Source organism: Trichosurus vulpecula, chromosome 1 (assembly GCF_011100635.1).
Source record: "Trichosurus vulpecula isolate mTriVul1 chromosome 1, mTriVul1.pri, whole genome shotgun sequence".
In the NCBI taxonomy this organism is placed as follows: domain Eukaryota; kingdom Metazoa; phylum Chordata; class Mammalia; order Diprotodontia; family Phalangeridae; genus Trichosurus; species Trichosurus vulpecula.
The window spans coordinates 462218831-462290919 of record NC_050573.1 but is presented as its reverse complement, the minus strand read 5'-3'; the positions used below and the strand labels follow the sequence as shown (position 1 = coordinate 462290919).

At 38.5% G+C, this 72089-nt stretch overlaps 1 protein-coding gene and 1 long non-coding RNA gene across 4 annotated transcripts; one reads left to right on the top strand and one right to left on the bottom strand.

Moving 5' to 3' along the window:
* Positions 1-27452: 27452 nt before the first annotated feature.
* On the bottom strand, positions 27453-55868 carry LOC118856255. 2 transcript variants are annotated; one of them, XR_005010855.1, is made up of 5 exons: positions 55766-55868; positions 54687-54865; positions 47421-47566; positions 47253-47316; positions 27453-28191 (listed from the first exon to the last, which is right to left on the bottom strand). It is a non-coding gene; the product is annotated as an uncharacterized LOC118856255 (long non-coding RNA). The 2 variants fall into 2 exon arrangements; XR_005010856.1 differs by having other exon boundaries at positions 54687-54862; positions 55766-55862.
* ARRDC3 (arrestin domain containing 3) lies at positions 55848-71049 on the top strand. 2 transcript variants are annotated; one of them, XM_036766426.1, is made up of 8 exons: positions 55848-56474; positions 60629-60710; positions 62827-62974; positions 63938-64040; positions 64566-64822; positions 65282-65444; positions 66225-66379; positions 68337-71049. In XM_036766426.1, the coding sequence occupies exons 1-8, from the start codon at positions 56195-56197 to the stop codon at positions 68391-68393; spliced, it is 1245 nt and encodes a 414-aa protein (XP_036622321.1). In that variant the 5' UTR covers positions 55848-56194; the 3' UTR covers positions 68394-71049. The 2 variants fall into 2 exon arrangements, with proteins under 2 accessions (XP_036622321.1, XP_036622326.1); XM_036766431.1 differs by lacking the exon at positions 62827-62974 and having other exon boundaries at positions 55948-56474.
* Positions 71050-72089: the final 1040 nt, after the last annotated feature.

The window sequence follows — 72089 nt, the reverse complement described above, 5'->3', positions numbered from 1 at the left end:
GGTCTTCCTGATTCCAAGCCAATGCTCTCTATCCACTGCACCACCAAGCTGCCACTTCTCCGATAGTCTAAAGATGTTTATTTGTCCCTTTGGATATAGGCAAATAACCTGAACTACTCTATCTCCAAAACTCCAGCTCCCACAAAATATGTTCATGTATTTTATCTTTTAGGTGTTTTTCATAAAGGATTTGGCCCCTTGCCCTAGACTCAACTTTTTGATATATAGGTCATCTTTGAAAGTATAGATCTCTTATTTCAAATGCCATGGGTTATTTACTTTGCTTCCATCATGGTGCCCAGCAATCCTAAATGGTTAATGTTCATGCTACCTTTTTTTTTTTTTTTGGTAAATTGTATCATATCTCAAGAGAACTAGGGAAGTTTGCTACTTAAAGACAAACTGTGTTAGTAGACTGAATAAGCACCCTCTAATATATGTTTTGTAAGTATAGATTTTTGTAAATACAGATTATTAGATTTTTCTGAAACTGCACAACAATTGGTAGTTTTTCTGTTCCACACCACTCACGATGTCATCTGACATTGCTTACAAGAGGACCATGACCATGGCCACATCTGTGTCACAAAATGCTGGTTTGTAAAACAGTTAATACACTGTACCAACACTGTTCTAGTGATCAAAATGAATCAACCCCATGCATTAATGCAACTAGCCGTGCAAAAAAAGGGTTCATTTAGAAAGGAAAGAAACCTGAAAAATAGATGATTCTTAGGTCACATAAAGACATTGCTTAATAAACAAGGGTCAGCACTGATTCTGCAATGATAATCTTGATTTCAACAGAAAACTTTATTATTTCTGCCCCCTAAAAACAGGTCAGAGTTTCCTCTTGGAAGAGACATTTTCTTAGTTTCTAACATGAGGTGGGGGTGTACGGAGGAAGGGAGGAAAGAGGAGAAAAGTTCTATTTTTTCAGAGGTATTGAAAAATTAAAAAAAATTTAGAACCTAAATTTTCAAATATAACTTCCTTTCAGAAAAAAATAATCACTAAAAATGCGACAATCTCATTACAGAAGTTCCTTAATAAAATGAATGAAAATGAAAATTTAAAAAATGAAAATGAAAAAATATTCTCTCTAGATACAGCAAAACAAATATTCATACTTAGCTTATGTTGCTTAGATGGCCTACCACTAAAAATAATTCTTTTTTGAAAAATTGAACGCTTTTATTGCTTTATTAGGAATTTGTTCCCACTACTTGAAAAATTCCTTTCTAAAAATGGTTCTCATACTTTCAGGTGAAATGCTAGTATTTGGCCGCCAGATGGCACCAACTCCCACTTAAAAAATCATCTAGCTCCAAATTGCCTTTCAGTGAAAGGCTAATGCTAAAGAAAGCATTCAGCCCCAGAAAAATGTGCTGTTGGTCACTGAAATTAAGGATACACTGAAGTCACTAAAATTAAGGATACACACTGTTGTGAGTCACTGAAATTAAGGCAACAAATAGCAGAGTCAGTCAACGAATTGTATTAAATAAAGACATTAAAGGATTCTGCACCTACTATGTGCCAGCTACTATGCTAAATGCTAACAGAGGAGGGGAACCTGCAGCCTCATGTGGCCCTCTAGGTCCTCAAGTGAGGCCCTTTGACTGAATCCAAATTTCACAGAACAAATCCTTTTAAACTTTTGGGATTTTAGGACTAGTCCTACCATTATACAGTTTACAAAACAGGCCCAGTGAAGTAAAGTCAGGCAGTAGTTAACAGGCACTTATTCAGCTAAGTGCTCAGCTCTGGAGATAGAAAAGTAAAAACAGTCCCTGCCTTCAAAGAGAATGGAGTAATTTGCCCATGGACACGTAAGTAAAAGAGGAATTTGAACCTAGTGCATTTTTCCAACATTTCACTGAAACACGGATCTGGAGCTAGAAAAGAAAAAAAGAACCTCAAAGATAAATTTAATTGAACCCTCCAATTTTATGGATGAATAAACTGAGACCCACACTGATTTTGAGATTCCATTTCTGGAAGATAATTAAAAACCTATTACTACATCAAGGAAACGGACAATTCTAAAATGAAGAAATTTTTATTTCAATATTTTGCGCATATACAGAATGCATGGTTAAATCCGTATTGCAATATTTATAGGTATTTAGTCATGTGGTACATTTATGGGCAGAATATTATCAGTAACCTCTCCTCCTTGGAGGTCATTCAATCCATATCTACAACCCAGTCAAAATTCTAGTAGCTATGTGTTTATAGGGGGCGGCTAGGTGGCTCAGTGGATAGGACTCTGGGTCTGCAGTCAGAAAGACTTGAGTTCAAATCCAGCTTCAGACACTTACCAGCTGTATGACCCTAGGCAAGTTACCTACCTCTGTTTGCCTCAGTTGTAAAATGAGCTGGAGAAGGAAATAGCAAACCACTCCAGTATCTTTGACAAGAAAATCTCAAATGGTATCATGAAGAATCAAACAGGACTGGAAAACAATTCAAAGACAATTATCTATAGATCTCCAGGAGACTCCCCTTCTTTCTTCAATGAGTTCAGTCCCTTGGCCCAACATCCTTCCTTTCCAATTCCTGACTTCATATTAGGGGACTTCAACATACAAATTGATACTCCCTCAGACACCCTAACTTTCCAATTCTTCAACTTACTTATTTCCTGTGACCTAAACTTCTACCTCACCATAGATACACACAAAGATGATTAAGCCCTTGATCTTGCCACCATCCACAAATGCACCACTTCCATATTCATGAACTCTGAAATTCCCTTATCTGATCACAATCTATTGTCATTCCACTTCTCCCTCCCCTTTGTATCACCAAACTATTTTTTGTGCATAATCCTCCAGTCCTTCAACCCCTCAAGTCTTTCCCAAGCTATCATCCTACACCAGCTAACCTTTCTTCTGTTCCCAGTCTTGAACCATTGGTTAGCCTGATCAACTCTACACCGTCCTCTTTTCTTGAGTCCCTTGCTCTCCTCTTCCTCCTTCAAACACCAAACATACTCACTGCTCAATTCCTCCACCTACTCCATGACCTACTCCTCCACCCCACCTAAATCACACAAAAATGGTCATATCCTTTAATTCCAAAATCCCCTTAGCTAGCCACATCTCTAAACATCTACTGGACATTACAACTGGATGTCCTATGTAAATCTTAAACTCAACATGTCTAAAACTGAACTCATTATCTTTCCCAAAAAAAAAAATCCCTTCTTCAAAACTTCCCTATTACTGTCAAGTACACTACCAAACTCGAAGTCCCCTAGGCTCACAGCCTAAGTGTCATCTTCAACTCCACACTCTCTCACCACTACCACCACCACCACCATATCTAATCTGTTGCCAAAGTCTGTCAATTTTACTTTTGTGAAATCTCTTACATTTGCTTCCTTTTCTCTTTTGACACTGCCACCATCTTGGTGCAGACCTAGATCACTTCATGCCTGAACTATTTTACTAACCTGATGGGTGGTTTCTCTGCCACAAGTCTCTGCCCAATCTAATCCATCATCTATTCAGCAGCCAAAGTGATCATCATAAAATACAGATCTGATTAAATCACTACCACCATCTCACTCAATAAATTCCAATCAATGCCTCTGTTATCTCAGGATTCAAATATAAAATCCCCTATTTGGCATTGTGGCCCCCAAAATGTCCAATCTACAAGAAAAAACACTGAAGCAGAACTTCAAGCCAATAACCATTTATTAAAGGGACTTGGCCCCTTTAAGGAATAGAACCCAGATCTTCCTCATGATCTGAGATGCCCCCTTCCTCCAGGTTCTTAGTTTTATAGCGCTTGATACCCAGATGATACAGAAGGGGCACAGTAAAATACAGAACCTCATTGGTTGATAGATCTTGACCTTGACCCTCCAAGAGGGTCTATAGAAAATACAGAATCCCATTGGTTGACAAACAAGCCAATGAGCAGACCTTGACAGACCTATCTTGACCTTTTAGGAGGTCCTACTGAGCCAACAAGCCGACCCATGGGCAGGGATGCTAAGCAGATGTCAAAACATCCAGTAGACAGGCAGGCCACAGGCCAACAAATGGGGTTACTTGTTGACCAAGTGCTCATCGCCATCTCCTGATGGTGAGCAATAGAGGGGTGATGACGGGTGGGGGTGGGGGAGGGGGGCAAAGAATAGCTGGGGGACTTTCCATATCATTTGAGTCATCTCTACCACATTGGGTTTGGCCCCCTACTCATCAGGAAGAAAGGGTGGAGGTCTTCTAGTTAGCTTCCTATGATTAAGCAAGTGAACCTATAGAGAACTTATAATTTAAAGTTTAGGGCCTATTACAAGAAAGAACCTATCTTATTTAATTATCCCTGAATGTTAAATATGCGTTAATATGGGCTTTTCTATACTAACATTAGTTAATTAACCAAATATGTACCGACAGAATAGTATAATGCTAATAATTACTAATAATCACTATCCCGACGGAATCACATTAAACTGATTAATACTGATTGAAGTAAGATGGGGGTCCAATTAAAATCATCTATCTCAGCTTTCAAAGCCCTTCATATCCTACTTCCCACCCCCATCTTACCAGTCTTCTTACACTTTAAATCCCACCAAGTCTTTTGCAGTTAAGTAACACTAGCCTCCTTGCTATTCCTGGGACAAGACACTCCATCTCCCAACTCTGGGCATTTTCACTTGGCTATCCCCCATGTTTGCGATACTCTCCCTCTTCATTTCTGCCTCCTGGCTTCCCTGGCTTCCTTCAAGGCCCAGGTAAAAACCCTCTTTCTACAGAAAGTCTTTCATATCCCCCTTACTGCTAGTACCTAATATGTTATTTCCAATTTATTCTATATAAAGTATACATAAGTTGTTTATGTGTGATTTCCCATGTTAGACTATGAGTTCCATGACAGCAAGGACTCTCTTTTTCTTTGTATTTCCAATGCTTTATACAATGCATGGCACATGGTAGGTGCTTAATAAATATTTCTTGACTGACTGGCCCAAGTCCCGTTCCAATACCTCATCATGGTGTGTAGGTAGCCCTGGGCTCTTAAAAGCCCTGCCAGTGGACAGCAGACTGAGAAGCAGCAAAGTTGTGAGTTACTCACAGATACAAGTAGGCTGGAACATATTTCTACTCAGGTGATCATAGATCTAGACCTGAAAGAGAGCTGAGAGTCCATCTAGTCCAACTTTAATGAAGAAAATGAGACCCAGAAAAGCAGAGTGATTTGCCCAGGGTGACACAAACAATAAATGTCAGGGGTGGGATTTGAACCCTGGTCTCCTAATGCCTTAGCTAATGCTCATTCCGCTGTACCACACTGCCCCTGATCCTAAACTCTACCAAAAGCAACTGATATCATACAAGGCCTATATCAATAGAGAACATGGGACAATCATGTAGCTAGACTGAGGGATAACTAAGTACTATATCCCTGTCTAGGGAATGCAAAAAGACCTAAAAGAATAATCAGCAAGATGGCAGGCTGGTTGTTTTCAACAAACTTCTCCAACCCTAAAACTCGAGCAAAAAGAAACTATGGCCCAGAAATAAAGATCCAAGTACACAAGATTAGATGACAGAAAGACTACATAAGATTTAAAACCTTATGAAATGACACTGTACAATTTAAATACTAGAGCTCCCACTCAGTGTTCCCCGACCTATAGTCCACACTGTACCCCAGACACAATCAGCACAAGCAAATTTGCCAAGGTTGTGCTTCAGGGATCGGCGACGGCATTAGTGCCTCCCCTCCACCCCGTAACATCCCACAAGTGATGACAGAAACTGATTCTGCCCAGCCAGATTAAAGGAAGGGAGAGCAATGCAGAAGCTTTAGTGCAAGGGGCAGTGCCAAGCTGGGTAAAGGAGGATGAACTGTATCTGAAGGAAAGAGGACTGGACACCCAACTGGAACTCCAAGCAGTCCTCTCCCAGAATTCATTCTTGGGCCATGTATCAGTTTTCCCAACATGAGAAAACTGAGAAGGCCAGTCTCAGGGAAAAATCTGTTTAACAGAGGAAAGAAAACATTGGGCAAAGTATGAGAGGAGATACAAGAAATAAGGGACCAGGAATGCAAAATAAGGACCAAAAGTCTGAGGGGAAAAGCCCAATTAAAAACTTATACTGGGAGCAAGCAAACCAACAGGAAGCTTCATAAAGACAGAAGGTAAAATGAGTAAAAACACAAAGAAAGACCCCAACAAAATGTAAAATTCAGGAAAATTAGCAAATTTCCTGAATGAAAAAAGAATCCTGAAAATTACCCAGAAATCATGGAGTAAAAGTAAGAAACTACAGGATGCTTTAAAAATAAAATGAAATTTTAAATGAAAATATTAGAAATGAAATTAGGTGAGAAATCAGATTCCTTAAAGAAGAATTTAAAAAGAATGCAAGATAAAGAACTTAGAAGAGATAGTGGAGATCTCTCTAAAGGAGAAGAGGTTTTGGGGAAAAAATAGATTTAGCACACAAAAATAAAGAAGTGGAAGAAAATTTGGCAGAAGAAAAGCAAAAACCTTAAAAGAAGTTCTAAATGTCAAAGCCAAATAACCTTGAAAACAGATGCAGAGATAATTTAAGGATTTTAGGTCTCCCTGAAGAACCTATACTTCAAAGAACTTAAATAACACCATAGCTAACATAAGTCAACTGCCCAAATTTTGCATACAGATGTCGAAGCACTTTATCAATTGCATCCACAGAATATTGCCAGAAGACAAACAAACAAACAAAAAAACCCAAATGTCACAATTGCAATAACAAAAAAAAATGTTACAAGTATACAGGAAAAACCTTCAGTGATGAATGAATACCACTTTAAATAACTGGAGATTACTCCTGGTCATAAGAAATTTAAGAAGAGAATAAAACAGTATATACCGAAAAACTGGGAAGCTGGAACTGTAGCCCATAGTAACATATCCTGCTAATCTGACAATCAGCAATTAGAAAAGATGAATCATCAATGAAAGAGAAACACTTAAGTCTCCAGTATGTGTTCAATTTAAGCACACGTAAGTAAAATATCAGATAATTTGAGAAAAGAACAAACCCTGACTAATGGTGATCAAGAAAGAAAGACTTCACAGGAAAAGTGGCACCTGAACTGAGACCTGAAGGAAGATAAGGATTCTGAGAAGCAGAAATGCAGAGGGAGTGTGATTCAGGCATGGATCATGGCCTGTTCATTTATCCAGAAGTAGGAGATGAAGTATTAAGTTGGGGGGCAGCTAGTTTAATCTGAGACAAAGGTTTGTTTAGTGGTTGTTTTTTTTTTTTTAAAGATGTATGACTATACAAAGGAAGTAGAAGACACTTTGCTTTCAGGAGAGAAGACAAACAAAATAAACAAAAAGCTACAGAATAATGCACAGTGGGTAAAGTTCTGGGCCTGGATTCAGGAAGACTCATCTTCCTTAGTTCAAATCCAGCCTCAGACACTTACTAGCTGTGTGATCCTGGGCAAATCACTTAGCCCTGTTTGCCTCAGTTTTCTCATCTGTAAAATGAGCTGGAGAAGGAAATGGCAAAACAATCCAGTATCTTTGCCAAGAAAACTCCAAATGGGTCACAAAAAGTCAAACATGACTGAAACGACTGAACAACAACAAATGCCGACATATAAGCAAAAGCAATATCCTTTGGTATGCTAAGTGCCACACCAGTGTGGTATGCATAAGTACCTTAGAAATATGGTTGGGTAGGGTTAGTCCAAAAAGCTTCCCTTGAAGGAAACAATCCCTTAAACTGGACCAAGAAAGACATTTATGATTTAGATTAGCAGAGAGTTGGAGGGAAGATATTTCAGACAAGAGAAACAACATGAGCAGAGATATGAAAGATGGCAATAAAATATAGCACTTTAAGGTTTACAAAGCACTTTAAAAATATGATCACATTTTTATGCTCACAACAACTCTAAGAGGGAGGTGCTTTAATTATCCCTAATTTACATTTGAGGAAACTAAGGCAGAAAGTGTAAGTAACTTGTCTAGTATAGCATAGCATATATCTCCTGAGTCTAGGTCCAGAGGCCTGTGCCTACTGGAATGGCCTAGATGAAGCCAAAAGACTACCAGGTAGTGAACAATTCGGCTATCAAAGGTAAAAAAAAAATGGCAACAGTTGAAATGCATCATAGAACAAATGGAACAATCTGGATTTGATTGGCCAATAAAAAGTCACTGTAGGTTCTTGAACAGAAAAATAATCATTATCAAAATAGCAATTGGGAAAATTAATTTAGCAGCAGCAGTATCCAAAATGGATCAGAGTAAAGACAGGAAGGAAAGCCTATTGGCTGGGGAAATGGAAAGACATCGTGGGAATAAATCAATAGTCCTTGTTATTTTGAAATTGTCTTTCTTACTCTCATTTTGTTTTGTTTTGGAGGAATGTGCTTTGGATTTATGATTTGCAGAATTCACATTTAATTTTCCCTAAGTCTAGAATGTGCTCTCTAAACAAGGAAAGTTTTGTCACTGTGTCTGAACAAAAGTATTCTAAAGTCTCCCATTGGTGAAAGGCTATCTCTCAAACCCTGATTTCTTAAATTTGGCCTCTGGGGAATGCAGAAAAATGGCCTTGTTTATGTCCTTCTAATCTCACATTTGTGTTGTTTACTATAAACCACTCAAGAATGCTGCCATTTTTAGTGATTAAATTCCATTTACTCTAACTGTCTTTTTGGAGATTTACTTTACTTTTAGAAAGTATTATTGAATAATAAACATTTATTTGTAATGATTATGTTTATAATATAGTTATTAAATGGCTACAGTGTTTAGGGTTGCTGACAGGAAATCAAAGATAAATCATGATCCTGAATCTCAAAGAGATCACAGTGTAGCATGTAAGGCTTCAACATCAAGTATTTTGTTATCTGTATAGGTATAAATCTATGAGGAAAATGCATGAGAGTTACATATATACATATATATATATATATATAAATTACAGAGTATTTGAAAAAAAGGGGAACATCTTTGACTTTTATTAATTTTTCAGAGTTCAAGCAATCTTGAACTCTATTGGAATTGCAATGCTTCCATTCTTAATTAGAAGAGTTATCTTAAGCTATTTGACAAAGATTTCAAATTGTTTAAGATGTGAATATTTATCAGTAATCAATAATCAATTTACCAAAAGACTTTTAATAGATTCTTGTGTACATTTCTAGGAGAATGAGAAGAGATAAAATTAAGTTGGCTTCTCTGTAATGCTAATTGCAAGTACTGTATCATAATGCAGAATTGTAAGTAATTGTAAGTATAATTCAATACTTCACAGACACTTTGATGGTGCTTTGATGTCCTTGGTCTAAAAACATTCCCTACCAGTGTAGCTTACAACCTTATTGGATCTTCTAGTTGTTTGGTCTTTTGGTTCTGTCGAACCCCTATTTGGGGTTTTCTTGGCAAAGATACTGAAGTGGTTTGCCATTTCATTCTCCAGCTCATTTTACAGATGAGGAAACTGAGGCAAATAGGGTGAAGTGACTTGCCCAGGATCACAGGTATGGCTGAGGCCAGATTTGAACTCAGGTCTTCCTGACTCCAAGCCCCTGAGCCTCAGAGCTGCCCACCTTGTCTAGTAGTATTCCATTTTTCTCCAAATCCTTTCAGAATTCCTCATAATGAATCTTTTCGATGAATTGTGAAGAGCTTCCTTTGAGTATGTAAATGTTTCCCTGGATAATCAGAGAGCAGTTCTCTGAAGCAATTCAACTGAACAAACAGCAAGCTGCTACTGGGCAAAGCCTAATTACTGGGGGACTGCCTTCAAGAAACTAACATTCTAGCTGGGAGGAGGTGGGAGGATAAAAGAAGTTAAGTAAAAGCAACATGAAATCATTTTAAGGGAAAGAAGGTTAATAACTGGAGGAATAAGAAAGGCCTCATGTAGGAAGTGGAACCTGAGGAATGTTTTGAAGAAAACTAAAAATTCTATGAGACAGGGATGAGGAGCAAGTGCATTGGGGGGGACTGTATAAAGACATGGAGGTGTGAGATAGAAATGTCCTATATACGGAGGTTAATAAGCCAGTGTGACTGATAGCAGTTACCATTCAAACTTACTACATTACTAGCCCAATTGTTTTTATGGTTATATATGTCCTTGATGACAGCTATGTGGTACAGTATATAGATCCTGGGTCAGGAAACTCATGTTCAAATCCTTCCTTAGACACATTAGCTATATGAACACAAGGAGGTCACAACATATCCAGATTCTCAATTTCCTTGTCTATAAAATCAGTGTAATAATCGTGATCTATTTCACAGCACTGTGAAAAACATGCTTTGTAAACCTAAAAGCACTTTCCTCACCAAATGATGATATTATGCTATTTATGCCATTTCCTGGCTATAAAGCCTCATTGGTAATATATCTGTCCTACTCTGTTGATGTTGGAATCTCCTACGGTCTTTATTCTCCTGAGATCATAATGTGCCGTGATTTGAAGTCCTATAGCACCACCAGGTGAATATCACTGTTGAAATGATAGCTTCTGTAGGAGAAAGGAACTTGGGACCATTGAAAGGGCTATTCAATTTCCAAATACAATCTAGGCTTTTATTTTATTCCAGTTTGGACCCAGTTCATTGTCCTTCTGAAGATCTTATCTAAGATATATGTTTAAAGAGTCAATTCTATGGACTACCTGCAGCATGTTATACATAATGGAATTGACATTCTTTATCTACTTTGCCTTTGCATGGCCACGTCTCTCCCCAAAGGCAACTTCTAATGTTCTAGGCCTTGATGTAGTCAGTATAGTCATTAACAAATGGGAGACTGTGGTAAACATCACCATCCATCAGAATTACTCTTCTCTTTAGACTTTGTGCAGAACATCCTCCATAGCATTGGCAGGCATCTTGGCAAGGATATTTCTCCCGGTTTCATGCCTCCCTTTAAGTTCACACTCAGGGGAGTCACTGAAAAAGTTAGCTCTGTGGTAGCAACCACTGATGAATCTTGTTTGGATCCCAAAAAACAAGGAGTCTTTGTACGACTCCTTATTGGAAGAAAGCTTTTAAGGCTCCATTTCGATCTAGTAAGTTAAAAGCTTTTTTTTTTCCTGGTAATTAAAAAAAAATAAACATAGTGGAATCTGGTTTCCTTTAAAAACCCCCAATCAGCTGTGACTGAAGATGTGATCTTTTGTAGAAAATCATCTGTCCAAGCCTAGCTGTGGTCCCTTGTCATTTTTTTCATCAAAAATACCAAAAAATATATGGATGGATCATTAAAGATTTTTAGAGACTGAATACAATTCAACAAGTATTTAGTCACCTCTTACTATGTGTAAGAGACTGCACTAGGTGGTGGAGTTCCAAAGACAAAAACAAGTCAGTTATTGCCTTCAGGGAACTTATAGTCTACTGGGAGTATCACTAAAAGCTAAGTCTATATATACAAAGTAAAATACTTGTTATTTGGGTGATGGAGAGCACTAACAATTGGGGAACTCAAGAAGAGCTTCATGTAAGAGGTGGCCCCTGAGCTAAGACTAGAAAGAGGCTTGAGAGTCCATGGGGCAGAGATAAGGAGACTATTCTAATCAATCAATTAAGACTTTACTAAGTATCTACTATGTTTCAGACCACTGCCCACCACCACCACCCACCACTCCATCATTCTCACCAAGGTAGGCACTGGAGATAGAAATACAAAAGCAAAACAATCATTGTCCTCAAGGAACTTCCATTCCATGCATTGGGGAAACCAATTAAAAGCACTTAGAGGGAAGAGATTTAATGCCACAGAGAGGGAACAGCAAATTGACTAAAACATAGAATGTGTGAGGGAAAAGATATTTTATATGTCTTGAAACAGGCCAGAGCCAGACTGAGAAGGGATTTAAATGCCAAACAGAAGAGTCTTGATGATTTATGCTAGGAACAACAAGGACCTATTGAAATTTCTTGAGCTGGAGAATGACAATGTCAGACCTAGTCTCATGAAAGCCATTTGCATAATTGTGTGGAGGAGGGACTGAAGAGCAGAGAGATTGAAAGTAGGGAGGTCAGTCTGGGAGACTATTGCCACAGTTCAGATGAGAAGAGATGAATATTTGAACTAGGGACTTAACCATGTGAGAGAACAGGGATGAATACAGTAGACACTGTGGAGGTCAAATCAATAAGACTTGATGATATTAGTTATTCGGTTGAAAGAGACTGGAGAGTTGAAGATAATATAGTGCTCAACTGGATGATGGAAAGGAGGGTGGTACCTTCAGAGTAAATTGGAAAGTCAGGTGGAAGATTAAATGAGTTTTGCTTTAGATGATGGATTTGTTGCTGTAGACTTGTTTTTGGTCCTGTAGGACTCTTTGTAACCCCATTTTGGGTTTTATTGCAAAGACACTGGAGTGGTTTGCCATTTCCTTCCAGCTCATTTTACAGGTGAGGAAACTGAGGCAAACAAGGTGAAGTGACTTGCCCAGGGTCACACATCTAGTAAGTGTCTGGGGCTAGATTTGCACTCAGGTCTTCCTGACTTCAGAGCCTAGCTACCCATGATGAATTTGAGATGTGTAGCAAACACCCAAGTGACGCTATCCAATAGGCAATTTGTGATTCAGAACTAGAGGTCAAGAGAGAAACTAGAACTAGATATGTAGATTTGAGGGTGATGTGCATCAAGACGATGATTGAACTCAGAGGACCTGAAGAGAACACAAAGAGACAGAAGAAGGCCTAGACCAGGGGTGGGGAACCTGTAGCCTTGAGGCCACTTATGGCCTTCTAGATCCTTGGATGTGGCCTTTTGATTGAGTCCAAGTTTTAGCAAACAAATCATTTTATTAAGGGGATTTTTTCTATGAAGTTTGGATTCAGTCAAAGGCCTTAGACCTGGCCCTTGAGTACACCCACACATACTGGGGGCACAGCATGTTAGTCAACAAGCATCTATTATACATCCAGAGAAAGAACTATGGGGTCTGAATGTAGATGGAAGCATACTATTTGCTCTCTCTTTTTTTGTGTTTTGTTTTGTTTCATTTTGTTTCTTCTTTCTCATGGTTTATCCCATTGGTTCTAATTCTTCTTTACAGCATAACCAATATGAAAATATGTTTAATATGAATGTATATGTAGAGCCTATATCAGATTGCACACCATCTTGGGGAGGGGGAAGGAGAGGCAGAGAAAAATTTAAAAATCAAAAGTTTATGGAACAGAATGCTGAAAACTAAAAATAAATATTTTTTTTTAAAAAAAGAGTTTACTACATGCCAAATATAGTACTAAGCCTGGCAATACAAATACAAACAGAGAGAAAAACGGTCTTTGCCCTCAGAGAGCTGACATCATGAGGACGTGACAACACATAAAAGGGAGAGAGGAGTTTGAAGGTCTCCTGAAATGGATGGGGTGTGGATGGAAACAAACCTGTAGAGATGAGTCAGAGCAACTACAGCCTGGAGAGGAATGAAGACATGGGTGGTAATCCTGCCAAGGACACAGACAAATAGCAGGCAGACAAATAGGAAAAGAATATGGGGAGGAGAGAAGTCTAGTCAAAATCCAAGGAGAAGAAAGAGTCCACAATAACAAAAGCTGAGGAGAGTTCAAGTAGGACAAAGAAAAACCCAAGAACTTAGCATTGAAGACATGATTGGTTTTTATCAATTTAAGGAAAAATTCATTTATACCAAAACTTTCAAATGTTTTTAGTAGAATTGAGTGTTGCACTTCATCAAAAGCTTTTTCTGCATCTATTGATATAATCACATGCTTTTTTTAAACTTTTATTATTGATATATCAATTATATTAAGTTTTCCTTATGTTAAACCATCCCTGCATTTCTGGTATAAATCCCACTTGCTCATAATGTATAATCTTTGGAATATATTGTTATAATCTTTTAGCTAGTATTTTATTTAGGATTTCTGCATCCATATTCATTAATGAAATTGGTCTATAATTTCCTTTCTCTATTTTTAAAAATTGATACATTTTAGAATGTTAAAAAGAATTTTACCATTTTAGAATGGTAAAAAGAATACCGGATAAACCATATTATTTGTAGCAGAAAAAAACAGGTGGGCAGCGGGGGTGGAAGAAAGTACATGCCCATTGGTTGGGGAATGGCTAAACAAGTTTTGGTACATGCAAGTGTAGCAAAATGTTGGACCCTAATGTCCACTGGCGGACAGGAATTCTCTAATGTTTGTCCGCTGGAGACTGCGACTGAAAGATTAGTTTCTATCTCTTCCTAAGGGAAGAGGGCAAAGAAGAAGTCTCATGAGACGTGAGAGAGTCTGGGGTCAGCAGGTTTAAGGTTACCACTACTGCCCACCTGCTTGCCACAAGAGCTGTGAACTAACCAGAAAGAGAGCAAATGCCAAACAAAGGTTATCACCAAGCTTTGCAGAAGCCATACAAAACGGATTAAGAGTGGCTGTGATGAGGTCAGGGAACCATTTGTTTTTAAGGGTGCTCAAGACCCCAAAATACCAACACGCGGGGTCCTGCTCTAATGAATTCGACTCAAGCCTTCTCACAGCCAAAGAAAAACAAAATTTATTACAGATTTGCTATATTGGGTTGACTCTTAAGAAACCTCACCATTTGTGATGGTTGTTTTCAGAAGCACCGTCATGGAGTCAAGATGAAACATATACAGAAAGATTTGTGGTCCTGGGGCAATGGGAGGAGGAGTTTAGGGAGGATCTTGAGGAGGAGTCTAAGGAGAAGCTTGTTGGGACTGGGGTGAGGTCAGACTCCGGGAACCAGGAGAATTAAGGGTGGGAAATAGCTGAAGGCTGCTTGGAGATAACAGACCAATGTAGGAGTAGGCTAGTTTAAGGGTAACAGATTTGGGCATAGATACCATCAAGGGTGGAAACTAGCCAGACAATGGAAGGCTAGGCTAGGTGAAGAGTGACCTAGAGATTTGGGCCTAGCGATAATGAAAGGCTTATGGCCTCAGGCAAAAGCCTTATCTAGTGGGAAGATTCAAGGGGGCTCCCAGATCCTGTACCCCATCAGCTGGAGGCATTGCTGCTGAGAATAAACCTGGACCCAGGGAATCTATATTTTCTCATCCTTTCGCTTCACAGACAAACAGAGAAAGAGACAGATAGAAACAGAGATAAAAATCAGCTTATTTCTCAATTCCTTTTTCTTATGAAATCGATTGCTTTCTATTTTGAAGTTTTAATGAAAGAAAGCTATTAATCATTGAACTGTTGATCTCTGTGTGCCCTCGTATAAATGCTATCAGAGGAATAGGTAAACAGTGGATTGAGACAGAGGCCTTGGATATGGCCTCAGACACTTAGTTTCATGACCCTGGGCAAATTATATATTCTTTGTCTGCCTCAGTTTGCTCAACTATAAAATAAAGATAATAATGGTACTTACCTCCCAGGGTTATTGTGATTAAGTGAGATAATATTTGTAAAGTGCTTAGCATTGTGGCTAGCCTATAGTTGGTGCTTAATATTTGCTTCCTTCCTTTCTTCCTAAAGTATCTAGGTGCCACAAATTTTTTACTGGAACCATTCCTGGAACAATGGGGGCTCAGAGCTATATAGAAGAGAGATTTTATTGATTTATGTTTATATTTTTGTCTTTTTAAAAAATTTATTCATTTATTTTTACAAGCACTAATGATCTCTGTCCTCCATTGCCCTTTCTCATTTGAAATTTTTTTTTAAAAAGAGAAAAAGAAAACCATCATAGTAATATTCATAGTCCAGCAAAACAAATGTTGGCCATATTCAAAAGCACATATCTCATTCTGAATTTTAAGACCACGACCTCTCTGGCAGAAGATAGACTATGCACTTTCAGTCTTCTGGGCTCAGGGAACAACCCGAGGCCAGTTTCTTGGCACTGGTCCAGGGATTCAAGAGGCAACCTCCCTCCCACCCCCTGACCTCTGACCCCAAGATGCATACTCATATCAATTTGCTGGTATCTTGTTTTGCCAATTGTTCTTTTCTTTTGCCTTGTTTTGTTTTCACCTTTAAAAAGTGGCCCAAAAAGTCTTTCCTTCTTTTCCCAATAATAATTCTGTACTCTAGGGCCAAGCACAAGTCTACTCCTGCTTAAACACAGCAGTCTTCCAGGATAACAAAAAATATATATATATATATATGAAAGGCTTTATTTAACCAAACAAAATATGCGAGGGATTCACACACCTGAGCTAGTAGATTGTTAAAACAATACTCCTTCTATCTTCGATGGTCCCTCCAGTATACTACTGTCTTATGGTGTATCCCACAAAAGATGGGGGGAAGCACTAGGATTGTAAGATGTGAGATTCTTCCTAACTATATATTAATAGTCCTATAAAAGGTCCCCCTGGTGACCTCAAATAGCTGAAAGGATAGTCACTAGAGTTTATAGACTTAGAGTTTATGGACTTAAAGTCAAGAAAACTCAGGTTCATGTTTCACCTGTGACCCACACTGGCTGTCACTTTAATTTCTCAGTATTCTATACAACTCTAAGGTTATAAGTTGGAAAAAAAAAGGCTGATCTGCATTGGTGGAGGGAGCTCCTCAAATGGGAGTTCCCAATATCAATGAAATCACAGGTTCAGTCTTCTATCGGATCACAGATTCTAATCATTCCATATCACCCTGTCCCTTCCTCCTCCCAAACCTATTCTTCATCCTAACCATGACCTCTACTCTTGCAATTATTCATGCTGGGGCTCCACTGTCCTTTCCTCAAAATCCTGATGCTATAGTTAATCAATTGAGTTAGGCAATATTCTCAAAAATCCCTTGCTGCCTTCACTCATCATATCTCATCCCTTCCTAGAACTAAATCTGCATTACCCCTGCCACCCAGCTAGATGCCAAAATGGATAAAGGGCTAGGGCTTTGAGTCAGCACTACTTGAGATCAAATTCTGCCTCAGACAATTAGCTAGGTGACCTTAGGCAAATAGTTTAACCTCTGCTTGCCTCAATTTCCTCAACTGTAAAACGGGGATAATAATAACACCTGCCTTCACAAGCTGGTTGTACGGCTCAGATGTATATAAACCGCTTTGCAAACCTACGCAAGTATTGGCTATTGTGATAGAACCAGAGTTCACATTTTCCCCCAATAGGGATAGGTTTTCCCCAAAAGGCAGCAAAACTGACCCTGAGACTTGATTGGCCCCACTTCCCTTGATGCAGCTTCCTGGTCACCTAAGGACATAAAACGTCCCAAGCCACACAAGTCACCATACTCTGCTCTGCTGACCAGGAGAGAGATGGGGGCAGAGGGAGGAAAGGATTTCCAGAAAAACTAAATGTCACTGCATCCTTGCAGAGTTAGTGCAAACTAAACCTCTTCTTATTAATTGTTCAATGACTTATGGGTGCCTCATTTCATCCTAACATCAAACCTGAACTAACAGTGATGAGGGCACAGTCTCTATGAACCCCTTGAACCCTTGAATTCTCCTTGAATCTTGCCACTCGACCTGGCCTTGGCCTGAGGCTATAACCATTAAGCCCAAATGCCTACCTTGCCCAGTCCTCTATTGTCCAGCTGTTTCCCACCCTTAATCCTGTTTCCCATCCTTAATCCTGATCAAAATATCTATACCCTAGCTCTGCTACCCCAGCCCTTGATGGGTTGTCATTTCCATATAGCCTTCAGCTATTTCCCCCACCCTGGAGTCTGACCTCATCCTTAAGTCCCTCCCTAGACCCCTCTTCTGGTCACCCCAGACCACCCCTCAATCCCTCCCACAACTTTTGTGTATATAATCTCCATCTTGCCTCCATGAGGTTGGTCAGAACCAATCTAGCTCAGATGGGTCTGGCCCTTTTTCCTTACAGGCGTCGCAAGGGGTGGGATCTCTCGGGGCAGGCTTATTTGGCTAACTCTTAATAAACTTTATCCTTTCCCTTGGCTGAGAAGGCTTGAGTCGAATTCTTTCGGCAGGACCCGGCGTGTCGGTACTTTGGGGTGTCGAGCACCTCTCACCCCAAACCCTCATCATTTATGGTTCCCTGAACCGGGAAGTACTGCTAATCTCAAGTTCTTCTCCAGCCAAGACTGAAGGTATGTGAGCCTCCCCCTCTCCCAATCTCCCTCCTCGCTCTCCAAACATTTTGGATGTGCTTCTCGGGCCTGACCTCAGCAGGTCCCAGTGGGTTGGACAGCTTGGTCCAGTGGTCTCAGTGAGTCGGACAGTCACACTGTCCTGGTCAACCTGACGCTCTCTGGTGGTTCTCGGTGGGTCGGACAGCTTGGTCCAGTGGTCTCAGTGAGTCGGACAGTCACACTGTCCTGGTCAACCTGACGCTCTCTGGTGGTTCTCGGTGGGTCGGACAGCTTGGTCCAGTGGTCTCAGTGAGTCAGACAGTCACACTGTCCTGGTCAACCTGACGCTCTCTGGTGGTTCTCGGTCCACTCGGACAGCTCAGTCCAGTGGTCTCAGTGAGTCAGACAGCCAGGCTGTCGTGGTCAACTCAACCTGACGCTATCAGGTGGTTCTCGGTCCAGTGGTCATGTTGAAGGACATGGACGGATGCCCCATCCAGAAGCATGTGCCAGATCCTTTCAATTGTTTCGGCGCTGGGAATTTGGGAAAGTTTCAGGTACCTTCTGTATATTTTGTTTTCTTGTTTTATTTTGTTTGTCTCCCGACAATTACTCCTAACTTCTCCTTTACTAAGGAGGAAGGAATTTCCAACCGAAGGGACCCCATGCCCTGCCTCTACTGCAGGCCCTGCAACATCTATCACCATGGGCCCTATCCCCAAGGCAATCCCTACTCAGGTTCCAGCCTCGGGCCCTGCCCCCACGGCAATATCTCCTCCCCTAGCCCCTCTCTCTGAGGTAGCACCCACTTGGGTCTCTGGGGTATCTTCCCCTCTGACCTCTACCCCTCCTCAGGTACTAGCTGATCTCCCTTGCCAGGCAGATGCCCTGGCCTTGCAGTCTAATCTACCTCAGCACCAAGCTCCAGGTCCCACAGCGCCTTCAAGGCTTTTTCCCCTGAGGGAAATGCCTGCCTCCCCTGCTGGGACAAGGAGATTGCATGTTCCATTCTCCATTTCAGATCTCATCCAAATTAAAGAAAAACTGGGGAGATACTCAGAAGATCCCACTAAGTTTACTGAGGGTTTTAGGGATCTGTCCCTGCAATTTGAACTTTCTTGGTGTGATTTGCATATCCTCTTCTCTACCTGTTGTACCACTGAGGAGAAGAGGAGAATATGGGAACATGCTCAAAAATTTGGGGACAGTTTGGCTAGCAATAACCCCATAAACTATCCCCCAGGAACAGCTGCTGTTCCAACTAGTGACCCAGGATGGAATTATCAAAGGAGTGAGGATAGAGAAAAGAGAGACCATATGGTAATTTGCCTGTTAGAAGGTCTAAGAACTGCATTTCAAAAGCAAATAAATTTTCAAAAAATTAGGGAGATTACTCAGGGAGAAAAAGAAAACCTTATCCTTTTCCAGGCCCGGCTAGTAGAAGCTATTAAGAAGTATACAAATTTGGATCCTGATTCTATTGAAGGGGCATCAATACTTAACATGTATTTCATTAATCAGTCTGCCCCAGATATTAGGAGGAAACTGCAGAAATTGGCAATGGGACCCCAAACACCTCAGGCCCAATTACTGGAGACAGCATTCGGAGTGTTCAATAATAGAGACTTAGTCCAGGCAGAGGAAAAAGCCAGAGACAGAGAACATGCCCAATTCTTGGCGGCTGCCATGGCCAGGAGATTGCCGGAGGGTGCTTCTGGCAACTTTGGCAAAGGGGAAACCTGCTTTCGATGTCACAAGGAGGGTCACTGGTCTAAGGAGTGCCCCTCTAGGGCGCCCCCCTGGAAGAAGCCTCTAGGATCCACGCCTCCAGGACCATGCCCAGCATGTCCCCGAGGCTGGAAAAGTGGTAGAGCCTCCTCCCAGTACCCTGTCCTCCAGTCTTCTCAAGACTCGGAAGGAGGGGAAAGCCTGGGGCTTGGCTGTGCTCCCACTTTCTCCACCTCTCTCGCGGAGCTCTGGGCAAAATCGAGGCAGAAGGTAAGGTTACCCACTTTATCACGGCTATGTTCTCTTGCTTTAACTAGTGGCTTTGGCCCCACATGCCCCTCAACCCATCAGGTCATGGGCATCAAGAATCTGTTGTCTGAACACTCCTTCTCTGGCCCTGCCCCCTTTTGGGGAAGGGACCTGATGGTGAAATTGGGAAGCCAATTTTCTCTAGTTAAACCTCATAACTCCCTTTTCCCTCTGTTTCCCAGACCTCCCCATGTTCCCCCAGAGGCATGGGAGAGGGTTGAGCCAATTGTTTGGGATCAGGGAATTCCTGGGCAAGCTACTTCTGCCACCCCAGCCATAGTTCCCCTCCATTGCCTTCAATTTCCAATTAAGTCCAAGGCTTGGGAGGGGCTGCAACCATTAATTGGCACTCAAGGCCCTGACTCACTCCCTCTAGAGTGGGGCCCCTACCCAGCACAAGCTTTTGGGACTTTGAAAACTAAACTGACCACCACTCCAGCATTAGCCTTACCTAATCTAGAAAAACCTTTCACTCACTCTGCTGAAGGAAGGAGAGGACAGGCTTTGGGAATTCTAATCCAGTCCTTAGGATCTGACCCCTGTTTTCCAAAACAATTAGATTCTCTGGCTGCTACAGCCATTCCAATTGAGGAAGCTTCTAAGCCTCTAGCAGACCAGCCCCTAGAAGCTCTGCCTTGCCAGAGCACCCTGGAAGCAGAGGGCCACCAGTGCCTGGCTAAGTATAGGCTCACCAAACATCAAACCTTGCTCTTAGATATTCCTGACCTAATTTGGATGTGCTACACACTCCTGAACCCGCAAGCAGTGTGGTACACAGAACAAGTGATTAGGGGAGCTAGGTATGAAATAGTCATCTTTAATTCCCACCAGGGATATTGTCCTTTCTCTGTACTCCTGTACTGTCTGTTTTGTTGTTTGCTTAACTTCCTTGCCAGGTTTGTCTCCTCCAGTCTCCAAGCCATCAACTTCCAGATGACTGTGCACCCCTTGAACTGGACCCATCAAGCCAGCTCTACGCCCCTTGTCAGCAGGAAGCAATTCCAGAAGCTGAGACCTTCGTCCCTGACCCCAAAAGAATTTGGGTCCCATTTGTTTGAGGGGGGAATGATGAGGGCACAGTCTCTATGAACCCCTTGAACCCTTGAATTCTCCTTGAATCTTGCCACTCGACCTGGCCTTGGCCTGAGGCTATAACCATTAAGCCCAAATGCCTACCTTGCCCAGTCCTCTATTGTCCAGCTGTTTCCCACCCTTAATCCTGTTTCCCATCCTTAATCCTGATCAAAATATCTATACCCTAGCTCTGCTACCCCAGCCCTTGATGGGTTGTCATTTCCATATAGCCTTCAGCTATTTCCCCCACCCTGGAGTCTGACCTCATCCTTAAGTCCCTCCCTAGACCCCTCTTCTGGTCACCCCAGACCACCCCTCAATCCCTCCCACAACTTTTGTGTATATAATCTCCATCTTGCCTCCATGAGGTTGGTCAGAACCAATCTAGCTCAGATGGGTCTGGCCCTTTTTCCTTACAGGCGTCGCAAGGGGTGGGATCTCTCGGGGCAGGCTTATTTGGCTAACTCTTAATAAACTTTATCCTTTCCCTTGGCTGAGAAGGCTTGAGTCGAATTCTTTCGGCAGGACCCGGCGTGTCGGTACTTTGGGGTGTCGAGCACCTCTCACCCCAAACCCTCATCAACAGGACAATGGTATCATCCTAAAAATAAAAAAAAAAAAAACACCTTTACTTGACCCTGCCATGCCCTCAAGCTATTGGAGAGGGTATAGTATGGTAGAAAGAAGACTAGATGGACTGGATACCCACCTCCTGACAGAGAAGTGATGGACTTAAAATTCAGAATGAGACATACATTTTTGGACATGACTAATGTAGGAATATTTTTGGCTTCATCTTATATATTCATTATGAAAGTTTCCTTTTTCAATGGGTGGGGAAGGGAAGGGAGAAGGAGAGAGAATAAATGTTTATTTGAAAAATGGACTTCTAAAAAGCACCCTAATCCACAGTTAGAGCAGTGAGTTGGGAAAATCATTCTGGAAAACCAATTTGGCAACATACTAGAAAAGTCACTAAACTGTACATACCCTTTGCCCCAGAACTGCTAGACATATGTGCCAAGCAAGTCAAAGACAGAGGGAAAGGTCCAAATATACACAAGGTTTTGTAGTAGCACTTTTTGTGCTGGGAACAAAATGGGTGCCTAGCAAATCAGGAATTATTGAACAAACTGTGGCATAGAAATGTAATGTAATATAAAATTATTATACTCTATGAAAAATGTTATTATGAAGAATTTGGGAAAACTTTGGAGGACTTCTACAAACTGATGCAGAATGAAGAACATAACCAGAAGAATAATATTGCATGATGACCACAATAATGTAAAAGAAGATGAGGTAAAAATATTTTAGAACTCCGATCAATGCAGTGGCTAAGTGTGACTTTCAGAGAGTTAAAGTGTGCCTCCTTCCTCTCAACATAGAGCATGGTGGACTATGGATGTGAAATGGGGTATATAGTGTCCAAAATTGTGCTGAATTGTTTTGCTTATTGGAATTTTGTTGCAAAGGAGTGTTCTATCCAGAGGCGGGGTTAGTCTTTGAGAAGGGACAGTGATGTTAAAAAAAAAGATCAATAAAATATTTAATTTTTTTAAAGAGTACTGGCTCTACAATTTGGAACTATGCCCAAAGGACTATGAAGCTGCGTGTACCTTTTGATTCAGCAACACCACTATTATGTCTGCATCCCAAAGAGGTTAAAAAAAAAGGAAAAGAAGCAATCTGTATAAAAATATTTGTAGCAGCTCTTCTTGTGGTGAATAAGAATTGGAAATTGAGGGGGATGCCCATCAATTGGGGAATGACTGAACAAGTCGTGGTATATGATTTTGATGGAATATTATTATGCTATAAGAAATGACAAGCAAGATGATTTTCAGGAAAAAAATGGAAAGACTTACATGAATTGATAGAAAGTGAAGTAAGCAGAATGAGGAGAACGTTGTATACAGTAACAGCAATATTGTATGGTGATCAATTGTGAATGACTTATATGTTCTCAGCAATTCAATGATCCAAGACAATCCCAAAGGACTCATGATGAAAAATACTATCTGCCTCCAGAAAAAAATAAAATAAAATAAAAAACCTGATGTCTAAATATAGACCAAAGCATTCTATTTTTCACTTTCCTTCTTTCTTGTTTTAGTTTTCTTGCACAAGATGACTAATAGGGAAATGTTTTACATGATTGCCCATGGAGAACCTAAATCAGATTACTTCATGTCTGAAAGAGGGAGGAGAGGAAAGAGAAAAAGAATTTTCACCTGTAAACTTCTTTTTTAATGTTAAAAACTGGTTTTTTACATGTAATTGGGGAAAAAAAATATTACTTAAAACTAAAAAAAAAAAGTACTGGCTCTAGAGTGAGAGGATTTGACTATGACCTCTGACCCTTATCTCTTCAGTGACCTTAGCAATTCCTGTAACCTCTTCGGGCCTCAGTTTGCCCAACTGTAAAATAAAGAGGTTGGACTAGGTAGCTTCTAAGGTGGCTTCCAGCTCTAGAGCCATGATCTTAATTACTCTTCCCCTTTCATAGCCAAACTCCCTAAGATGAAAAGCATTTAGGAGCAGCTCTGACTGACTCTACTTTCCACCCTCCCTCTCATTTCTTAATCTTGCCCCCAACATCATTACTCAGCTGAAACCTTTGTCCAAGGCTATCAATAACCTATTAACTGCTAAGCCCAGATATCCTCTTCTCAGTGCCTATCTTTCTTTACTTCTCCACAGGACACCCACCACCTCCTCAATAGTTTTTCCTATCTGGGTTTTCATGATGCAGATTTTGTCTCCCACCTCCTAGTCTGACGACTATTCCTTGTTTTTGCTGGATTAGCATCCATGTCACTTAGTCCCTCAATGCTGGGTTCCCCCAAGGCACTATCCAAGCCCCTCTTCTTTTTCTCTCTCTACCCTTTCTCTTGATGGATCTCATCACCTCTTGGTATGCAGTAAGCTATGCCAAACTACTGCCTATTGATTTATCACCTCCCAGTTCAATTACCATCTCAGTGCAGATGACCTCCAGATCTACACATTCATATCTAGCCTCTATCCAGAGCTCCAGTCCTGTATCATCAATGGCCTGATAGACATCTGTCCACTCCTTCCTCATCTCCATCTCTGGGAATCCCTGGCTTCCTTCAAGAGGAAGACACCATGGTACAATGCAAAACACAGTGGATCTGAAACCAGAGGACCTGGACTCAGGTCACTGTGTGACCTTGGGCAAGTGATTCCTCCTCTCTGGGCTTTAGGTTTTTAATCTGTAGAGAAAAGGGACTAAACCAAATGGCTACCAAGGTCCCTTTCAGCTCTAAACCTGTGATCTTGTAATCTTTCAAATGGCTCTGCTCTTTTGCCTTTCCTGATATCCCCAACCATCTGTATTCTTGTTCCTCCTCCTATTATTATGTATACATTTATCTGTTTAGACAACAAAACCCCTGAGGTAATCACCTGATAAACAAGGGTTATATTTTCATTTTGTCTTTCTTTCAGGCCTGGGCAATATCCTTGGAGGTAGGAGATGGAATGTTCAGATAAAAGAACTGCATTAAGAAATATTTGTTGAATTGGAGTGGATCTAATTACTGGAAGAAGCCTTCTAAGAGTATCATATTAACAATTAAATATAATCTTGTATCCTAAAAAAAGAAGAGGTTCTAAGAAAGGTATTTCTCCCTTACCATTCATCCTCTGAGGGATGCATCACTACCACTGGGGGCTTAACAAAGTCCTCAAGTATTTGCATCTATTTCTCTATAACCACTCTGAGGATGATTGACATCAGAATGCGATTTATCTCATTTATCGTAAAGAACAGTTCTAGAATGATTAAATGTTGTAACTCTATTACAAAAAATATTTTTTTAAATTCAAAGGCATTCAAAAATATATGTGGATCTTCAAAGCCTTAGGAATACTTTCTGCTGAGGTAGGGAGTTCCCTAAAACAGGAGCTAAAGAGGTTAATTTATTCTAATAGAAGAATGATTAACATGGGCTAAGATTACCTTCCTCTAATTAACCTTGCACATTATTGAGATCTTAACATGAAGAATGTAGATGGCAAAAATGACAGTTAGAAAGAATTTAGCTGAGCACATCTGAAGACGGTACCCCTCTGGGAATGATAATCATTATATTTGGTAGCCATCGGGGACGTTTAAAATCATCTTTACATTTGAGACAGAAACTGAAATACTTTCTAATTGGAACTCTCTGTTTTAGAAGAATATAATGTTTAACATAGCATTAACTAATCTGCTTTGACACCTACCTAGAGCTAAAAATGAGTCCTGTACAAACATCTACAGGAAAAGTAAAACTCAGTCCATTTATATTAAACACCATTCCTGCCAAAATGCAGTACCCTTCTAGTCAAAGGAAGAATAAAACTAGTTCCTAATAGAAAACTACACAACTATGTTCTTAGACAAAGTCTTAATGGTCCTAAAACTTGGCACAGGGAATACGGCACCAGCCCTGGTATCAGAAGAACTCGAGTTCAAATCTAGCCTGACACTTACTAGCTGTGTGACCCTGGACAAATCTCTTCACCATTTGCCTCAGTTTCCTCATCTGTAAAATGACCTGGAAAAGTAAATGGCAAACCACTCCAGTATCTTTGCTAAGAAAACCCCAAATGGGGTCACAGAGAGTCAGACATGACTGAAACAACACAACCACAAAAATAACTTAATAAACATTCAGATCTTCATTTTTTTTACAAGCCACATTATTGTTGATGAGAGATAACACATTTTTTCCATTTAATAGTAACTTACTAGCCAGTTCTTCTAGCTAAGAAATGGTGCTTTAAAAGGCACAATACTTAAAACAGAATAGCATAGGTCCTGGGCTTCATTATATCCTGTGAGATTCTGTCATCACATCTCCTTTTCTTTCATTTACTGAAAAAAACTACAGCATCAAAGTAAAATTAAAAATACAAATCATTTAAAAAGTTGAGCTACTCAAATAGCTTCAAATAGGTTTTCCTTAGTTTTTAATATGATCACCTCAAAAACAAAAGATAAAGAAAAGAAATCCTTAACTATCCATAATGATGGAAGCAAGAAGTAGCATGGATAAGGGGACAAGAGGAAATATTTTTCTAAATTTATATTTGCCTTTGATAGAAACTCAGAGACATAGGTTCAGAGATGGGGCATCTTTTCTGACAGGAAACTTTGGGAATCCCAAGTGTAAATGAAAAGGCACAGTCCCATGCTTCACTAACATCTGTCAAACTGGGGAACAAAACAAAAGGCCAGTCTTCACATTCACTCAATGTGAAAAAGACTATCGGTCGTGTACAGGTTTTTTTTCAGCAACAATTGCACGTGGAAATGGAAATGCTGTAAAGGTACTAGCTTTAAATATGACAGCATTTATATTGTCAAACAAGGAGTGAAGCAATTAGCTGGTATCTGTAGGATAGCTATGGCGGTGACCCAACCAAAGGGTCACTTTCTCCTCAATAGTGATGCTGATTTGCCAGACATAATTACAACTTATACTATTAGTAGGGAGGAAATCCTATTTAGATGTGATGACAAAAGGCCAAGACTTCTTCATCCTGTATGACTTTAAATACAAAAATAGATACTAATGAATTGTCCTCACTGAACAGTAAGTCAAGAGATGGAACACGTTACACATAAAACATTTCGCTAGCCACATAAATTGTTATAAAAGCTAGTACTCACATTAGGAATTACACAGGAAAGATTTTGACTAAAAAGATAAATAAAAGAATGGAGAACAAGGACACGTGGGCAGTCATGGGTATACATGAAAATAGGAGTAAATAAATACAAAAAGGGGCAGCAAGGCGGCGCAATGGATTGAGGCCAGGCCTGGAGTCAGGAAGACTCATCTTCCTGAGGTCAACTTCTGGCCTCAGACTCTGACTAGCTGTATGACCCTGGGCAACCATGTTTGCCTTAGTTTCCTCATCTGTAAAATGAGCTGGAGAAAGAAATGGAAAATCCCTCCAATATCTTTGCCAAGAAAACCTCAAATGGTGTCATGATGAGTCAGACACAGCTAAAACAACTGGACAGCGTCAAATATAAGAAGTCATTTAATCGTATTAACTTTGGGTTTATCATCTGTAAAATGAGAGGATTGGGTTCATTATTTAAGGCCTCTTCTAGCACTAAAATTCTGATTCCACAAAAATGACAAAAATTAAGAAATAAAAAGATGTGTCTGTGATGGTCTTAAGACCATGTGTACCTAAAAAACTATAATGGAAATAGTGGTATGGAGAACAATTTACATCAAAAAAAGAATTATGAGAAAATTTTATGAGCTAGAGGAAAAAAAAGACAACTCAATTTAATGAAATTTTCATGACAATAGACGTGATATTTTTAATGAGAACTCCAAGTAAACTTGTGACAGTCACTCATGAGAGAAACAGCAATTGAATACATGTGTGTGAGATACCTGCACATGCAAATTTCATACGAAAACTGCTGGCTGTGGATCCTCCAAACACTATTTTGATGTTTTCGCTCTTTGGGACCTACCTTAAACATCTGAGGCTGATGAAGATAATTCCTCTATTGTTTGTGTAGTTTAAAAGACTCTCTTTCCAATAACTAAAGAAGCTCATAATCTTAGCAGAGTTTAACCTCCTTGAAAGCAGGGACTGCATCCCCAACACGGACCCAGCAGTACCTGGGACATAACAGGCATTTAATAAATACTTGTTGAATTGAATTAAATTGAACTTGACTCAACCTTGTTTTTATATGAAAACTGTACCAGGTTCCATAACACACAAGCGTATCTTATTTTGTTTAAAGTGCCCTTCCTTTAAAAGTTTTCTTTTCATTTTTACTCAGAGTCACTTGCCTAATGTAGGCCCCATTTCCCAAACCATCCAAGTTAATATTTGTTTCTGCTTAACATAAACACAATTAATTCTTTCCATGATATAATTCTTTTTTAATTTTGCTTATTTCCTTCCATAAAGAAAACATGTGTCTTTGGAGAAAGTGATCTTCTGGGAGATGAGATAATAGCAGAAATAATTAGTCCATCCCAAGCATACAACACCGGTCCTTCTCTCTGCAAGAAAACAAAAGCACAGAGTCACTGTACCAAATCCTACACATGTATATTAGTAGATATAAATAGAATTTATTTATAGTAAAATGAACTTTAAACAGAGAGGAAAGCAAGTAAGTTGTTAGAAGATGAGATTTTGGGGACAGCTTTGTTTTCTTCATTGTAAATAAACTTGCATTAGTTATGAAATCTCGTTATAGAAAGGCCTGTTATTTTAACTAAAAAAGAATAGCAATCCAACTACATAAAACTGAATTTAAATTAAGAAAGAAAGGATCCATATAGCCCTACATTAAGTCTTGTGCACAAGGCAACCAACTTACAGACGTAAGTACAATGCATAAAACAAATTTAAAGCTTTTTTTGCTCATTTTTATCAGTTATCAATGCCACATATTATGCAATTGGGCTAAAAAGACACTAATGAAACAGCCTCTGTCTGCAAAGAACTTCCATTCTACCAAGGGAGACAAGATGTGCATATGCAAAGCATATGTTATACAAGACTGTTTGAGGAAGGAGGATACTTGCACATGGGGGTATCAGAAATGAACAGGAGGCATTTGAGCTGAGTCTGGAAGGAAACTGGAGATTCCAAGAGGCAACTGTGAAAAGGAGGTACATTTAAAGATGGGGAAAAGCCAGTATGAAGGCACAGAGATGGGTGATGGGGTGTCACACGTGAAGACCAGCAAATAGGCCAGTATGGCTGGACCAGTGTGTAAAGGGAATAATGTATAGGAAAAGGACAAGTTTTAAAGAATTTCACGTGCCAAACAACAGAGTATTGTATATGTACTTCTCCCCCACTGAAACGTGAGGTATTTATAAGTAGGGATTGTTTCAATCTTTCTACTTGCATTACCAGCACTTAGTAGCGACTGGCATATAGTAGGCACTTGCTAACTGATTCGAGCAGTTGAGTTATGAGGCTGGAAATCAAAGGGTGTGGAAGAGAGCAAGTACAGGCCTCGATTGAAGATGGCCTTCTCAAGGAGTCTGACTAAGGAAGAAAGGAAAGTTACAGAGCAATAGCTAGGGATGGCAACACCAAGAGAAGGCTTTTCGAGGAGTCAGAAGAGGTGTGCATTTTTAAAGGAAGCAGGAATAAGACCAGTGGTTAGGGAAAGAATGAAGATTATAAAGAGAGAAGGGACGATTAAGAGTAAGGGGCAATCTGCTAAAGGTTTAGGATTTGACTTAGCAAGAAGAGTCGCTTCTTCACGAAATTGGAACAGAGGAGTAAATAGTATAGGGTAACATCAAATTGTGAGAAAAGAGGAAATGTTTGTGAAATGAGGAAGCTGGTAATGGAGAGCTTTGACATTCTTGGTAAAAAAAATGAGGTAAGATCCTCAGCAGGTGAGGGTGGGGGGCAGTGGGGGGCGGTGGGGAGAAGGTTTTGTGGGTGCTTGAGAAACAGAGAGTTTGGATCAGCCATCTTGAAGAGTGGGATAAAGAATCAGTTAAGGAGAGAAAATAGATTTTTAATTGAAAAAAAATGTTAAATGCTTTTAAAATAAATTAGAGAAGAGTTAAAAAAGGATTGCCTTGCTGTGGAAGAGGACTCAGTTTAGATAAGGTAACATAAATTAGCCATCATTAGTCATTTTTGTGCAATTAGGATATCCAGAGCACATGTCCTCAAATCAACTTTGTAAATCATGTTTTGAAAAATAATAAAAGAAGTAATTAAAGCAAATTTGGTAAAGCAGCAAGGCAAATTTCTATAGTGGCTCACAGATAAGTGCTAATCATAATATGAACCATCTGGTAGCTTCCTAGTTTAACTAATTATTCTTACTAAGTAGGTCCTAAGCTCAATTATTCCTATGCTGCTGAAGAAGTGAAGGGGCTATCAACCTGTAAAGTCAATAAATTTTTAAATTTTGGTTTTGAAGAACTGATATTTTAAATTTTCACATACTCTACATTTTGGTGTCCTGAGGCAAAGCCCTAGTCACCCTACCTTAGTTACAGCTCTTATGACTCCATATACTCCACAGCACTTGGCGGCTTGGTCCCCCATTTCCACAATACTAGAATCAAGTGCTTCTTCTCTCTAGCTATTATTATCAGTCAAAATGCACGCAGCTAAAGTAAATATATAGATAGATACAAATACATACATGTATATGTATATATATATGCATATATATAATTTATATAGATAGATGATAGAGAGATAGAGACAGACAGACAGATAGAGTGTGTATGGAAGGGGAATACATGTCAGCTAGTATGTGTCAATACACCTCATGAAAAATAACTGATGCATGCTAGCAAACTTAAGTCACACATCTGCTGATACATCAAATGTTTTGACCTTGACGTCAAACTACTAATGAATCATGAAATGAATGTGGTTATCCCAATCAAGGAGATAAGTTCTCTTTGGGATCTGTGGTAAAAACAGGGTAGCAATTGCTGCAATAGGCCAAACAAGGTCACTTCTCTGACTCTGAAGCTGCCCAGAAGAAGCGACAATCCCCTTGGGTCGACCTGATATATGGTGGTTTCAGAGATGACTTTCCTAGAAAAGGAGAGAAGAAGGAAGCCAGGAGGAAGAGAGTGAGGATTTACAATAAGAGGACCCACATTCAAACTTAGGGCTGTTACTTAAGTGACTTTAGACAAGTCATTTAACCTTTTTTAATCTAAATGCGCTTATCTGTTTAAAAAAAGGGGGGGGGGGCGGATTTGGACTGAGATGGTCTCTAATGTCCCTTACAGGTCTAAATCTCTAACCAATGACTTCTCTGTGGCAGAGCAGCAGGGTCAACCTACTGGCATTTGGTATGACTTTCCCTGGGTTCTGTGTTCCCCTGTTTTATATGTCCCTGAGGACATCTTCTTTGCTGGGTTATGGAGCAAGTTGCACAGTCTTTGGCACAAACAATATTAGTTGGTTGGGTGATCATCAGTCAATGAACAGGCATTTATTGAGTGCTGACTATGTTCTCTTGGGTGTGGCTATGTCAGAGGTAGAGGAACGCTGATGAAGATCTCCAAAAGTTCAGACATATATTTTCTTTCCCTTGACCTTGTTACAAAATGTCACTCTTGTACCCTCCCTCTCACCCTCTAGGACTAATTAATTTCATCAATAAGTACACACAAATCAACACAAATTTTCTTTTCATTTTCCTCTTTTATACCACCGACCACAAGAATGGATTTATTTATCGTGGAAAAGAGAATATACATATTCAAATATGATATGACAGAGTAATGAAATTCGAAATAGTATAAAAGTTTAAAGATTTATCATTCAACCATGATCACAAACCATGCTAAGTACATTGGAAAATGCATCAGATCATTATGAATACACTTAATTTCCACGATTTCATTCAGGTATAATTTCAACTGCTTGGCCCCCAAGGCCTCCAACAGCTCTGAAATGCTTCACTGCTGTAAGATACTCTATTTGTTCCCAATATCACAGGAGTGCAGCCATGAACTCCCTCAGCTCCCATCACACAGATGCTTTCTGCCACTTTGTTCTTCTTCACCCCTTACTTCTTACCAAGGCCAACTCCTCTGTCTGTTCAAAAGACCCCGTTCCATCCCATCTCCTTCAACAGATAGTCCCCTCTGTCATCCCTGCTCTATCACTTACCTTCAGTCTCTTCTTCTCTGCTGGCTCATGTCCTCCTGCCTACAAACATGCTAATCCTTCCATGTCCACTGTCATCCTCTATCTCTTTCTCTTTGTAGCTAAATTCATCAAAAAGGCCATCTACGATAGGTGCCTCCATTTCCTCTCCTCTCATTCCCTCCTTAACCCCTTCCACCAAAACTGCTCTTTCCAATCTCTTAGTTGCCAAATCCAACGGCCTTTTCTCAGTCCTCATTCTCCTTGACCTCTCTGCAGCCTCTGACACTGTTGATCACTCTAACACGCTTGATACTCTCTTCTCTCTAGGTTTTCAGGACACTACTCTCTCTTGGTCTTCCTCCTATCCATCTAATTGATCCTTCTCTGTGTCCTTTGCTTGATCCTCCTCCAGATCACACCCACCAACCACAGGTGTCCCTCAGGGTCCTGTTCTGAGTGATTTTTTCTACTCCCTACTCTTCTCCATACTACTTCATATGGCAATCATAGGCTCTCATGGATTTAATTATCATCCCCATACGCAGATAATGCTCTAATCTACCTTTTCTTTCTCAGTCTCTCTGCTGGCCTCCAATCTTGCCCCTCAAAGCTGCCTTTCAGATATTTCAAATTGGATATCCAATAGACATCTTAAATTCAATATGTCCAAAACACAAATCATTATCTTTCCCCCAAACCCTTCCCCTCCTACCTATTACTATAAAAGGCAACAATATTCTCCCTGTCCCTCAAGGCTCACAACCTAGGAGTCATCCTGGACTCCTCACTGTCTCTCACCCCAGTATCCAAGCTGTTGCCAAAGCCTGTTAAATTCACCTTTGCAACAGCTCTTGAATATGCCCCATTTTCTCCTCTGATAATGCCCCACCTTGGTACAAGCCTCTTTACCTCACACTTGGACTACCACAATAGCTGCTGTATTTGCCTGCCTCAAATCTGTCTTCATTCCAATCCATTCTCCATTCAACTGCTAGAATGATTTTCCTAAATTGCAGGTCTGATCATGTCAAACACACACATTCCTCCCACACTTTCACCCTACCCCCATACTCAATAAATTCAAGTGGCTGCCTATCACTTAGAGGAGCAAATACAAAATGCACTGTTTGGCATTCAAAAACCTTCATAACCTAGCTCCCTCCTACCTTTCCAGTCTTCTTATACCTTACTCCTCAACTCCTCCCTCTGTTAATTAGTTCCTATTTCTCCTGTATATAGCTTGCTTTGTGTGTTATCTCTCCCATTAGATTAAAAGTTCTATGAGGGCAGGGACTGTCTTGTTCTTTTGTATCCCCAGGACTTAGCACAGTGCCTGGCACTAGTAGGTGCTTAACAAATGTTTATTGATTGACTGAAATAAAAGACAACACTAAATGATGCTATAAAGCAAGTTAATTCTACAGGTTGGGAAGACAAATCCTCCCAAAGGGAGAGAGAAGTAGGCTATTCTGAGAGAGTGAAGAAAGACAAGTGAAAGGTTAGGGTATGTATTATAGGATACTAAATACATCAACTGACCACTATGAATGGAAATTCACTTATGTGATGCCGTATTATGAAGTACACTTTTGAAAACTGGTTTGGTTTTGCCTATATTCAGATATATGTAGATATATTATGTAGCTTGCCATAATGTAGAATAACCATTATGTAAGATAACACATCTCATTTTTTTTAGCTCCTCTGGTAAGTTAAAATAATTTTTTTCAAAAACTTCAAAGCTATCTGCTAATTTTTTGTTGCCATTTTACTTTTTCTATTATAGTGTTAAAAACATCTTTTAGAATTAAAAAAAGGTTGGACTTATGTCATACAAACCAAGAACTTCGAATTTTTTATTTTATTGTAAACCACCTATATTTCTAAATTTTGGTAACATATGATATCTGACACCAAATATATCACCTGTGCTTTTAAAAATTCTGAAAAAGGGGGTGGAGCCAAGATGGCAGCTGGTAAGCAGGGACTAGAGTGAGCTCCATACCCGAGTCCCTCCAAAAACCTATAAAAAATGGCTCTGAACCAATTCTAGAACGGCAGAACCCACAGAACAGCAGAGGGAAGCAGGGCTCCAGCCCAGGACAGCCTGGATGGTCTCTGGGTGAGGTCTATTCCACATGGAGCTGGAAGCTGGGAGCTGGGAACGGAGCGGAGCAGAGCCCAGCCTGAGCGGCGTGGACCATCCAGACCAGAAGTCGGGCGGAGGGGGCCCTAGCACCCTGAATATGTGAGCTGCGGCAGTTACCAGACCCCTCGACCCACAAACACCAAAGACTGCGGAGAAGGTTAGTGGGAAAAGCTGCAGGAGTGGAAGGAGTTCGCAGTTCAGCTTCCAGCCCCGGGGGGCAGCAGAGGTGGGGCAGCTACAGCTGTTGTTACTTCCGGCTCCAGGCCCACCTGGTGGGAGGAATTAAGTGGCGGATCAGAGCAGGAGTGCACAGCCTACTGAAGATCTAAGCCCAGTCTGGACTGGGGGTTCTTGGGGAAGGAGTAGTGCGGGTCTGACAGAGCTGGCACCTCCCCCCCAAACGTGGAACATAGAACTCGTTAGTCTACAAGCAGTCATACCCCACTGAAAAACTCAAGGGTCAAGTTAGTGGGTTGGGAATATGGCCAGGCAGCGAAAACGCGCCCAGATTCAGTCTCAGACTTTGGATTCTTTCTTTGGTGACAAAGAAGACCAAAACATACAGCCTAAAGAAGACAACAAAGTAATAGAGCCTACAACAAAAGCCTCCAAGAAAAACATGAACTGGCCCCAGGCCATAGAAGAACTCAAAAAGGATTTGGAAAAGCAAGTTAGAGAAGTAGAGGAAAAATTGGGAAGAGAAATGAGAAGGATGCGAGAAAACCATGAAAAACAAGTCAATGACTTGCTAAAGGAGACCCAAAAAAATACTGAAAAATACACCGAAGAAAACAACACCTTAAAAAACAGACTAACTCAAATGGCAAAAGAGCTCCAAAAAGCCAAGGAGGAGAAGAATGCCTTGAAAGGCAGAATTAGCCAAATGGAAAAGGAGGTCCCAAAGACCACTGAAGAAAATACTACTTTAAAAATTAGATTGGAGCAAGTGGAAGCTAGTGACTTTATGAGAAATCAGGATATTATAAAACAGAACCAAAGGAATGAAAAAATGGAAGACAATGTGAAATATCTCCTTGGAAAAACCACTGACCTGGAAAATAGATCCAGGAGAGATAATTTAAAAATTATTGGACTACCTGAAAGCCATGATCAAAAAAAGAGCCTAGATACCATCTTTCAAGAAATTATCAAGGAGAACTGCCCTGATATTCTAGAGCCACAGGGCAAAATAGAAATTGAAAGAATCCATTGATCGCCTCCTCAAATAAATCCCAAAAAGAAATCTCCTAGGAATATTGTCGCCAAATTCCAGAGCTCCCAGATCAAGGAGAAAATACTGCAAGCAGCCAGAAAGAAACAATTTGAGTATTGTGGAAACCCAATCAGAATAACCCAAGACCTGGCAGCTTCTACATTAAGAGATCGAAGGGCTTGGAATGCGATATTCCGGAGGTCAATGGAGCTAGGATTAAAACCTAGAATCACCTACCCAGCAAAACTGAGTATCATGTTCCAAGGCAAAATATGGATTTTCAATAAAATAGAGGACTTTCAAGCTTTCTCAGTGAAAAGACCAGAACTGAACAGAAAATTTGACTTTCAAACACAAGAATCAAGAGAAGCATGAAAAGGTAATCAAGAAACGGAAATTGCAAGGGACTTACTAAAGTTGAACTGTTTTGTTTACATTCCTACATGGAAAGATGATGTGTATGATTCATGAGACCTCAGTATTAGGGTAGTTGAAGGGAATATGCATATATATAGATATAGATATACACATAGATATATATATAGATATATAGATATAGATATATATGTTTATATATATATATGTTTATGTATATATATAAGTGAATGTGTATGTATGTATATATCTATGTGTATATGTATGTATGTGTATATATATGTGTTTTATATATGTATGTATATATATGTGTATATATGTATATATATATATGTAAAAGAGAGAGAGCAGACACAGGGTGAGTTGAAGATGAAGGGAAGATATCTAAAAGAAATAAAATGAAATTAAGGGATGAGAGAGCAACATACTGAGAGAGGGAGATAGGGAGAGATAGAATGGGGTGGATTATCTCACATAAAGGTGGCAAGAGGAAGCAGTTCTGTGGGAGGAGGGGAGAGGGCAGGTGAGGGGGGAATGAGTGAACCTTGCTCTCATCAGATTTGGCCTGAGGGGGAATACCATACATACTCAGTTGGGTATATTACCGCACAGGAAAGAAGAGGAAGGAAGATAAAAAAAAATAAAAGGGGGGGGATGATGGAGGGGAGGGCAGATGGGGGTGGAGGTAATCAAAACAAACACTTTGGAAAGGGGACATGGTCAAGGGAGAAAATTCAATAAAGCGGGATGGGTTGGGAAGGAGCAAAATGTAGTTAGCCTTTCACAACATGAGTATTGTGGAAGGGTTATACATAATGATACATGTGTGGCCTAAGTTGAATTGCTTGACTTCTTAGGGAGGGTGGGTGGGAAGGGAAGAGGGGAGAGAATTTGGAACTCAAAGTTTTAAAATCAGATGTTCAAAAACAAAAAAAGTTTTTGCATGCAACTAAAAAATAAGATACACAGGCAATGGGGCGTAGAAATTTATCTTGCCCTACAAGAAAGGAAGGGAAAAGGGGATGAGAGGGGAGGGGGGTGATAGAGGGGAGGGCTGACTGGGGAACAGGGCAACCAGAATATAAGCCATCTTGGAGTGGGGGGGAGGGTAGAAATGGGGAGAAAATTTGTAATTCAAACTGTTGTGAAAATCAACGCTGAAAACCAAATACGTTAAATAAATAAATTTAAATTTTAAAAAATAAATAAATAAATAAATAATAATCCAAAAAAATTCTGAAAAAACATACTAAACTTTCCAAGGAACTAAATTTTAAATAACCACAAACTTTCTTCAAAACTGACCATAGGAAGCAATATACTTTTGAAGAAATTTTGTAAGTGTCCCCAAAATTATGCTACCAGAAATGATTAAAATGTGTTTTGCTAAAGAAAATAATGAATCTATTTTAAATGATCTCTTATAATTTATTGAGATTTATATTACATAACAAAAACATGCAAATACAAATTTTAAAATACAATTATTTAACTAGACCAGAATTTAGTGCCTTACTTTAAATGCTCAAATTAAGAGCATTTATATTGGAGGATAAAATAAGGTGACGTATAGAAAGTGTTTTGAAAATGTTAAAACTCTATTTAAATGTCAACTGTCATCATCATTAAACATTTCAAAATCATTGAATTGCTAATCACCAAAAGAGTAAATGATAGGACTTTTTTGAAATACATTTCAGCAATAAAATGAAAATCTCCACCTTTACATTTTTCTCCCAAATTATTTCATCAATGTAAGGAAATTGTGTGGAAATTCCCCTCACCTAGGCAGATCAGCACTGTAACTTATCATCTTAGAAAGTTGCCTAGAATCTTAAGAGGTCAAGTGTATTTGTTCAAGGTCACAGGGCTAATATGTGTTTGAGGAAGACCTTCTACCGGTCTTCCAGAATCGTAGGCCAGTCCTCTATCCCTTATGCTAATGGTTCTTGGTCTCAGGATTCCTTTATACTCCTAAAAATTACTGAGAAACTCCCCTCCCTGGATTCTCTTCCCTTTCCTCTCTATAATATCTCACTTGGTGATCTTGTCAGATCCCATGAATTCAATTATCATCTCTATGCACATGATTTCTAGATCATATATATATATATATATATATATATATATATATATGTATGTATGTATGTATGTGTACATACGTATATGTACATATACATGTGTGTATATATATTTTTATTTGTATGTATGTGTGTATATGTATATATATGTATATATATGTATATATATATATATATATATATATATATATATATATATATATATATATATATATATATATATATATATATATATGTGTGTAGTCCTAGTCTGTTATCCCAGTTTTACTCACACATCACCAATTGCCTTTTAGACATGTTAAGCTGGACATCTGGAAGGCATCTTGAACTCAACATATCCCAAACTCACTATCTTCCCCCCTACCCCCCCAAATGCTCCCCTCCTCAGAACCCCCCTATTTGCTGCTGAGGGCACCACTATCCTCTCAGTCATCAAGGCTCACAACCTTGGTGTCATCTTTGATTCCTCACTCACAGTTACCCACATATCAAATCTGTTGTCAAATCTTATCATTTCTACCTTTATAACATCTCTCCTACACATTCCCTTTGCCCTGCTCATAGAGATCTACTATCCTAGGACAGGCCCTCATCATTTTTTTTTTGCCTAGACTATTAAACTAGTTTTTATAAAATTTTTAAAAAAGCAAAACCTGTTATTTTTATTCAGGGAGAGATGGTTATACTAACTGAAGAGAATATATGAGTTTGAGATCCAATGATTCAAAAATTTAATTCCAGAAAATCTACATGCATCTATATCTAACTCGCATGTCTTCTTGTAATGAGACCTCTTAAAACATCAAACAGAATCACTATAAAGGCAGTACTCTAAATTTAATAGTATCAAAGATCAAGGCCTGAGACTATTTCCTTTTATATATTTATTTGTTAAAGGCCAACACAAATTTAGACAACTTAAATATAGTTCCACAACCTGGCCCTGTCTAGCCTTTCCAGTCTTCCTATACTTAATTCCCTTCTACAACCGTTCTCCTATATTGGCTTATTTGATATTACTCACATATGAGACTCCTTCTCCCAAATATGAGTCTTTGTATTAGCTGACCCCTATGCCTGGAATGCTCTCCCTCCTTAGTTTCCCTGGCTTCCTTCATGGCTCAGCTCAACACACCAATGAATTGGGGCAAGCAATTAAAAAAACTAGAAAAAGCATAAATTAAAAATTCTCAATTAAACAGCAAATTGGAAATCCTGATAATGAAAGGAGAGATTAATAAAACTGAAAATAAGAAAACCATTAAACTAATAAATAAAACTAAGATCTGGTTTTATGAAAATAAAATAAACCATCAGCTAATTTAAGAAAAGAAAGAAGAAAAACAAATTAACTCTATCAAAAATGAAAAGGGTGAATTCACCACTGATGAAAATGAAATCAAGGCAATTATTAGGAGCTATTTTGCCCAATTATATGCCAATAAATTTGACAATCTAAGTGAAATGGATGAATAATTATGAAAATATAAACTGCCCAAATTAACAGAAGATGAAATAGAATAATTAAATAATCCTGTCTTAGAAAAGGAAACTGAACAAGCCATAAAAGAGATCTCTAAGAAGAACCCACAAGGATTAGATGAATATACAAGCAAGTTTAAAGAACAATTAATTCCAATTCTATATAAACTATTTTGGAAAAACAAGCAAAGGAATCTTACTAAATTCCTTTTACAATACGGGAGAGCAAAAACAGTGAAAGAAAACTATAGACCAATTTCCCTAATGAACTTTGATTGCGAAATTTTTAAGTAAAATATTACAAGGAAATTACAGCAACATGTCACAAAAATCAAACATTATGACCACATGAGATTTATAGCAGGAATACAGGGAAAACTATCAGCATAATTGACCACATCAATAACAAAAACAACAAAAATCATATGACTATGTCAGATTCGGAAAAAGCTTTTGACAAAATACAACACTCATTCCTATTAAAAACACTAATTAAAAAAAAGGAATAAAGGTTTCCTTGAAGTGATATGTAGTATCTAAAACCATCAGCAAGCATTTTCTGTAATGGGGATAAGCAGTAAGATCAGAAATGAAGTAAGGATGCCCATTATTACCACCATTCTACTAGAAATGCTGCTTATAGCAATAATAGAAAGAAAAAGAAATCAAAGGAATTAGAATAGGAAATAAGAAAACAAAATTATTATTCTTTGCAGATGATATGATCATACACTTAGAGAATCCTAGAGAATTAACTAAAAAAAAAATAAACCCACATAAAAATCATCAGCATATATGTGTGTGTGTATGTGTGTTTGCATGTGTATGTGTGTGAATATATATGGATATATGGATATATATATACATATGTGTGTTTATATATGTGTGTGTGTGTATATATATATATACACATAAACATATACATATATATATTACCAATAAAGTAAAAAAGGAAGCGATAGAAAAAAATTCCATTCAAAATAAGTGCAGACAGTACAAAATACTTGGGGGTCCACCTGTCCAAACAAATCCAGGAACTATATGAACAAGATCTAAACAACTGGGGAAATACTCTAATACCTCATGGGCAGGCAGGGCAAAAATAACAAAAATGACAATTCTAACCAAATGAATTTACTTATGCAGTGCCATACTATACTAACAAAAAGCGTTTATTTTGTAGAGCTAGGAAAGACAGTAACAAAATTTATCTGGAAGAACAAAAGGTCGAGAATATCAAGTGAATCAATGAAAAAAATGTGAAGGAAAGTGGCTTAGTAGTACCAGATCTCAAACTGTATTACAAAGCAGTAATCATCAGGACAAGCACAGCAACATAGCACCATGGATAGAGCGCCAATCCTGGCATCAGGAAGACCTGAGTTCAAATTCGGCTTCAGACACTAGCTGTGTGACCCTGGGCAAGTCATTTAACCCTGTTTGCCCCAGTTTTCTCATGTATAAAATGAGCTGGTGAAGGAAATAGCAAACCGCCCCAGGATCTTTGCCAAGAAAACCCCAAATGGGTTTTGACTAGGAGTCAGACATGACTGAAACAACTGAGCAACAACACCAGAGTTTAAACCGTATGTAAAAGAGGTAGCATGCTACAGTAGAAAGAACACTGACTCTGGAGTCTAACTAGATATCTGGGTTTAAATCCTACCTCTAATGCTTACTACCTGTGGACTTGGTCAAGTCACTCCATCTCTATGGGCTTAAGTTTCCTCATCTGCTAAATGGAGGTGAAGGGGCTCTGCAGTTGGCCTGAGGTCTCTTCAGGTAAAAGCTTCAGGATACATAAGAACAAGGGGCCACATTCTTTAACATAAAAAAAAAAACTACTTAGACATTGATATGAATTTTTAGTTAGGTAAATGAGAATTTGATCAGAAAAAAAGGTTGGAATTCCAATGACACTTTACCATTTGAAATCAGGACATATCAAAAAAAAAATATTATAGTGAGTTTAAAATGAATCCTTTTTATTGCTGCTTATTGTAAAGTTCATTAGACATTTCAGGATATGAAGGCCTAAGTCTACAATTCTGCTCCTTCCTGTGTGCTAGGGCTCCATGACACAGGGTGGGAAAAATCTACCATTTCATCTAAATTAACAGACCATTAGCACAATGAATGCTCCCTTGTGACCATCAACCAAAACTTTTCACAGAAAAAAGTCAGGTCTTTCAAGAAAACAAAATATGGACAATGAAAGATTTTTTTTTTCAACTCCCTACACTGGGTTTTCCAGGGGATCATTAAATTAATAGAAAAATAGGGCTGGAAATAATTTAGTATAAATCCTCCACTGCAGTGGTATTCCAAAGAGTCAAAGAATAGAGCTAACTGATTTGAATCCTACAAATATTGTCAAAATCAATACCAACACCAGAATTCAATCTAGCCTTTAAAATGTTAGTAGAATAGAGGAGGTGGGGCCAAGGTAGAAATGTGGTAATAAGCAGTGCCATGAGCTCTGTTCAAGAAACTCCTCCAAAAAGATCCAGAAGAGATCTTTCTGGAGTGAGAAGGATTCCTATGTAGGGAAGCTGTCTTCTGGTTTGAGAGGTCCCGGAAAAAGAAGGAAGTTCAGAAGCCAGCCGTAGCAACAGCAATGTGTGGCTCAGGCCCCAGGCACAGAGCAGGATCTCAGTTAAAGCATGAAGCTCAGCTGGCAGAGGAATAACCAAGGCAGGGATCTGAGATCAAGGGGGACCCTACCATTCTGTCACTCTGAACCAACAGAGCTTTCCAGCTGGCTGATAGGGCTGAGTTCCAGCAACAGTCTACTCATCCTCAGACCCAAACCCAGGTCTGAAACTTGAAGAACTGAGACCAAGGAGGTAGCAATAAGACTTCGCTCTGCATCAGAATATTTTGGGAGCACTAAAAGCTTGTAGATTCCCAGTCTGTCCCTGAGATCCTGGAATAACATAACACTCAATACCCCAAGAAAGCAGCAACAGGACCATCCTACACCTTCCTTCCTGAAGTGTGGCAAAGCTCAACCCTCACATCAAATCAAAAGTGAGGATATAATCTGTAAGAATGGACAAACAAAAAAAGAACTCTACTATAATGAATTACTGTGGTGGCAGGGATGCTCAAAACACAGACACAGAAGAAGAGAATGACTCTAAAACATCAACACAAACAAAGTCTCAGAGAAAAACACAGTTTTGGCAGTTTCAACTAGAATTCCTGCAAGAGATGAAGCAAGGGGTTTTTGGTTTTTTTAAGAGTTAAAAATGTTTTGCTTTGTTTTGTTTTTTAATAAATGGAATGAGAACACTAAAGGAAAAAAATTAGAATGGAAATAAGAACTATGGAAGAAAGAATCGGAAAGGGAATTAACAGTTTAGTACAAGAGGTACAAAACCTTGTATAAGCAACAAACTCCCTGAAAATTAGAATGGCCCAAATAGAAGCCAATGACTCTACGAAGCAACAAATAAATTATAAAACAAAATCAAAAGTCTGAAAAAAATAGAAGAAAATGTAAGAAAAAAAGCTGACCTGGAAAATAAATTAAGGAGAAAACACTGAATAATCATTGGACTATCTGAACACCAGGACCAAAAAAAAAAAAAAAAGCCTATACATCCTATTTCAAGAAGTGTTATAAGAAAACTGCCCAGATCTCTTGGAACCAGAGTATAAAGTAGAAACAGAAAAAATCTTCCTGTCACTTCTTAAAAAAAAAAAATGAAAACTCTCAGGAATATCACAGATAAAATCCAAAGCTCCCAAATCAAAGAAAAAATTCTTTGTAGCCAGAAAATTCTTAAGCAGACAGACAGAAAGAAAAAGTACCAAGAAGCCAAAATTAGGATCCCATAAGATTAGCAGCCACCACGATAAAGGAATGGAAAATTTGAAATGTGATATTCCAAAAAGTAATTCCACTGGACAGAGTCAATGTGGAAATCTATTTTGATTGAATAAATATGTTTGTGATAGGTTATATTTTTCTAATGTTCTCAATTGAGGTAAGGGAGGGAGTGAGTATGGGAGAGTTAGAAGGTAGATCATGACTTACAAAACAAATATAATATTACATCAACAACAACAACAGTGAAATGTTATCAGTATAACTTCCTGCCAAGATGGCTGCTTGAAAGAGACAGACCCCCTAGCTCCTACATACCTATTCCAACAAAACTCCAAAGTTTACATCAGTCCAAAGAAACCCAATGAGAAACTGGAGTGAGTTTATTCCATTACAGAACTGCACAAAAAGTCAGCCAGAAGCCCAATGGGAGCCTTTCCACCAAAATTAATGCCAATACAGCATAGCCTCCCCATGCAAGAGGGGACATGCACCCTACAAGGCTCTATGTCCAAAGTGAGGAAGATTTGAAGAGCTCCCAATCAAAAAATCCCAAGGTGGTGAGAAAGCCTCAGAGTAGGGATCTTAGAAGCCTCAGGGAGCAGGTGCAACCATTCATAAAATACTGATTAGCACAATGTTGCAGCACTCAGACCAAGGGCTGTAAGGCTCCTAACACCATCCTAAAACTGAAGAGAATACCCTGAAGATCCAGTCCTCCGAACCTCAAATCTTAATCCCAAGATACAGAGTCAGTGCAAGAACCCAAGGGACCAAAGGTGAGACCAAGTAGACCTAACCACATCACCCAAAAGCACAGCAGGAAGCAGAGCCCAACTCTGGCTGGAGAGAAGAAAATCACAGAAAATGCCAAATACTACAAAAAAATTGCTGCAAATCTAGAGATTCTTCAAAAAACTGTTCTATAGCATCTACAAACAAAGACTTAGAGGAAAACATTGATGTTTTATAAGGACTGCATGAATACTTGGAAGAAATGAAGCAAGAGATGAAAAATGAAATAAAAACTCTGAAGGAAAGAATACAAAGAATAGGAAACTGAATTCAGGAAATAGGCTTTCTGAAAACTAGAATAAATCAAACAGAAATCAAAGAAAGATCAAGAAATATTAGAACAAAATGAAAAGATTTTAAAAAGAAAAGAAAAGATCTACTATCAACAATAACTTCCCTGGAAAATAGTTAAGGAGTGGTAATTTAAGAATCACTGGATTCCCTCTTCCTCTGAGTGTTGTGCCTCCATGGATAACATCTCCTATCTCAAGAGAAGAAAACTGGAACAACATGGGGCAACTAGTATCCAGAAAGTGGAAAGATATGGACCAGGAGAGGAGAATTCCTGGCAAATAGGAAAGGCAAGATTTAAGGAAATTTCTACCATACAGTAATGTTCATATCCTCACTACCTCCTACAGGATTTGATGCTGAATTAAGGACACAGGGAAAAAAATGGGGAGGGATTAAAATCTACAAAGTAACAGCAGAAAATAAATAGAAGAGGAAACTCAAACTTAGTACTTTAGAAGCTTTACCTCCATGAGCACAAACAAACTAAAGTAGGAATAAATAAGCACAAATATCATGAATCAAAGAATTAAAGTTTAGAATAGACAGAAAGGTAGAAGAGTAATGAAAAGAACAAATTAAAGAAATCCTTTCTAGAAGAAGGAGCAAAAAGATTTTTTTAAAAAGAAGTTGAAGGGCAGGAGAGAAAGGGGAATTTTTAATTAAATGGGAAAGAAAAGGGTCAGAAAGAGGGGAAGAATTCGATAAAGAAAGGAAAAGCAATAAATTAAAGAAGGTAGGCGGCTGAAGTGGAGAATGAGTAAAAATAGGGTTACATTAAGATAGATTAAGAAGCAATGAACTCCCTGAAAACTATGGTTTTAAAAAAGCCTGAACATCATTTTTCAAGAAGCCATAAATGAAACTGCCCAGATCTGGTAGAACTAGAAGATAAAGTAAAGATAGAAAGAACTCACTGATGATCTCCTAAAAAGAACCTTAAAATGAAGACAGTCAGAAATGTCAACAAATGTGATCACCAAAATCCAAAGCTCAAAGAAAAAAAATACCCCAAGCATACAGAAAAAAGCAATTCAAGTACCAAGGAACAAAAACCAGGGTCACACAAGACCTGTCAGCTACAACCTCAAACAAGAGGAGATATTGGAACACAGTATTTCAAAAGGAAATGGTAAAAGCTTACAACTATGAAAAACTAAGCCCACAAAGCTGAGTATAACTCTACAGGAAAAAAAAAAATCCTTTAATGAAACAGAACTTTCAAGCATTGCTGCTAAAAAGTTAAATAGGAACTCTAAAATACAAACACAAATATCCAAAGAAACCTAGAAAGATAAATTTATTTGAGCAATTATAAGAAATAATATATCCATTTTGATGAGGGGAGAAGAAATAAGTGTTCCTTTAGAATCTTAATGTTTTTTAAGGGTAGTAACGGAGTTAAATAAGAAAAAACAGAGGTCCCAGCAGTAAATTGGTTCTGTTCTGAGGATTTTAGGAGGGGAAAGAGAAAGGAGATTAAAAGGAATATACTAAGAAAGTAGAATTTGCTATTTCTATAATTAGAATGCATGAAAAGAAGAATATATAAACATGGAGGAAGGAAGGAGAATGGGCATCAGATGAACTTCACTCTTATCTGAACTAGACAAAGGACGGTTGAAAACACACACGCGCGCATGCGCACGCACACACACAGAGTTTAGTACTGAAATACCTCAAACTCAGCTTGGAACATTTCATTAGACTATTACTGTACCTTGCTGGTTGGTCTTCTTATGTCATGTCTCAACCCATTCCAATCTATCCTCCACTCATCTGCCAAACTGATCTTCCTAAAGCACAGGTCTGATCATATCATGCCCTCCTCCCCAAATCCCCCTTCAACAAACACCCTATTATCTATGGGTTATTGTCAGTGAGTCATTTCAGTTGTGTTTGACTCTTCATGACCCCATTTAAGGTTTTCTTGGCAAAGATACGAAGTAGTTTGCCATTTCTTTCTCCACCACATTTTACAGATAATGAACTGAGGCAAACAGGGTTTGCATCAAGTGACTTGCCCAGTGTCACACAGCTACTAAGTACCTGAGGCCAGATTGGAAAAGATGTCTTGGGGGGGGGGGGGGCGCTGTCTATCCACTGCTTCATCTAGCTGCCTTTACCTCCAGCAGCAAATATAAAATCCTCTGTTGATTTTTAAAGCCCTTTATAATTAGGCCCCTTCCTATCTTTCGAGTTTTCTTACACTTTGCTCCTCACCATGTAATCTATGATCCAGTGACACTTGCTTCCTTGCTACTCCCCAAATAGGATACCCTCTCTCCCAACTCCGACATTTTCAATGGCCCCATGCCTGGAACTCTTTCCTTCCTCATCTCCACTGCCTAGATTCACTAACTTCCTTCATGTCTCAACTAAAGTCTCAACTTCTAAAAGATGCCTTTCCCAATTCTCTTTAATCTTAGTGCCTTTCCTCTAAGATTATCTCTAATTTACCCTGCATGTATCTTGTTTGTACAGTTATTTACGGTTTTTTTTTCCTCCATTAGAGGGTGAGCTCCTTGAGAGCAAGGACTTGGTTGGATTGTTGTTTTTGTTTTTGCTTTTCTGGGCATCTTCTTAGAATGTGCTTAATAAAAGCTTGTTGACTTGGCTTGTTGAGGGAAATATGCTGAGGTGGGGGAACTGTTGGGTGTTAAGAGGAAGGATAATCTCAGTTGTGGATGATCTCACACCCTGACAAGAGAGGTGATGGACATAAAGTAAAGGGATATACATTTTTGAACATAGCCTCTGTATGGGTTTATTTTGCTTGTATATGCTAATTTGTTACAAAAGCGTTTTTCCCCCTCTTTCTCTCAGCTGGATACTTTTGAAAGTAATAGGTAAATTTGTTACATGCTTTTTACAAGAAAAGCAAATGGCATAAAATAAAGATTCATTGGTTTCACAGAATATCCTCTTTGTGTTCTGCTGTTTATATGGAAACGCACTCCCTTTTTTGGTGTTTAAATTTAGAGTAAAAGAAAATTTTAACATTACAAGTACCACTTATGGCCCTTACTCTCCACTTGTACCTCTCTCTACAGTTTGACTAAGGTTAACATGTTTATAAGACTCTACATGTAGTTGATAATCTCAGAGACAAATATACATATTTGCATTAAAAACCAGGAAGAGCAAAGCAATGGAATATCATAATTCTTTAATTCATGAAATAAAATCCTATTTCTTTTAAGTTCTAGAAACAAAGTCAGTGCCAGAATCAAACTACCCACCTCCTCCAAGTTAGTCATCTTGTGTTCTGTCGCTATCTTCTCTCTAAGCGAATGAGAATAATGTCTGTAAAATGAGGAAATGAAAAGACAGGTGAAATACCATGTTTGCACTGATGTTTCTTTACTTCTCATGTTATTTTAGCCCTATTAGTATGTTTTTGTACTCACAAATGTCCTCGTGGATGTGGATTAGGTCACATGAAGAAAGGACACAGGAAGCAAATGAACTCCTCCAGTCCACTGTTTCGATAATTCCCTAATGCCTTCAATCTCTTCCTATCACTTATCTCTCTTTTAAATTTACGCCATTTAACCTGGATTAGTGAATAAATATGGATAGATGGAGTTATGAAAAACCTGGCCATAGGACTAGCAGCAAGGTAATGTAATTAAGATGAAGCTAAACACGGGCTTTGAAGCTGATAATAGTGATTAATCTGCATTTCTTTAGCACTTTAAGGTTAGCATCATGCTGAAGAGTATGGGAACAAGCACACAATCCTGCTTCACTCTGCTGGTGACTGGGAAAGCATAAGAGCATCGTCCTTCATGCAAACCTGTGCAAGCATGCCGTGGTGAAACGGGCATACAATGTTGACAAGCCTTGGTGTTTTCCTCCATGTCAGATGTCTTCAATGGGGATGAAAGCAGCATCAAGGTCAGCTTCCCAACTGGTAAACTATTTAATTTGGAAAGGCTACAAGCCAAGACTAAAGTGGAAGTGGAATTGGTGCTCAACCTTTTGTTTACACATGATTGTGTAACTCAGTGCATCCTGTGAGGCCAAGATGCAACACAGGATGGATCAATTCTGTGCTGCCTGACAATTTTAGCCTGACAGTTAACACCAAGAAAAGCGAGGTTCTTCACCAGCCAGCACTGCACCATCCATATGTGGAACCATAGATTACAGCAAATGGAGAACGTTTGAATGCTGTGGATAATTTCACTTTACCCTGGCAGTACACTCTCCAGGGATGTCCACATAGATGATGAGGTTGATGCACATACTGCCAGAGCTAGCTCAGTGTTTGGGGGGCTCCAAAAGAAAGTATAGGAGAGAAGAAATATCAGGCTGTCTACCAAACTGAAGCTCTACAGAGCCACCATACTCTTACCTGTAAAACCTGGTCAGTCTATCAGCACCATGCCAGAAAATTGAAATACTTCCATTTGAATTGCATCAGGAAGATCCTGAACATTACCTGACGAGATAAGGTGCCAAACACTGAGGCACTGAGGTCCTCCCTAGAGCTGAACTGCCAAATGTTCATACTCTATTGCACAGAGCACAACTCCAATGGACTGGCCACATTGTTTGAAAGACAAAGGCACACTTACCCAAAAGACTATTTTATGGACAATTCCCACAAGATAAGGACCCACATCTTGGTCAGAAGAGGTAAAAGGACACTCTCAAGCTATCTCTGAAGAACTCTAATACTGACTGTGAGACAGGAAACATTGGCATAGGACCGCCTTGCACCCAGCATGGCATGCCTGCATCAAAGAAGGCACTGAACTCCATGAACAAAGCAGAATAATAAAAACACAAAGAAAATCTGAGCTGCACAAATCCAGCGCCACTTCCACTCTACTTGTCCTAACGGAGTGATCTGTGCCTGATCTGTGGTGGTGCCTTTCAAACTCATATTGGACTGATCAGCCACTGCTGAATAAGAACACACCTTACCCTGACTCCCATACTGGAATGTCACTGGTCTTCTTCAGAAACAAAGAAGGAACAACTACAACAAGGTTAGCAAAGCAGCACAAATATTATCAACCCCAGAAAGGTCAGGAGGTGGCCTGTTCATGGCTAGCAAGGGCCAGAGCCAAGGTTCAAAATCACTTTCAATGGACTGCAATTGATTATACCAGCACAGCCGAAAGGATGAAATGAGGTAAGTGTGTATGAATGTCTTTATGGATTTACTGCTTTTTTTTGGACTTTTATATGTTCTTTCGAAATAAATATTTTTTCTCCTCATTTTATGAATTTACCTATACAGCACGTGTAAAGTATTTGACAGACATTAACCAAGCATAACTCACAGTAACCTAAGCCTTTTGAATGTCTATGCAAATAGTTTAAAATATGCCCCAAAATTCTATTCTTTCCTCAGTGATACAAGAGATGATGAAAGCATGAGCGAGGGTGATGGCTCTATGAATGGAGAGGAGGGGGCAGATTCAATAAATTATGCGGAGACAGAATTAGCAGGCTTTAGTAACTGATTGTATATGGGGGTGGAAGGAGAGGGAAGAGTGAAAGCCTCTGGGGACACATCTCAGCTCTTCTGCTCTAGGACTTGTAGAACACACCCCTTCTCTGAGCCTTTAGGATGACATACTTGGCATTTCTCTTTCTAGAGATCTTTTGGCATTTAAAATTCTTAAATCTCTTCACCCCAGGTCTCAACCTATCTTTCCAGACTTATTACACATTATGCCTGTCCATCCTGGCCTTATCGTTCCTCATAATAATGAAAACGGCTAACATTTATGTAGTGTTTACAACGGGGGGGAGGATGAAATGTGAAGGGAGTGGGGAAGGAATGCCTTAGACTGTCTTAATATAGCAGCCTATAGTTATTTATATAGGAGTTACTATGTGCAAAGCACTGTGCTAAGCACATTACAATTAGTACTTCACTTCATCCTTACAATAACCCTGGGAAGTAGGTACTAATATTATCCCCATTTTACAGATTAAGAAACTGAGGCAAACAGGAGCTAGTAAGTGTCTGAGGTCAGAGTTGAATTCAGGTGTTCCTCACTCTAGGCGCTCTGTGTGCACTATGGTGCCACCTAGCCACACCTCCCATCCCCACGCTTTTGCAACAGCTATCCCCAATGCCTGGAATATACTTAATCCTCACCTCTACCTCTGAAAAATCCCTACTTTCCTTCAAGGATTAGCTCGAGTGCCACCTTCTACATGAAGCCTTTCTTAATTTTGTAGTGCCTCGCTACAAAAATCACGTTTTAAATATTTCATATACACTGATATTTTCGTGTATATGTGTGTGTGCATGCATGCATGTATACATGTGTGCATGTACGTGTATTGTTTCCCCTGGAGGAGTAGAATAGGCTCCTTGAGGGCTAAGAGTGCTTCTTTTCTGTCTCTGGATCCCCAGTAGTGAATACAGTGCCTAGCACATAGCAGGGGATTAATACTATTCATGGTAATTTACAGAAAGGAAGGGAAGATGGCACTGGAGTCTCCCTCAAGGATCTCCTGGGACTCCCTAAAGTAGTATCTTGTTCACAACCTGTTACTCCAGCCACTGAAGAGTTGATCATTCCAGTTTTAATTTTTTTTAATGAGGAAGAATAAAAACAAAACTAACTCTTGAGTTAAAATTTTAACTACTCTCGTCATAAAGTCAACGTCAACCTCAGCTGTCTAACAGGTATAAACACTTAACATTTGTTGAATTTGTAGAGGATACCCAAAGTTGGAGCCATAAAAACTCTTGAACAATGCAATCAAGAAACATGCAAGTATACAATCCCACCTTTAACTTTATAGGACAAAATTCTGCCTTTGAACTCCTAGCCAGGAGGAATGAAGAGTTTAAATGGCTCTTTACATCTCAGCTCCTAGTGTGGTATCTGAAATTTGGGTGGTTTTTGTATGAAATAAGTCAGAGTTCTGTCTTTCTCCATAATAATATCTAACATTAACATAATCTTAAAAGGCCTGAATATCACAACTAGCAGTAGTTCTGCCAAAGCTTCTACTTAATATTTTTTTAGATATGGTACTTTGCAATCTCCAACAAGTTTTACAAATGAAAACCTAGACTCCAGCCACACTTCTGACATACGGCAATGGGATTCTGGGTAATTCACTTAACTCTTCCATGCCCTACTACTCTCTAAGACAAGACATGGCAGAAAAGATGCCAACTGGCCTTGCTGAAGAAAGTTCCTCACTGGAAGTTTTCTACACTAACAAAATCACAGATCCACTCAAAAAATATTTTATGCTGTCATTAGCCCTGGATTATTGCATTATCTGGAGCAGCTATGTGATGCAGTGGATACAACACTGGGCCTGGAGTTGGGCTGACCTGAGTTCCAATTTCACCACAGACACTTATTAGCTGTGTGACCTTGGGCAAGTCACTTAATCTCTGCCTCAGTTTCCTCAACCATAAAATGAGGATCATAATGATAACAACTACCTCCCAGGGTTGTTGTAAGGATCAAATTAAATAAAAATTGTAAAGTGCTATATAAATCTTAGCTAGCAGTAGTTGTTCAGTCGTTTCAATGATGCCTGACTCTCTGTGACCTTATTTGGGGTTTTCTTGGCAAAGATACTGGAATCATTTGCCATTTCCTTCTCCAGCTCATTTTACAGATAAGGAACTGAGGAAAACGGGTTAAATGACTTGCCCAGGGTCACATAGGTAGTAAGTGTCTGAATCCAGTTTCAAACTCAGGTTCTCCTGATTTAAGGGTCAGTGCTCTAGCTACTGTATGACCTACCAGAGCAGAACTTTAGGGGAACAGAAACTAAGAGCCCCTCAACTCACATTGTTCTTTTATTAATAAATTCATAAATATTTCACAAATATTTCAGCTTTGATTATAAAAACCACTTCTACCAAGATACTTAAAATAAAATTTGTTAAGCTTTGTTCATCATTCAGAGTCTTCTGAATAAGCAGAAAAAAGGAAAAAATAATTATTTTGTCTAAATGGACCCGTCTGCAGGCTTGCAAATTAGACTGGGAGGAAGGAAAGGAAATAAGCATCTAGATGGTACCTGCTATGTACTGTGTGAAGCGTTTTACGAACATTATCTCATTGGAACCTCTCCTTTTTCAGCTTGCTGTCCAGAAGCGAGTCTAGAGTAGGGGTTTGCAGAAGAGAAAGGAGGTAACTTGCAGCAGTGGGAGGTTGTTCAGAGGACAGGAAGCCGCATGTAACTATGCATAGAGGCAACAGTGGGACAAGTTAACAAAGGGGGCAGAAAGATGGGCTTGACAGGAGTATGGAGAGTTAGCAGATGAGTAGGAGGAGATGACACATGAGTTTTAAGTTGGGGTACAGCAGAGGAAAGGCCTCAGTGGTAAGTAGGAATAGCTTAAACTTATGCAAAAAAAAAAAAAGACCGAGTGAAGCTGTTTGAGAAGGATAACATAATGATTATAATACAGGAAAGGAAGATTATTCTGACTGTGGCATTTTAAACTGACTAAATGGTGGATAAATTGGGCAACAAATCCTGAAAGGAAAAAAATAAATGGATAATCATGAGAGAAAACATCCAAATTTTGGACAAAATTTTTTTTCATAAGAAATGGAAAAGTAGACATTGATTTTAAAGAGGTTCTGAATGAAGCATTGGGATTTTGAAGTTTTAGACCCTGGAACAAGGGGAAAGAGACGCAAAAGTGAACCTAAAATTCATTTAAAGTCTCTTACCCGAAAAACATACAAGAGAAAAGTACTCTGAAGGTAAGTGCATAAAATCTTTCAGGGGTTAAAATAAAGTGTTAGTGGAGAAGTGATAAATAGTAATTTAGTATTTCTTTAGCATTACTAAAAGTATTTTTATAAACAAAAAACCCTCAAAACAAAAGACAAACCAGCAGATATCAGCAAACCCAACAGATAAACAAACTTTAAATAAGTACAGAATAAAAAATATTTAAAAATAAAGGAGAAATAAATTGGTAAACAAAAATACTATAGAACTAATAAACAAAACTAAAAGATTGTTCTTTGAAAAGACTAACAAAATTGATAATCCTTTACCCACCTGATTTAAAAAGAAATATTGGGGGGCAACTAGGTGGCACAGTAAGTAAAGCACCGGCCCTGGAGTCAGGAGGACCTGAGTTCAAATCAGACCTCAGACACTTGACACACTTATTAGCTGTGTGACCTTGGGCAAGTCACTTAACCCCAACTGCCCTGTCTTCCCACCTCCAAAAAACAAAACAAAAACAATAAAAAGAAATATTGGTAATTTATTAAATCTGAATGCATCGAATATTAGGGATTGTATGAAATCAAGAATAAGTTATAAACTATATAAATATATATTATATATATGCTAAAGACATATGTTAAAGACAGTTTACCAATCCACTTACGGGTGTTTCTGGCTCTCTTTTAACTGGTTTTAACCATGGCCTTGTAATGCATGGTTTTCAGAAATAATCTGTATTTTTTACAGGAGAAATTTCTCTACAAGCTCTGAAACATCCCGCTATTGATAAATTTTGTTTACTCATGTAAAGCGGCAGCTAGCATTGCAGTCTTTCTCATAGTGTACAGTACTTCTTTTTATCATTATTGAACTAAATGGCATTTAAAATTGAGGAAGCTGATGAATAGGCATTTTGGCAAGTTCAACAGCTTTACCACTAGGTGGCGGGGAAACACAAGTATTATCTGTACTCCAGGCCTAGGCTAGCCTTCAAAGTATTTGATAAGATCCGTAGAATTTCCACCAGGTGTCAACCAAGAGAAGATATTATTTTTTCCCCTATGAAAAACAGACCCATTATTCTAAACATAACTGTCCAAATTAACAACAATTCAACAAACATTTATTAAGACTTTGAAAGTTTATGAAAGTTTGTAAACTTTGAAGTTTATGAAACACTTTCTTCACAAAAAACCCATGAAGCCGATAGCATAGACATTTCAGTCCCATTTTACAGGCTCACAGAAGTTTAGTGACATATACATGGCCACACAGTTAATGAGGATAGAACCCAGCAGTCTGACCTAGGTGTCTTGACTTTGTCTGGTACACTGGTTCCACTATACCATGTAATTTTCTCCATCAATGCACTGTATCCTGTCCTAGGTCAGAGGAGATATTAAGTCATATGAACAATAAAATTCATAAACAAAGATCTCTAGCTGGATGGGAATTTAGAGATTATCTATTCCGATTCCCTCATTTTGCAGACCAGACATCTCAAGCCCATTGCACTTAAAAGATTGGCCAAAGTCATGAGGTGAGAAGCTAAAATTTGAACTCTGGTCCTTTGAACTCCAAAACCAGTGCTCTCTCTCCGCATCATGGTAGTAAGTCCTAGTCCCTGGCCCTTAAATGGTTTATACTTCAGAAAAATACTAATATATGCATAGCCAAGATCCAGAGACAAGAAATGAGTAAGCTATCATAGGTCAACTGTAGGCTATTTCGGCATTTTACAAAGTAGCCAGCAGAACTAACACATTGACTTCATTGTGACTTAACTACTCAATTTATCCTGATGTGCTACACTAAAAAAAAAAAAAATTAAAATGTAGAAATGTAGGTGTAAGGAAAGATGACCAAAGTGTATTATTATTTTGGTGTCACTTTTTTTAGTTAGATGCAGAAAATAAGAAAAAGGGAGGGAAGACTAACATTTTAAGTTGGAAAATTCTATATTTTGCCATTAAACTTACCTTCATATTTAGTAAATATCCTCAGTAGCTTATTCCTTTCTTGGACTTCATTAGAGCTAAGCTTTACTTCTGAAGACTAATTTTTTTTAAGCAATATTGTTTCAGTCTGAGAGATCAGGAAATCAGGAATTCTATATTATGAAGGGAAGTCTTGGTAGCTCAGCTGTGTTTCTGTACTTCTGAAAAAAAAAGGCAACAATAATCTGTACCTTGAAGATTCAAGGCCTTCAGAGCCACATAGGTGCTTTTTAAAAGACTACGTTTAATGTCACCTAATCCAGAAGTAGGATTTTAAAAAACATCCACACTATTTTTCCCTACAGTATTTTGTTCTTGTTGTAACAGTATGTCTAAATAAACACTAGGTCTCGTCTTTTCCAAGGTTTCCTTTTTTAAAAACCAGACAATTCTTGGAGCCCTCTCAGGACAGCATGTCAAACCCTTAAAATAAGGCTTGTAGGTGGTTCCTTTAAACAGGACTCTTTCTTTTAAGGAAGTGGTCAGCCCTAATGATTTGGTTGTTTTTCGTGGCAATGGAGTTTTAGAAATGGAGAAGGCAAGCCGCTGCTGCTGCACACAGATCTGCTTAAATTAAGCTGGTCTCTTTCTCGTCCGCGGCAAGTCTCAATGTTAAGACAGGATTCCTTTCACCTCCACTGAGTAGATTTCCTCCCTACCCCGAACAGCATCAGATACAAAGTTTCCAATCATCCTCCCCACATTTGTCTATTAACCATATTTCTTAAGCCTGGGTTTGTTGTATTATTTTTTTATTGCAATTTCTCTTGAAATTCATTAGATCACTTTAATATTGGCCCGTCCAACAGGTTTCTCCCTTTCTCCCTCCCCCCTCCCCGCTTTCCTCTTCTTTCTCCGGTAGTTCCCGGTGGGCACATTTCAGCCCTGCCCTCAATGCAAGCCCTGGGCGAGCGGTTCAGCAGCAGCCACCCGAGCCTCTCTCCGCCTGCGTCCCCTCGTGGCCCCTGCTCTGCCATTCTCGTTCTACCAACAGCTATTAGAATCTGTTCGGTAGTAAGGCCTCCTATCCCACTTCTGGAGTTTTACGGTAGCCTGCCCACCAATAGGAACACTCAATGAAGAGAAGTCAGGTTCAGCTCTCCGTCTACAGCAGTCTTCTTCCCTCTGTTCTACACCTACTGTACCAGAAAGGAAGAGGGACGCGAGGGAGGGGGAAGAAAAAGCAGCAGAGCCGTGCGCATGCTCTGTGGGGTTGTTTTTCACAAAGCTGCTTTTAAAGTGAGCTGGCAAGCTGTAGCCACCCGTCTTTGTACAGAGACCACTGATCTGAGAAGTAGCAGCGAGCAGCCTCCAGTGCTGTGACTTTTTAAGAAATCTCAATGAACTATTTGTAAAGAAGGCACTGATCCTGCCTGCAAGCCTTTTGCACGGCAAAGACATCGATCAGTGTTTAGTGAAGATCGCATTTTATATGTGATCTTGACTTTTTTTGTCTTACATTATATTTTTTTATAGATTTTGTTATAATCATGGTGCTGGGGAAGGTTAAGAGTTTGACAATAAGCTTTGACTGTCTTAATGACAGTAATGTCCCTGTATATTCTAGTGGGGATACAGTCTCAGGAAGAGTGAATTTAGAAGTTACTGGGGAAATCAGAGTAAAATCTCTCAAAATTCATGCGAGAGGACATGCGAAAGTACGCTGGACTGAATCTAGAAATGCTGGATCCAACACTGCCTATACACAGAATTACACTGAAGAAGTAGAATATTTCAACCATAAAGACATCTTAATTGGGCATGAAAGAGGTAAGTTTTTTTGTAATATTTAGAAGTCATAGAGGAATATGATTTTCTTTAACGTGCCTCTTATTTTTTATGAGTTGATGCAATTTAATTCTTGGCTTTTGCAGTTTAAAATCTGAGCATTTGTTGTAGAGAATCTTTTTGCAAACTTGAAATTTTGGGTTTTTTTTTTTACATTTATCGAGCGTTAAGTAGCAATGCATTCGAGCCATCTGCAAAGTGACTGTATAGAGCACTTCGCTAACTACCTCTAACACCTCTATCAGCCTCTTGCTATACGCACTTGGAATTCATGTGTACCATATTTCTAATAGCTCCTTCCATCAGATTTAATCATTTTAGTAATATGGTTTCCAAACGCAATGCTAAAAACTGGAGTCGAATCTCAACTGTTTCTTTCTTTTTTTTTTTTTTTACTTGCAACCTTGGCTCTACAAAATGAGTTGCAATAAAAGCATGGAGTAGCATCTATTAATGAACGAATAGAGGTGCATTTTAGATTTTAACATCGACATGCAATGATTTCAGAATTAATCATTGTTCCTTGATAAAGGGTTTCCCGTGGCTTATTTTGACATATGCTATCAAACACCCCACGTGTTATTTTTTTCTTCTTTCCTATTCAGTTCGAAATTTACATCAAGCTACCTTTCTTCTTTTCTTTAAAAAAAAAATGGGGGAAAAAAAGACTGTATCATCATGGTAGGTTTAAAATTTGACCAAGAGGCCATTTAAGGTCAATTTTTTTCTTTTGAGAGCATCATTCCTAACTTTGGTACATACATTGAATGAAACCGGTGCCAGTCAAAAGGAAATGTAAAGGACTTCTCATCCTAGGTCTGATTTTGGTTAAAAAAAAAAAGGAAGATAAAAACTGTCAAAGGGGTAAGGGGTCCTGAGATTGCTAATCTATTGTTTGAATGGATACATTGTGGAAATATAGCAGACTCTAAGCTTGTTTTTCTAAGTTTCCACCCTTTGTTAGAAGCGGTTCAATCCTGTTTCGGACCAGTACTGGGGGGGGGTGAGGAGGGGCGCCTGTTCTGCTCTCAGCAGATTGGTTACACGCGTCAGGTGGTGGCGATGACTTAATTCCTAGCACCAGAGGACTATAATGTTAAAACTGGTTATGTAATTCTTGGTCCTTCTCCTATTTAATGCAGTATTTAGTTCAGACATTGACGATTTTGCAGATAAAATAAAGAATTTGAGCTATTTTGCCTTTTTTCCCCTTTTTTAAAAAAAATAGACATTCCTAGCTAAGTTATGCTATCTCAAGTCTCAGTCAAATGTAGGAATAAATGAAAGATGATATAACTTACATCTATGATGCAGCATGTCCGGGTGCTAAGGGAAAACTGACATTTCCATAGAAGAATAAAATATTTTAAAACTATTTGCCCATGCTTTGCATCCATTAATTGTTAAGGCCCTCAAATATTAAACCACAGTAAAAAGAGTAAATGCCTAATTACATTTCTGGTGCTTATTAAAAACAGCCACCGGAGTTTGTAACTAAGCTTATACCTAAGCTATCTTTTTTGGGAAGGGGGGGTGGCGACAAGGGGGTAAATCATTAAGTAGATATAAAAGATATGATGAAATTGTAGTTAAGGGAGCCTCGCAGTAGTTGGGGATAGGGAAGAAGGGGGTAAAAATTAGAGAGCAGAATACCCTTTAATTTATGTCTGCCATATTTCATTTACAAGAACCTGTTATCACCCACCCCCACCCACTCACCACCCCCAGTCCAGGCAAACGCGGACCGACGTTAACCTGGAATAGTTTCAATGACTTAGACCAGGGACCTCTCAAACTAGCCTGGTAACTGGGGCCACGCCCCGTGCCGGCAGTGATAGGCGGAGTTTGGTTTGTTAGCCTGTTGCTAAGGCGATGCCAGCTGCTGATTGGATTGGGTGCCTGTCCCGGTGGGGAGAGGGAATTCGGGCAGGGAGGGGGCGAAGATTGAGGATTCCAGTTCCTGGATTCCGGCGCGCGCCGGTAAAAGGTTCCTCTTGGGCAGTCCGTCAATCAGACTGTCTGGGGTCCCGATACTTGTCCCTGTGCAGCCCCACGCAGTCCTTTCCGGACCCCGCTATGTTGCGTTGCCCTCCTTCCCCCTGTATTAACACCCACCCGGCCCTTGTTGCACCCCCCCCCTCCCCTTGAAACTAATTGGGCTTTCGTGGAATGAAAATGCTAATTTCTCTCCCCTCCCCCATGGCCTTGAGGATACCAGAATTGTCCTGGACCCTCCCGTTTTTGACTGGAAATAACCGGACTAGGCAGGTTTGGGGGAAATCCTTCCCTCTGCAGAGGCGTGGGGGAAGGTCTAAAAGAGTGTCAATTTTGTTGAAAAGGAGAAGGGTGTTTCCCACCACCTTGCCATTCGATAACAAAGCGAGTTACCTTGCGATGACCCAAGAGACAGGATAGCCAGGACCCAAGATAGCAAACGCTGGGGGGAGGGGGGACAAATAATGCTTTAGTATCACATTTTAATTACATTAGGGCTTCATGTGTGTATGTGTGTGTGCATACACACCTTCCCTACCCAGGGGACCTTTTGCATTTCGTTTTGCGTTGCATAATTATATTTTGTCTTGACCCCCACCCCTTTCTTCTTTTTTTTTGCTTTTTCCAAAGCCAGTAACAACCAGCACCTAAAGGTGCCTGGGCCAAAAGTAGGCAAAACCCCTTGGGCACAGTGGCCTGGGTGTGCAAAACCGGAAGCTTAGGAGAGGGTGTATATGTGCACACCACCACCACCCCCCCTGCCCCGCTCCCTCCCCCCCCCCCCCGGTTTCCCCACCCCTCCCCTTCTCGGGTCTCTCTAGCAGTCTAGGTTGCGCGTGAGCGAATGCGCTAGAGTGTAATGTATACTGTATGTATATTGGAGGCTGGCTGGCTGGCTGGGGCTCAGCTCGCGCCGGTTTAGGCCGGTCCTCTCCTGCTTGAGTCTAGTCTTTGATTGACAGCTCAGCACTTGTTTACCACTGGGCTCGGGCTCAGGCTTCTGCTGCTGCCGCTGCCGCCCCTGCCTCCGCTGCTGCCGCTGTGCTGAGTCTCACTAAGACTGCTGAGCTGGCACAAAAAGCGAACAGCGAGAGATGGAAAGAAGGAGAGGGGGAGGACTTTGGGCTGCTGGAGGGCCAGAAATGTAGAAATGGCCATCTTAGCTAGCCTTGGAGCTGCAATGAAATCATCATTGGGGGTGAAATGTACAAACCGCAATGATTCTTGGATTTTGTGTGAAAAGTGCAAAGCTGGAGGGGGGGGGAATTTATTTTTTACCTTTTTGATAAAATGGAAAAATAAGAACCAAGCATTTGTGTGTGCGTTCTTAAAATAGTTGAGGGGGAGAAAATCAGTTTATTTAGGGGAATGCAGTAATAGCAAGGGGCGCAGCACTAGAATTTGGCTGCCCAAAGAAAAGTGGCCTTTATGGCCATCACCCTCTATAAAGTAGGGACGACACTTGGACCAAAGACTGACTCCCCTCCATTTTGGGTGAAAGGCTTTCCTACCGTGTATTAGTAATAAGATAATATGGATCGGATGAAAGGGAAGGTCTGCTTAGCTTCTTGTCTGAAAGTTACAAACACCTCCCTGGGTTTCATCTTTGCAAAGGGTGTTACTCTATATATTAGACCCTTCCCTTTGAACAATGGTAGTTGTTTTATAAGTTGCCTCCTCCCCAAACTCCATAATTTGATATTGTCAGATAACATTAAAAAGGTAGTTGCTTGGGAATTGTTTGCTGCTATTAATAGTAATAAAGAAAAAACAACTATCAAGACTGAATTTTTTTTTAGTTAGGAAATCGCATTTTAAAGTTGGGGGGGCAGGGAAGCACATAAAAATCCACTGCTATAAAAGACCATTCTCCATGTATAAGTTTTTAAATGATTTGAAATAGGGAAATTTATATTCACATACATTTTACCATTCTGTAAAAAGAGGCAAACCAATAAGTGCCTAGTTAAGAACTTAATTTTTCCTTAAAATAGGCCCTTAATGTGGCAAATTAAAAGACTTTGGGGGAGGGGAGAATTAAATTAAAATTTTGCCATATTGAATAAGTAGACACTTATTTATAATTTATAACAACAGAGATAATACTTAAAGACAGAATGGCATTTTTTCTTTTTTTATAGATGATGACAATTCAGAAGAGGGCCTCAACACTATTCATTCAGGAAGGCATGAATATGCATTCAGCTTTGAGCTTCCACAGACGTAAGTATTATATATAATTCCACATTTCACCAAACAGTCAAAAAGATTCTTTTAAAGTTTAAAAAATTCTCAATAGTCTACATTTTTACATCTATAGTTGGAAAAAACACAACACACACACCAAACAAACAAAAAAAAACCCTTTTCATTACTGAGGAAATGTACTAAAACCTGATATAGGAAAACAGCCCATTAAACTTAAGAGGCTATTTTTTCTTTCCAATGATAAAATAATGGAAATAAAATTTGAATTTCTAGTACCTGCCAAAGGGTTACAATACTTGAGTATGAAACACAGTATTTTGTTTATTTTGGGAGAATAAGACTAGGGTTGAATAGGGCCCAGCTTGGTGCTAGCATAGTAGACATTTGAGAAATACATATTGCTTGATCAGTAAACATTAATGAGATACTTAGACTTCGTCTTTGAAGTCTTGTATGGCTCTGTGAAGGTATGTAAGTCAAGTTTACAAGCCATATCACAATAAAAGGAAAGCCTTAGGAGAAAATTAAATGGAACAAAGTGGAAATGTAAAGAAAATTGTGACTACATATATCGAAACTCGCAAAAAATCAAGATGAAACAGTTAAGCAGAGGGACTGAGGGTGAAGTGGGAGTAGAAGACTTTCACATTCCAGTCAGTTAAGAGGGTAGAAAATAATTAGTAATGAAAATATACTTAGAAAAGTAAACTCATATTTGCATATGCATTTAATCTTGTTTTCTTATTAACAGAAAGAAGAATATTGAGGGGTGTGAAGGAATTTTATAATTTTTCAACATATGGAAAAGGAGTAATGAATGCATTTCACAGATATTGAAAAATGGCACTTGTACTGATTGTCTTAGAATAAACTTACCTTATATAAAAGTTAATCAGGTGCCCATAATACTTAACTCCCATCTCTGCATACTGAAATTTAATATTTGAATTGCTACATGTAAAGAGAATTCATAAAGGAAAATAATCGAGAATTTTTTTAACCTCAAATTGAGCAAAGCACATCTCTTTAGAGAGAAAAGCAAAATTTAAGTATAATTAGAATAAAGGCAATATAGAGCAATTAAATTCAGTTAATAGGGTTAATTAAAACCAATGATCATATAAATTATCCATAATAAACTAAAATTAACTTAAGAATATCATCAGAGATTTGGGTTTAGAAACATTGTTTTGTACTTTCTATTCTATATAAATTAACATAAAACAATTTAACTGCTGAAATGTTCTTGAAAATAAAAATTAAGAAAAAGTCTGATACAGCATTGATGCAAAAAGATAAAGTAAGATGCAGATCAGATGGGAATTGGGTGAACTTTTGGCTATCCAAATAGTCTGATAGAAATAAAGTAGGAAATTAAAAGATACTTAAAGCTGCTCAAAAGATAGACATATACACATATATGTATATATTCTTATATGATTCTGAGATGCAGAAATTCAGATGATAAATCAGCAATTGAGATTTTAAGTAGTCATTGGAAAGTGTTTTTATTTGGGGGGGCAGGGTAGAGACTCTAACTAGGTTATATAATGATCAGAAAGACATTGAAGGAAAAAAAGCTACCCAAAATTTGCAACACTGAATATGTAATCTATTATCGCTTAACTAATAACCACAAGGGGTCATAACCCTTGACTAATGAAATCTGGCATTGAAAACAGTTGGATTAAATGCCTTCATATTAGTTGGCATACAGAATAAACCACAATAAAAGAATAAGTGGGCAATCTATTAAAAGTCGTTTTCAAGGAAATTACTATTTATTTAGAATTGCTTATTCTCCAGTTTCATAACTTTACTCGTAGTTAAAGTAGCCTCTTACATGTTTAAAAGAACTGTATTCTTATGGCATGTTTTAGAGAAATTGCTGTAATTACAGTAAAACATTCATAGCTACTATTGGATAACAGGAAATTTTTTTTTTACACCAACCTTCCCCCCTCCAAAGAAAGAGATTGTTCCCTCTGGTGCTCTTGCCAGAAAATGTTTCATGTATCATGATACATAAACAATACAGCACAATATATTTATACTTATGCTCTGACCAAATGTATAATTATTAGAAAGAGAAATAAAAAATAATATATTTTGACCTTTGTGTTCTGCACAGACCACTTGCTACCTCATTCGAAGGCCGACATGGTAGTGTGCGCTATTGGGTGAAAGCCGAATTGCACAGGCCTTGGCTTCTACCAGTAAAATTAAAGAAGGAATTTACAGTCTTTGAGCATATAGATATCAACACTCCTTCATTACTGGTAAGAATGGACTGAATTCTTCATTCCTGGTTTTTGGCATATAAATACTAAAGTATAATTACCGAAACGACAAAATCTTTATTATATAATCAATATATTTAGAAAACCAATGCTGTAAATATTAATGACATATTGGAGCACCAAAATTCAGAAATGACAAGCATATACTGTGTGTGCTCTTGGTTGTATTTTTTTACTCATTTTAAAAGAAATGGACAACCAGCATTAAGTATGAAATATGTCATTCCAGAGGGAAAAAACAAACAAAAAGCAAACCTTTGAATTGTTCCCTGACCAGTATTTTATTGGGAGAGGAACAAGGTTTCTTATAAAGAGACTGCAAATTCAAAAGAACCAAATTTAAGAAATTGTACTGCATTGCATTATTACTACTATATAAGGATAGTTGTTATTAATAGAGAGATAATTAGTCTCATAAAGCAATTTTTAATTCCTTATAAAAAGTAAGCATCTTAATGATGTTTTCTGTGAGACATAAATTCCAATTAGACTTCAAAACCTTCATTTGATTTACCAAAAATAATAACATCTTTTATTAAGACTGAGTTGTATTTTCTGTTTTAATATGTAGATGAAATGAAAAGGGAAATTCTCAGAAAGAGAAGACTCTCATGTTTGAGAATATAACCAAATTATTTTCTTTAAAAAGAAAATTTAAATGGACTGTGGAAAGGGTTTTTTTTTAATTTCTAACTATACATAGAGATGCCAAAATCATGTATAGATTACATGATCTTAATAAATCATCTGCCTTAATTTTTAATTTATTGGTATTGCCTCAATGGAAAAGAATCATCACAATGAAGAATAATGGAAAAAAAATTTGTGTCTAGGTAATGAAAAATACCACTTTTTTGTTTTTTTAAGCCTAATCTTTGTCATATTCTAAACAGTATGGTGTGAAACCAACTCCTAAGTGTTTCTCTTTTTTATTTCTTACAGTCACCCCAAGCAGGCACAAAAGAAAAGACTCTGTGTTGCTGGTTCTGTACCTCAGGCCCAATATCCTTAAGTGCCAAAATTGAAAGGAAGGGCTACACCCCAGGTATGTTATCAGAAATAAGCCCATGAAAAAACATTTTCTCTATATTGCTTTTGTGGTATACATTTGTGATGATTGTAACCCAGCTAAAAACCTAATTCTGTTCAGTAAAATAGCATACGTTATGCTTATCAAATTTTCCATCAAAAATAATACTCTCTATTCACATAATCTTATTAACTAGACACTTAATAGCTCTGTGATGTTGGGGCAAGGCACTTTTAGCCTCTTTGGCCTCAGTGTCCTCATCTGTAAGATGGGAATATTAGCACCTATTCCCAGAGTTATTGCGGAGATAAGTGAGATAACGTGTAAAAAGCTCTTTGCAGAACTTACCAGATGACATAAATATTATTGGTGCAAATCTGTTAGCTCTAAAATTTGCCACTCTGGGGACAAATTTCTCATTTTGTGAAATATCTCATACGCTTTTAACGTTTGTCAGAGAATTTAGTAAATATTTTTTTCCTCTCAGCTGTCTTACCACTAATCGCCCTTTTTTTTTTATTTGTTTGCATTTTACTCTAGGTGAATCAATTCAGATATTTGCTGAAATTGAGAACTGCTCTTCCCGAATGGTGGTGCCAAAGGCAGCCATTTACCAAACACAGGCCTTCTATGCCAAAGGGAAAATGAAGGAAGTAAAACAGCTTGTGGCCAATTTGCGAGGGGAATCCTTGTCATCTGGGAAGACAGAGACCTGGAATGGGAGGCTGCTGAAAATTCCACCAGTTTCCCCTTCTATTTTGGACTGTAGTATAATCCGGGTGGAGTATTCACTCATGGTACGCACAGATTTCAGACTTCTTTTATGCCTGCTTTTAGGTTTTTTTGTTTTGTTTTGTTTTTTTTAAGAGAACACAATCTAGCTATGAAGTTTTGTTATATGAGGCCTACAAATTTCACATTTTAAATACTTCATCATATTATAATGACTCACATAGAGAGGGAGACTACTAAAGCATAGGTAAGGATCCATGCTGTTGATGTGGAAATCCACAAATTAAATTATGTGGCATTATATTTTTTTTTATTTTGTCAGACATTTCCTAATTACATTTTAATCTCATTCAGTAAAGGGTAGATGTGGCCTGAGTTTGACACTACTGATGTAGTAGATGACTATAATAAAAATTAGATAGCAATTTTAAGTAAGCATACAACATTTGAATTGTAACATCTTTCCAAAGATGTAAAACAGTATTTTACTAATTGTTTTTTGTTGTTTTTTTTTAACCTCTTAGGTTTATGTGGATATTCCTGGAGCCATGGACTTATTTCTTAATTTGCCACTCGTCATCGGTACTATTCCTCTACATCCATTTGGTAGCAGGACATCCAGTGTCAGCAGCCAGTGTAGCGTAAACATGAACTGGCTTGGTCTATCCCTGCCTGAAAGACCTGAAGGTAATTTGCTTAATACATTTCTAAGCTCTTGATTCAGCAGCCTAATTTCTCTAGAACAGGACTATCTATTTGGTGGTATAGTAAAAAAGAGGAGACCAGACTAAGAAATGGTAGATCTGGGTTCGGACAGCCCTGGCTTTGCCCCTTGCTAGATGTGTGATTATCTACAAGGTAGCTATGTGGCTTGGTGGATAGAGTCCTGGGTCTGGAGTCAGGAAGACCCAAGTTCAAAACCAGCCTCAGATACTTATCAGCTATGACTTTGGGCAGGTCCCAGCCTCTTTGTCTCAGGTTCCTCAACTATAAAATGGGATTAATGCCACCTACTTTCCAAGAGTTGTTGTGAGGCTCCAATGAGGTAATATTTAGCACAGTGTCTAGTATATAGTAGGCACTATATAAATGCTAACTCCTATCATCATCGTCATTATTCTGTCACGACTGCCTGGAGCCTCCTTTTCCGAGTGTGTAAAAATATTAGCATCGCCCTATTTCACAAGGTAGTTGGTAGGAAAGTGCTATGTAAATCTTTCTGAGTTGATTGTTTTATTATTCCCCATAAAGTACCAATCTAGCCCAAGCATTTAAACTTAAAATGAAGCTTTTTTTTTGTAATGAAACTTTTTGTTAGCAATTAGTCTTAAGTTTTAGACACCAGCACTTTTACTTATCTAGTTTACCCCTGAATTTTCCTTTTAACATCTATACTATCTGTAATGCTCTGTATTTTGACATGCATAAGAACTTGCTGTTCGAATTGCGTGTATCTTTATCCTTTAGCACCACCCAGCTATGCTGAGGTTGTCACAGAGGAGCAGAGGCAGAGCCATCTCGCGCCTATGAGTGCCTATGATGATTTTGAGCGAGCTCTCCAAGGACCACTGTTTGCATACATTCAGGAGTTCCGGTTTCTGCCGCCACCTCTTTATTCAGAGGTAAGCTCCAATACCTTGTTTCTTTTCAGTGCCTTCAGCCCTTCTCTATGCTGTGAGAGAGACAAGTAACTCCTAAAAGCAGCAGATAACACAAAAGTGTTTTCTTTGGGGCTTGAGAATGGAATAAGAATTCTTCTACAAGAAATTCAGCCTTCTTAATGACATTCCTCCTAGACTAATACTGTGGTTCATTTTCCTGAGACTATATACAAGCTGAAAAAAGCACTGCCTTCATAGACCCAACATCATATTCTGTTATACCAAGATAAGCTCCAGAGGACTTAGGTGACATCATAAACAGATTAGAGGGGCAAGGAAGAAATTGTCCTGCAGATCTGTGGATGGGGGGGACAGTTCACAACCAAACAATGGATAAGAGAGGACCACAGAAGACAAAATGGATAGTTTTAATTATCACATAGAATTCAAAAAGCTTTTTCACAAGCAAAACCACGCTTCTGAAATTAGAAGGGAAACAAGGAACTTTGGAAAAAAATCTTTGCAGCAAGTCGAATTTTAAGTGTAAATAAATAATAAATATAGTAATATAGTAATAAAGTTACATATACACATATATAACATCCCTCAATTGACAAGTGGTCAAAGGAAGTGAACAGGCAGTTTTTTCTAAGGAAAAAAATTTAGCTATTCTAATGGCATTATATTCTTTTAATGACATTGGCATATCAACTTTTTTTAAAAATAGTTTTTGTTCCTTTTGTTTTTAAAATGCCAACACTTGGTGTTGTCAGTCTCGTGTTCAAAAAATGTTGGCCCTTAAAAATAATTCTCTTTAACAGTCTATTCTGTGTTGAAATGCCAGTATTTTAGGTGTTGGTAGAATGAGAGCACATCTTGAGGACTTGAAAGATTTTTGCCTAAACCCTTAATGTTAAGCCACTAATATTTAGAGCCCTTTCACAGCTTGCTTTATGATTTTCACTCCTCGATTGACTATGGTTCTTTAATGAACTAAGTTGATTGTCCTTACCTTCTATTGTTAAAAGTTAATATGAGGTATGCCCTGTTGTTTATGGTACATTCTGAGCATATTACTTCAAATGCTCTATATATAATCAGGTCAGATTGTAGCTGGATATTTATTAGTCTTTTCACATCTGGCTGTTGGATTTGACTCCTGCCTAGCAAGGGTACCAAGAGTTTTTTTACAGGTACCACAATCTATGTAAAATCAGTTTCAGCAGTTTTTTAATAGGATCAGTAACAGCTTTTGTTTTTATGGAATTCAAGATTTGTAGTGATACTTTTTAATGACTCAGGAATGGCCTCATAACACAGGTTTTGGAGAGTTTTTGTTTTCTTCTTTTTTCTCCCCTTGACATAGCATGTTTAAAATGTATAAGAATATTAAGACCATTTGTAACAGAGAAGAATTTGATCTCTTAAGTTGCTGCCCCTTTTGTTCTTCTAAAGCACGCTCACATAGCAGGGAAATAGCCTGGTTAATTTTATCTTCAGTAGCTTGTTTGTTTTCCAAGCTTTTATGATTGTCCCAAGTTGAAATGAAATTGGACAGGACTTGACCATGAAGACCTTTAGTAAAAGAAATAACTGGTTGTGTGCCCTCTCTTCTGCCGTCTGCTTACATAGTTTTGCTTAGTTTGAAGACTGTTACTGCACCCCCCCCACAATCTCCCAGGGCATTGCTGGCACAAGGAGTCTTCCTAATGTCTTAAGGAGAGTTATGCCAGTTCTTAAAGCAAAATACTCACATGACGTTTTTAGGAAAGGAGATAATGTCTGTGAAAATGTTTTCACATTTTTTAATTTCTTAATTTTTGCATATGATAGACTAAAGCTGAATGTTGGGAAGAATTTTTTTTTTAAACAATACTCTATACTAGAAACTTCAGGTGTAACTAAGATACATTATTGGCATGCTTGATGTACACTTGTATTTTCAAAATAGCTTACTGTTTCTCTTCTTTGTTTCTAGATCGATCCCAATCCTGATCAACAAACGGATGACAGACCATCTTGCCCCTCTCGCTGAAGGAAAGCTTGATTGAAATAAGTTGACCTTGATCCGGAACTGTATCTCTCTGCCCTGCTGTGGATAGAGGAAGTATCTTGGAGACACGTTTTCAGAGGAAGTGGTATTACTCTTGCCCAGAAAACGGCAAATACACAAAACCACCAGTGATCATGCTTCTGAAGCCTTATAGCAACATCACAGGACTGCTCCCACATGCTTGAAGAAGTGAGCTTTTTCCCCCTTAAACTGGCACATACACGGGGCAGCCTTATTCTAGCCTATGATCGTACGTGTCAAGACACCACATTGTAAAAGAGGGAAAATTTCCTTCTTTTGATTTGAAAATTTGCACATGCTCAATGCTTACATTGTGCGGTTCAGTGTCACTACAGCTTTTTTTTTTTCCATTTATGCCGGACTCTTGATGCTCTTTTAAAACTTGCTTGTGGTCAGCACAACAAGGAGCAAAAAGAAAGCTTTGAAAAAAAAACTTTATTATGACAAATGCACTGACATTTTTTTTTTAATTTAATGTAGCCTGGACTTTACCTGTGTAGCACATGCTCAGAATTGTCCTTCTAGGCTGACCATGTATCACCTCTTCAGCTTGGATCCAATTGTGGATTTATTTACAAACATCAAATGCCTTCAAGCCAATCCTTTTTGCTGTATGTTTTGCAGCCTACTGTAGTAGATAAGCAAACACCAATGTAGGGAGAAAAAAAAGATGAGAAAACTCATGAGACTGTCAAGATTGTATAACCTTCTTGATTTATTTTAAGAATGTGTTGCCTTTCTACTATTACAGCAAAGCAGCATTTTGTTACAGACTGCCTAAAATCACTTAATCTCAGGTGAACGCATCACTTGCCAAACTGTTGGAATGCTATTTGTGTTTTATTGCACTGTTGAATTTTTTGTTGTTCTTGTTTTTGTTTCTTTTGTTGTTGTTTTGTTTATTTGGTTGGTTTTGGGGGAGGGAGATTTGGAAAAGGGACATACACAAAAGTTAAAAACCCACCCACATTCCCTTTTTATCATTATACATGGAAGAAGAAATTGGCAAGAGCTGAAAATGGAATAATAAAGGCAGTATCCGCAGGCACCAGCCAAGGGTTGAATAAGGGCTGTTGCTCTTAAGAAATGTCTTTTACCGTCCAAACAGTATGGAAGTGTCTCAGCCACTTAGGGAGGAAGGGAAAGTAAATTTATTTTTATACATAGCAAGTGAATCACCAAAAAATGCGTATACGTTTTAAGTCTTTGGTAGAAAGTATATTTTAAAACTTGCGAGAAAATACTGTTAGGCTAAAAGGGCTCAGTTTATACTATTTGCTTTCTGGTCTGTTGAAGTTTGATAGGTGTGAGGGTGTTTTATTTTTCCTTTTAAAAACAAATTATCAAATAAGCAAACAAAAACCCACCAAAATGACCAGCACCAGAACAGTAATTGCTGGCAGAATTATCTCTTGTTGAAGGTATGTTTACATGAACTGAGGAACCTATACCAGCAATACAATTTTTCTTTGGAAGTCAGCTTTTTGTTCAGACGGAAAAGAAGACAAAACTTCAAAGGACCTGTAGAAAGGAAGCTTCCATCCTTGGCAAACAAGGAACGTGATCAGATCAGTAGTATAATTTATTAAAGACAATTACAGTTAGCTCTCTTAATACATACCAGCATTTATAAAATCGTTGATAACCCTACATTCTCAGAGTATATATAAACTTGACGTTTCAGAAAGAATTTAATAGTAATTTTTTTCTACCAAAGTTAACATTTTTTTTGATGAGTGAAGGGTGTGTTATAACTTTCCTACCCTGTAACCCATGACTTAATGAAGTGGCTATAAACCTTAGAGACTCTGGTATGGTGCTTGACTTGGTTAAATACTGTCTTAAAATTTCATACAAAAAACAAAATAGGCTTTTCCATAAGTGGCCTTTAAGAAAACATGGAAGACAATTCATGTTTGAAAAATGCTGACAGGGTGAAGAAAGCCCAGCATAAAAATGAATCACGTTTTAAGTGATTCAGTTAAAGGGTTTTCCAGTAAGAAAACTAATACTAGATAACAAGGAAATGGGGCTTGAAATATTTTTTTATTCTTGTTAAATAATTTTGTGAATGTCCCCCCCCCCCTTCCCTCCCCCCAAAAAAACTGATGGATTATTTGGCATAAAGGGCATTTGGTGGTTTTTTTGTTTTGTTTTTTGTTTTTTTGTTGGGGGGGAGGGGTTGTCAGATGACACCCTTTAACTTTTTCTTCCTCTTCTGTCTCACTAACTAGGGAACAATTACTGATATGCATAGCATTGGAATACTTAACATGATGTAATCCTTAAGTTACACAGAGAGCAGGGATGACCAATAGGAATTGGCGCCAGACCACATGAAGAAATGTGATCACTTTAAATTTTGAAAACTGTATCAAGTAAAGTTTTTGGTCTTTGTTTTTGTTTTTCCATGAAAGTATTTCTATACTCTGTTGTTTAGAGGCATTACTTTACTATATTATTTCCTAGGTATTGGTCAGTTCCTGACATAAAGCATTATATTCATAAATGTATTCCAGTGTTTGAGATTCCTGATTTTCCAATTAGGAAAGACAAGTTAAATCCAAAATGTTAAAGAAACAAAGTGCAATATTAAATGTTTGCTTTATAGAATATATTCTATGGTCATTTGTACTTTTTTCCTTTTCCCTTTTTTTTTTATTTTGGTGCTGAACATGTCCTTGTAGGCTCTGTTTTAAGAATACATGGGGAATGATAATTTTTCCTATTGCTCTTCCTTGTGGAAAATAAAGTTTTTGTTTTGGGTTTTTTTTTTGTAAAATTGTGTTTAGAGTTTTTTGTAATCCTCTTAAGAAACTCAGTATTTCATTATTCACTAGTACTCGCAAAAGAAAACCACACCCTCCATGAGGTTTCTATCTATCTCTACCTGCCCATTTGCTAAGTACACACTAGACATTAATTATCCTGATTAAAGGCATATTCCAACTAAAGAGAATATTGGAGTGTTACTTCACAGTGGCCCATTTGCATGAAAATCTAAAACTTAATTTAAACTACTAGATTGTCAAAATTGGGATTTAGCCTTGCAAGTCAACCCTTATTCTTAATTCTATTCATTTGTTTGCATTTCAGTACTTTGAATGAATTTAACTAGGGTTAGTTCTTTCTTTCTGGATTTTATTCAGTATCACTATTTCTCTACATTCCTAGTATCACAAAAGTGCATGGATGTTTTCATTGGTGTTTGTGTAGTTTTATTAAAATGCCCCTTTTGTGGAAGAAACTCAGAGAATTTGTTGTTTCTACAATGAATAGCAAATGTTTTTGTCAAAGTGGAAAAATTAACCTTTTTTAAACTCAGGGTACATATTATTTAGTGGTAATGCAAATCCATGAACTAGGAATCCCTAATTAAGGGCTACTAAGTCTGTATGTTCAATGAACATTTGTATCTAAATATGGAGAGGAAATAGATTTTTTTCCCTCAGTTTTGCTTTTTTCATAGATTTCAATAGTTTTCATGTAGTTTTTTTCAATTTTCCTTTCAGTTTTTTTTTACTGTTGGTACTGATCAGAGGGACTGCCACATTATATGGTTAACTCACATGTTCTTAATTCCTCTGATACTGAAAAGTTCTAGCATGCTCCACCAAATTTGTAACCAAAACCCTTTGTTGTCTGTCTTTATTCTTA

Coding starts and splice junctions, on each gene's coding strand:
- ARRDC3 (XM_036766426.1), top strand. CDS start 56,195: ATGGTGCTGGGGAAGGTTAAGAGTTTGACAATAAGCTTTGACTGTCTT. Junction 60,711..62,826: donor AGCTTTGAGCTTCCACAGAC/GTAAGTATTATA, acceptor TGTTCTGCACAG/ACCACTTGCTACCTCATTCG. Junction 66,380..68,336: donor CGCCACCTCTTTATTCAGAG/GTAAGCTCCAAT, acceptor CTTTGTTTCTAG/ATCGATCCCAATCCTGATCA.